Raw genomic sequence first — 72,089 nt, 5'->3', positions numbered from 1 at the left:
TCTTTAAATGCCACTGAATTCTTTTATTAAGTGAATATGGACGCATCTTGAATGAACCTGTTAAGTGGACAAATTTGCATCGATGTCTTAACATTAACATACATACATACGTAGGTCAGCGCTACCGTTCTGTAAGCAGCTTTACATAGACGGTGGACGTGCGGCCAGTGCGTCATGCGAAGTTATTTCCCTTTGGCGTGCAAGAATCCTATAACCGTTGGTTCGAATCCTGTACTTTCCCTCCTTATGTTTCAAGGTTTGTCTGCAACATATCGGGAGATTCACAATCGTTGTTAACTTTCCTCAAACGTCAAACGTCAAACTCACACAACAGTCATCTATTTTCGGATAAGTTTTATTGTTAGAAATATGAAACTTTTGAAAATAGATACATTTGATTGTGTTTCAAAGAAACATTAGTTTTGCTTACTTTCAATTTCTTTGATTTCCAGGATGATTTGCCTTTTTGTGCTGACTTTCGCTTATGGTGCTCTAAGCGCCCCGACGTAAGTTACAATTATGTGAGAAGACTAGAACTGGCTAAAAATCAATAATTGGAAATATCGTCGATGGGAATCATTATTTGTTTACTGTCCATGTAGGTGTCGAAATGCTAATTATGTTGCTTACTGCACATGCAGGTGTCAGTATTCTAATTATGCCGTTTACTGTAGCAGGTGGGTGGCAGTACCCTAATTATGCTGTTTACTGTAGCATGTGGGTGTCAGTATTCTTAACGTGTTGGTTACTGCCCATGTAGGTGTCGAAATGCTGATTATGCTGTTTACTGTAGGATGTGGGTGTCAATATTCGAAAAGTGTTGTTTACTGTCCATGTAGGTGTTAGTATCCTAATTATGTTGTTTACTGTTTTATTTCTTTTAGAACTGCGCCGAACGTTAACGTGACGATAGGTCTCACGCAAGCCTTCGGCAGAATCGATAGTGATGGAAGCGGCACTGCTGATGTTTCAGAATTTCTGAAAGTTTTTGACAAGTATGATCTCAACGGTAGGTTTCTTTCAGATATTCTTTTGACGATTTATAATTTACAATTCATTGTTCCAAAACATATGGTTTTCACAATACACGAGACAATCTCGGTATCATATACTGTCACTCTTGCAAGCAATGCTTAAGGCCCAATTTGTCACTCTCCCCGTCGAGTGGAGACAAACGAAGAGATTGGAAACCTGGTCATCCCCAAGAACGTCACGGTATGTGTTGATGAGTGAGTGAGTCTAAGTTTACGCTGATTTTAGCAATATTCCAGCAATATCACTGCGAGGGACACCAGAAATAGGCTTTACACATTGTACCCAGGTGGGGAATCGAACTCGGGTAGACATCGTCGAGAGCCATCCAATCTATTAGTACTCATGCACCCAAATTCCTAAATGGCAACCTGGAAAATATGTACACGCTCGTCAAAAAATTGAAACCAGGCCATTTTGATTTGGAACCAAATTGCATAACAATCATGGCATAGTGGAATCTTTTGTTAATGAATATCATTAAATAAAATACGTCTTCCAATTTCAGATGATGGCAAGATGTCAAAGGCGGAGTACATAGCTAGTACTAACGCGCCGAAATCCTTTGCTGAAGCAGTTTTCAATAGTATTGACTCCGACCACGACGGTTTCATCCTGAGGACCGATGTAAAGAACGTCATCCCCGCGTTCGACACCGACGGTAATGAACCTTGACCTTCACTATGAACACATTGCATTCGAGATAGGCTGGTCAGATCGATATTCAGGATGTACATCACTTGATTGGCTAAGACCGGTGTGATGTTGCTGGAATAAGAGGGAATTAAAGAGAGAGAGAGAGAGAGAGAGAGAGAGAGAGAGAGAGAGAGAGAGAGAGAGAGAGAGAGAGAGAGAGAGAGAGAGAGAGAGAGAGAGAGAGAGAGAGAGAGAGAGAGAGAGAGAGAGAGAGAGAGAGAGAGAGAGAGAGAGAGAGAGAGAGAGAGAGAGAGAGAGATGTGGTCATTTTCCCCCTCAAAAGTCCGTCCAAAGAAGGGATGCACACATACGCTCACACACGCTCACACATACACACATACGCTCACACACACACACACACACACACACACACACACACACACACACACACACACACACACACACACACACACACACACACCGTCTTTTCTGAACCGTCACAAACGTTGGTTGCACCCCTGGCGAATCACGAATACAGATACAAACCCCTGTCATGGTCTTTTCAGGTGATGGCGCCGTCAGCCTCGCGGAATTCGTCACCAGGTACAAGCAGGTAGGTCATCATCGCATTCCGAACAAGGAAGCATTTTCACCTTCTTTAATTTTTTTGAAAACAAACCATTTCAGTGTTTAAGCTAGAAGATGAACAAGATCATACCAACAATTTTGAGGTCAGCCTAAGTACAAACAATTCCGTAATACAAGATTTAAAACAAGAAAACATAATATCACTCAGTGTGTTTGTTTGGACCCTGCGCTACTCGTAGAGAAAAGTGAGAGTGAGTGAGTGAGTGAGTATGGTTTTACGTGGCTTTCAGTGTTACAAGGGGGCGCTTCAACTGGTGACAAGTTATTTTTCTGATCCTTCAGCATGCAAAGTCAGGTATTTAATATTTGTGAGCGCATTTTGAACACTACTTATCAATGTTTTTCTTCTTCTAGATTTTCGCCGCGCTGCAGACCAGCCCGATTGGTAAATAAAAACTAGGAATATCAGTACATTGTTAATTTTTCTTTCTGACAAATACAAACATGTCTAAGCTGTGTCGTGTCCATTGTCCACCTGTAGGCGTAAGACGTACATGGACGAATGCATGGAAGCCATCGCGCGATCACTATCTATGCATGACCACGTGACAGAGTGATTTACTTCGGTGCATGCATGTATGATCAGTTATGGCTAAAAATAGCTAAAACATTACAATATCTCAACAGAACAACGAACCATTTTCAAGGTCCTGTTCGTCAGCGGCTGTGAAACGTGAAATGGACAAGTGTCCCATAAGGCAATTGCCTGATCCTACCAAATTTGCTAATATGTATGCATTACTCACAGAGTGTAAAAGACAGAGCAGCTGTATTCAATGGGATCCAATGTCAAGAGTTTCTTTTCTGTGTGTATGATGTTCACCCCTCACAATCACAAAGGTGGTTAAAATTACGGTTGCTTTCTGCAGCTTCCATAAAAAAGTTAAATCTAATGTATTTATAATTTTGGAACAGTGTTTATCAGGGATATTTATCTACATTCCCTGAGTTATGTAAATTGATATCTCTTACAATAATCACCTTGCTGTCAGTAGAAATGAAATCAACGCAGCTTGACCATTGTCGTCATGGCCACCATCATAGAGTCATTAGCTGCCTTTTCAAAGTTAGACAAAGGCCGGTTGGCCACTGTTCCAAGCATGGCATTGTGGATGAGGTGCGGGGTACTGCAAGCTGACCAGACATCTGTCGCAAATGTGACACGTGACAGTCTGATCAGGATTCGACCCTCAGGGACAAATAGAGAATGCTTTGTGTTAGTCAGGACTTGAGTCTGAGACCGCGGCTAGGCAAATTGGCTGACCATCGCCTCCCCAATGCCGCCTAGTCATTGTTACAACATCGTGTAGTTGTATATATATTGAATCATGAATAAAGTGTTGTGGACCCACTGATGGATTCCTGTATTCCAAGAGACAGTTACCTTCTTTAATCAGCCAGGGATACATATCACCAGCACAAATAAACTAAGTATACAGAGCACATAAAGCTCTACTAGCCGCTTTACAGAGCTCTTTAAAGGTCACATGCAACCCCCACAAAAAAACAACATAATTAAAACACAATTATCACTTATTCATGACATGTAATATACATTGCTGATTGTGAAAAAAAAAATAAACAAAATTATAAGTGTACAATCGCAAATCAAAAGTGCAACATTTGGTGCTTGGGTTTACTTCCCTCGAAACGAAGCACCCGGGAGACCGAACCCAATCAAAGAGGGTGTGTGCACTCAAGTGTAACGAAGTCTTTCATTGGTTGGTTCATTTGCCAATGCCCTCACGGCTCATTGTGTGTGTATATATAGAGATGTTGGGTTTTGTAAATACATGCTCATTTTTTCTGCCTTTGCATTCTGTCCAATCAACAAATACTGAGATGGTGAACTACTGCGTGGCAGGAAACTGTCATTCGTTCAAGTACAAAGCAGGCTTTCCGTCCGATCCAGTCATCCGAGAAATTGGATGCTGTTTGTTTGCAACCCACAGACATAATAACATGTCATATGTACAAGTATCACACCTGCTTGTCTGTGTAATTACATAATGTAACAGAACTCAGGTGCACGAGCCATAAATCAATGTATTTGTTTATGGTGTATAGTCTGATACGTTTCAAGTTCAAATTGCATGTGGTCAATGATTGAAGTTGTGTATTGCATATTGTCATTAGCAGACAAACAGGCGGACACATAGGTGTCCATAAAACAGACATTGAGTTTTGTCTGTGACAGAGACTGCTTATCACAATCAACATATTTTTTCTATGTTTCCATAGACATGTATTAAATCATTTCAGTTTTCAAGCTGAGCAATTTAAACAAAGAAATTAGTATTTCTAATGCTACACTTTCTTGAAATCTTGGTTTGCAAATCTGCCAACCCCCAAAAAGCAAGATGTGAAAACATATAAGAAAAAGTATGGGACCAGTGTATTTATATTACTGCAGACCAAAGATGCTTGTAATCACAAGGAACATCTTTTGTTCTCCACCTTCGACCACGGCGATAATCCTTGCACGCATCACTTGCTGTGTTTTTACTAGTCCCCTTCCTTGTTCAAGCCGCGTGAACCTAATCACTGCGCATGCGCTATGGGCGCAGCGCAGCACAGCGTTATTTTTCAACTTTATAAGTTGAATTTGCATTTTTGATAATTTGTTACTGTAAGTCCATACCGAAAGGTATCAGAATCTGCAAAGTTGTGTTTTGCGTTGCATGTGACCTTTAAGTTTTGTGTTTGTCCATATGTTCGTTTAAACACAAGACACGATAACGGTAAATACTGTCATACATGACAGGGTTATTATCACATAATTCATAACAAGATCGGGAGACAGATTTTTTTCTAAAATGTACAACTTTTGTTTTATCATTATTAATACTAATACGCCATTTGAAACACCAATTGCTAACTGTATCCATCATTTTCTGGAGCATTTGGTGCTAACAGTGCTAGGTCGTCAGCATATAACAGAATTGATAATATTTCATCATCAAGAGGTATACCACAGTCCATGTCTCTTATTCGGCTGCTAAGACGTTTATGTAAATGGAAAAGAGGGTTGGAGACAGTCTAAAGCCTTGTTTCACACCTTTTGTGACATTGTAGGAGTCAGTACCGTGGTCATTTACACGTACAGCACACGTCACATCTTGGTACAGGGGTTGAACGGCACTGAGCATCTTCTCATATACACCAATAGACATAAGCTTATACCATAAGCAGTTCCGGTCAACAGTGTCAAATGTGTGTTTTCAAACGTCAAGAAAACACACATGTGTAGATAATCCAGCTGCTCTTCTATTGTTGACCACATTATGTAATGTATATAAATGATGTATACAGTTCCGTTCTGATCTGAATCCGTTTTGTTCTTCACACAGCACGTTGTTATTTTCAAGCCATTTCACGAGTCTCGAGTTCAAAACATTGGCATATATTTTGCATGGTCTAGACATCAATGTTATTCCACGGTATGACAAAGAAATCCTTAGGAATTGGGTATATGAGGCCTTGGTTCCATTGTGTGGGTGAGCCAGAATGATTAAAACAATAACTAAATATTTCATACAACAGGTTGATGCAATATTGGTTTTGCAAAACCTCACCTGGTATACCATCCACGCCAACAGCCTTGCCTTTCTTGGTGTGTAAAACTGCCTGATGTACCTCCTCGTGCGTGATAGGCTTGTTGAGTTCATTTGTATCCACTTGCATGTGATCTGTACCGTTAGAATCACGATCGCACACTCTTCTGATCCTGGTCGAAAGTACCGTTATCCTCCTGGTTATAGAGCGTGCTGTACGAATCTCTCAGAATCAACCTCAGCACAGAATCAACCTCACAGTCAATATTACCATCACGTTACTCCATTTCCACTGGAATGACATTAAATGATCTTCTGTCATTTGCAAGACCGAGGCTACCAATTTTCTTCCAAAAATCTTTTCCATTCTAGCTGTTGTGTAAGCTTAACAGTTCTCTTTGTTGTTCTAGCTGCAGTTTACGCTTGGCTTTCCTTAACCGTTCATCAAAGGCTTTTCTCTTTTCTCTCACATAGATATGTAGACTTCAACAGACGTTTTTGTTGAGTATTTCCTTTGCAAGGCAATCATTTCTTCTCATCTTCACATACACTGTTTCATTTGGATTGAAGTTCATCTGACCAATATGCTTATCTTCTTTGCACATGTTTGTTACCACACATTTTGGTCCAGTGGTTTATCTTCTTCAGCTTACATGCCATCTCGTTATGAATGAACTCATTCAGAGAGTTACCAGAGGAAGTTTGGGACCGTTCATAATTTATGGCTAGGGTAGGGGTTGGGGTGTGTGTCCGGGGGTGGGGTACGTGGGTGGGTGTGTGGGTGGGTGGGTGATGATGATATTCATGGAGAAGCATGTACAATGTGAATGACCCCTCCCTCCCTAAAATTTATGTACAAAGTAAGTGACCCCGCCCTGCATGTCATGTACAAAATCAATGACCCCCTACCTCCCCATAATTTTTAAGCATAATTTTTTAATATTTCTATGTACAAAATTGCTGACCCCCCTAGTACATGTGTACAAAATTACTGACCCCCCCGCCTCCCAAGAACAAAATGGGTGACCCCCCTTAAAATCATCTTCACCCCCCTAGCCATAAATTATGAACGGTCCCTTACGTCATTTTCTTCAGTTAGTGCTTTTTCGATCTTTTTAATGGTTTCCTGTAGTAAAAGCAGAGAAGCGTCGTGGTTCTTGCAACTTTCAGGCAACGATGAGACGTGATATTTGTATTATGACTATAATATTGGCACGATCTGGAAGCAGTTTTTGGCATAGTGGAAAGAGCATTTAATGTCATATCTAATAAGGAATGGCCTGGAACACTGCTGACTCCTACTTGTTGCGTACTTTTTATGACGTCAGACATCAGAATCACATTGAAATCAGACACTTCATTTAAAACTTCATGTAGCACAATGAAGTAGTCCACAACAGCTCTGCCCCTATGCGGGACAGAGGTAAAGTTATCACTCCCCACTCTGCCTTTAACAACACCAATATTGCAGTCATTTAGAAAGCTCAGTAGCAGTTGCCCTGATGAGTGTATTCCTTCATCCAAAACAGTTCTAGTTTTGACATTATCGACGCCTTCAAAATAGTCAGATTCCTCTCCAATCAATGCATTAAAATTACCAGCTAACACGATTTTGCCCAAATTTTGGAGTCATAGATGTGCTCAGTCAAAGTAGTGAACATCTGACGATCACATGATCTTGTTGATCCAACCGGAGGCACATATGTCACACCAACGCACAAACTATCGTCTGCACTTCCGTTCCCTATCAGTAGCCACAGGATATCCTCATGTTCGTCATTTAGAACTTCATCTTTATATTTAGTTGTGATATACCTCTTGACAAATATTCCTACACCTCCAGAACCACGTTTTACATTAGCATGTAGTCTAGTTCTATTATTTCCATACCAGACATAACCCTCCAAATCAATTGAATCACAGTTACGTAAAAACGTTTCACACACAAACTATATCATAGTAATAACATGTTAAATTATGCTTTCTTAATTGTTCATTTTCTACTTCTTTTCGAGACCAACATCCGACGTTCCATAGACCAAGCCTCACTCCCTAAGGCCGCGTTGACCTTATGTTCCGCTTGGGTATGAATCCTTTACTGTTCACGGTGTAGACGTTGCACTTTCCCATCTCCCGGAGGAGTGTCCTCATGTTGTTGTTGTTCGCCCTCCGTCGTCGTACAGTTCTCTATGTACACATCTGTATACTTGCAAGAGTCCTTCGGTGAAGCTTTAGCCTTCATGATCTTAGTCTTAGTGCCCACTGAGTCGAGAGCAAAAACTAATCCAGGGTATTTACCTCTGCGTTTCTTTCTCTCCTCCTTTGTGACGTCAACGGCCCGGAGCTTCAGGCCGTCCCGTAGTAAAGCGTAGTTCACCGTTACAATCGAGTCTTTATCCTCGTCCGTGTGAAAAGTCAGATCTTTTATTACCACTGACCTCGCCCTGCTGTCATCGATATTTTCGTTGTTTACTTAAGAATTGAATGTCAGTTTGTGTGTTTGCACTGAAAAATGAACGATGTCAAAGCGGTGTTCAAACTCGTGTGAACGAGCGAGTTTACGAGCGAGTTCACGCGAGAGTTTGAACAACGCTTTGACATCGTTCATTTTTCAGTGCAAACACACAAACTGACATTCAATTCTTATAATTTCGCACTTTGAAGTTTACACATACGTTTTCCACCCACTTGTAGATGATCATTGTTTAGTGTGTTTTAATACCTGTAAAATGTTGTAATGCCATTCGGTACGTACGTATTGCAGCGATGTTTGTATACACAGCGATTTTTTTACACATGTATCCCAACCCTTGAAGAAATAGTTCTCAAAGTATTCGATCTTTAAAATATAACAACAAATTCGTTATGAGGTTTGAAACTGCTTTAATAAGTATAATCAATAACAGTATCAAACAGAAACAAATATCAGAAGCAATAACAATACCATTTTAACAAACTGGCATTGTACCTTTTCACTTGTAAATACCTTGTTTGACCGCGTAATAATACACTGACCGACTTCGAAGTTGTGCGGCGTGGCGAATAGGAAACAGATCTTGTTGTATTCTATTTATTTGTGATTGTTTATTGTGAAATTTATTGAGCAGTTGTTTAACAGACCTCGGGGCAGAAAACCGCCGGATGAACCCGCAAACTGCGAGACATTAAACTCCTGTGAAAAGGAACAACGTTCGGCAATCCGTTTGGTAGTGACATTGCCAAACTTGGGGTGACTTGAAACAGGTTCGTTCGCGAAATTGGTATCACCAATTATTGGGGGTCCTTGAAACCGAAGCGAAAAACGTTCACACACGTATGAACGGTGTTTACACAAGTATGAACGATTAGAGGGGTTCAAGAGTAATGAACCTTGAAATTTAGATCACATGACCGCTCTCTCAACCAACCAACGTTCGGGAATCTGTGTAAACTTGAAAGCACGAAATTATTGCGTCTTGAATGTCACCTTGACTTCATCATTACTGGGGCGCTGGGGTAGCCTAATGGTTAAAGCGTTGGCTCGTCACGCCGAAGAACCGGGTTCGAATCCCCACATGGGCACAATGTGTGAAGCCCATTTCTGGTGTCCCCCGCCGTGATGTTGCTGTAATATTGCTAAAAGCGGCGTAAAACCAAACTCAATCAGTCAGTCAGTCATCATTACTGCTGTCAGGATTCAAAACGCCGGCTTGTCCGCCATCTTGTTTTGGCGACTCTGTATTTTCATCTGTGTTATCCGAGCTTTTCATCTTTTTCGAATGAATCTTCTTGTTTGGTTTCACAATCACCTTTCCCTTCTTTTCTCGTTCTTTTACGATCCCTTTTGTCCTCATGAACTTGTCTTCTAATCGAAGTATTTGCCATTACAGATTCCACGAAGTCAGTGTAGTTCAACCCATCACACATCTTCCTAAAGCTCAAATATATTGGCACAAATTGCATATTGTTGAGTTGCCGGAGCTAATGGAACTCACCAGGCGGGTTGAATTAGTCAATTTACGGCCTCAATACAATGAAGTTAGACACTTTTTTTCAAATTCTTTTCACTTAACCTCCACTTTAATACAGGATGAGCATCGACTTACGCAAGTTGGATACGAAGACATTCCATTCTTGTCCACCAGCACAACATGGTGGTGAGAAATCTAAACAGGTGAGATCGACTTCAAACCGGTAACGCAAGTTGCAAACGCAGGTTTGCAAAATCCCAAAAGTGTTTTCACTTTACCAAAGAAAGATATATTTTGTCACTAACTTCCTATCTAATGCTGACACTATTTTCATAGTGAACAACATTTTCTGTGATATCTGCACGGAATCCGATTTGTTGTAAGCGAGCAACTTTAGTGCGGCAAAAATAAACACGTCAATGCAGTTGATATCACTAAAATGTTTGCTGTAGCAAAACGGGTTGGCCTTGTGGGTTCATACCCCAACACCTGTAGTACCAACTAAAGCCTCTCTGCCAACATGACACACATTTGCAGACTAGCTGACTTGTGGGGACGTATCCCAACATCTATACTACGAGTTAAAGTCTCACTGCCAACATGACACACAGTTGCAGACTAGCTGACTTGTGGGGACGTATCCCAACATCTGTACTACGAGTTAAAGCCTCTCTGCCACATGACACACAGATGCAGACTAGCTGACTTGCGGGGACGTATCCCAACATCTGTACTACGAGTTAAAGCCTCTCTGCCACATGACACACAGTTGCAGACTAGCTGACTTGTGGGGATGTATCCCAACATCTGTACTACGAGTTAAAGCCTCCCTGCCACATGACACACAGTTGTAGACTAGCTGACTTGTGGGGACGTATCCCAACATCTGTACTACGAGTTAAAGCCTCTCTGCCACATGACACCCAGTTGCAGACTAGCTGACTTGTGGGGATGTATCCCAACATCTGTACTACGAGTTAAAGCCTCTCTGTCAACATGACACACAGTTGCAGACTAGCTGACTTGTGGGGACGTATCCCAACATCTGTACTACGAGTTAAAGCCTCCCTGCCACATGACACACAGTTGCAGACTAGCTGACTTGTGGGGACGTATCCCAACATCTGTAGTATGATGTAAAGCCTCTCTGCCAGAATGATGACACACAGCGGAGGCGTTGGAATGATGTAATCTGTCTCACCGGATAGAAACGTCGTAATTGTATTTCAAGACTTTATACTAAGACTTTACATTGCTGGCAAGTTATTGGAATTGATAACATTTCTTCAGACACAGAGAAGAAAGCATGTCAAGCATTTCAACCATTATATAATTATTAAATTAAGATCCATATTTATCACTATACCAATACAGCGATAATATTTGCACAAGTCTCGAGGTAAATACCTGTATATATGTTGTAATATATTCTTCAGATACTCCGATAAGGATCACTTGTGCAAAGTTTACTTATGGGAGATGCCAGCTTGTCTTTTCTAAGCTTGGTTCATCTTATCATGGTCACATGGCAGGTTCGTCTTTAGGATAGGTCAATAAGAGCACCTGCATTTCGTTGTTCTTGCTGCAGTTCTGTTGCACGTTACTCGGGTAAGTCATATTGACAGCATGCTCATATCCAGAGAAACGGTCACAGGTGTTTTAATGTTTAACAGTGTTTTCAATTTCTAAAAATACAAAGGTTACCATTGTCTCTCGGTATGATTTTATGTTGTTTATTGTTCGGGCACTTGGCATTTTGTCAAAATAGTCCTGCCATTCATCTGCAGAATGATAACAATAATTTTAACATTGCACATTTAGTACATGATCCCAATCGTAATATGGCATAATGTTCTTTTGACTATATTGAGTGGATATGGAGCTTTCGTGATGTAACCTGTTAAGTAGATTACTTGTAACAAAATGGATAATATTTAATTATAGCTAAACGGATACCTCGATTTTTCCAAATACCAAATTACATCGATGTGTTAACATCAACATATAGAAAATCTCACCCGAGTGTCTTTTGGTATGAACTATATCACCACGAGTTTTTTTTATCTGAGGCTTGCCGAGGATATTTTTACTTTTATCAACGAGTGTTGATATATTTGATATCAGAAGACACGAGGGGGGAGATTCTATTTATCATCAAAATTCACTCTTCTGTAGTTTTAAATGAAACATGTACATCTCTGAACACGGTACGACCATTAGACTTGCAGTACAGCGATGTCATAGCATTGTGGCGTCAGCAAGTTCAAGACGTCATAGCTTTGTCAGGGTATTGTACAAAATCTACTGTAAAAACGATATCTCCCAGGAGATATCGTTAGATCTCACATGAGCTATATATCCTGTGGAACACAGTTTTGGATGATAAACATACAAACTTACGTCAGCGCTTGCGTTCTGTAAGCAGCTTTTCATATACTGTATATATACGAGGGAAAGAGCGGCCAATGCGTCATGCGAAGTTATTTCCCTTTAGCGTGCCAGAATTCAATGATCGTAGGTTGGAATTCTTGAATTTCTCCCATTATGTTTCAAGGATTGTCACCTTTAAAGATCCGCGTTAGAATCAATCTTCACAGACCCATACTTGTCGTAAGAAACGACTAACAGGATCGGGTGGTCAGGCTCGCTGACTTGGTTGACACATGACATCGTATCCAAGTTGCGTAGATCGATGCTCATGCTGTTGATCACTGAATTGTCTGGTCCAGACTTGATTATTTACAGACCGCCGCCATATAGCTGGAATATTGCTGAGTGCAGAGTAAAACTATTTTCACTCACTCAATGTTTGTCTGCAACATATAGGGAGATTTACGATAGTTGTTAACCTTCCTCAAACGGCAAACTGACGATCCATTACGTCATTGAAATACTGTTCCAACTAACAAAACGTGTTTACAGGTATTTGTTATTCCAAAAATATCAAACTTTTGAAAAAGGTCATCTTTTCTTTAGATGCGTTTAATTGTGTTTCGAAGAAACATTCGTTTTGTTTTCTTTCCATTTCTTTGATTTCCAGGATGATTTGCCTTCTTGTGCTGACTTTCGCTTACGGTGCTCTAAGCGCTACCGCCCCAACGTAAGTTCCTGTTGTGTGAGAAGACTAGAACTGGCTAAAAATCGATAATTGGAAATATCGTCGATGGGAATTATTATTGACGATTAGCGATAAGGAAACTGTGTAATCGAAAATATCGTAAATGAATTATTGTGATGAAATAATGTTTAAGTTTACACAGAAAATACACAAAGTTAAGTCTATGTTCATAGACTGCTCCTAAAGTAGGTTGAGGACGGCGTTTATGTTGGTAATCCAAGGCTTACCGCCGATATTTATCGATAATCGATCGATATTCATTAAACAATTATGGATCTCTATGATCTATATCGATAGCCAGCCCTATTTATTTAAAATTTCAGTCGTTTTTGTTCAAAAATACTTCTTCGATATTTATCGATAATCGATCGATATTCATTAAACGATTATCGATCTCTATGATCTATATCGATAGCCAGACATTAATTAGATATACAAAAGCAAAGCACATTTCAGTTGCGGCGAAACGTATGTTTGACGTTCCTGGATTAAACTCATTCAGTCGAATATTTCAAGAACAAAAGCCTCCGGTAATTTCTATAACAATTTGTCGATCACAAAACATGTAGAGACATTGTGTGTAGAGCTTGCACTTGTTCTTATTTCTTAAGAAAACAAACTTAATGGAATAGAGGATCAACGTTTATGGTCGACTATCAAGACTAACAATTCTGAGCAAAGTAACTCCGGATATATCGAACTCCAAAGATACACCACCAGTTCGTTGTACGTCATAAATATATTTGCTATTTCTTTTAGCATTAGGGGCGGTGGGGTAGCCTAGTGGTTAAAGCGTTCGCTTGTCACGTCGAAGACAAGGGTTCGATTCCCCACATAGGTACAATGTGTGAAGCCCATTTCTGGTGTCCCAGTGCCGTGATGTTGCTGGAATATTGCTAAAAGCGGCGTAAAACCTTACTCACTCACTCTGTTAACATTAACGCTCAACACCAGTTTGTCATTTGAACTATGTTGGCAAATACTCGTGATATCCATCTTCGTTACTTCGCAGTTGGCTGTAGTATCATTTAAAACAAAGTTATGTAAACATTACATACATTTGGAGATCACCAATAGTTCAAAACCCCCTCCAATAAAACAATAATTTATTGCATTTCTCCCATAGTTGAGACTCCAAAGTGATAATAATTTACTATCCATTATTATCGCACGATTTCATGACCCTTACATAACTTACGTAAGCAGGTTCAATTTCAGTTGCAGGTTAAGGTTACACAAATTTATGCAAGAACAACTTTATGTCTAAATGTTACATTTTGTGTTTGAAAAGGAACGTTGTGAAATGTTGCTTCATATTCAGCAAAATTAATTATCAAATGTTTTATCGATAAAATCGCCCCTCTAAGTTTGTGTAACCTTAACGTAATTATCCTTATTTCGCAGAAAAGAAAACAAACAAAGTCACAGATCTTTAATGAAAATTCAAAATTTTACGGAAAAGGTCGTTCCGTCACCCAGTTTCATTGTAAAATCGCGTGTTTGCGTTATTGGCTTGGTGTCTGCATCCGATTTTCTGGTCACATCGTGGGTGCAGGGGGCCGTGTCACTGGAGTTGGCGGTAGTGGCAATGGCAGTGGCAATGGCAGTTGACTTGGTGGCAATAGTGTTGCCTCGTTTCCGCTGAACAATAGAATCCACTGTAGCGGCCAATTCTGTCGATGTCCTCTAGTAAAGAAAATGAATGAAAACATGTATGTCAAAGTGACAATGATATTAATTTTGTTCATTAGGAAAAGGGTAGTGCAAAGAGAAAAACTGTCTTAAACTCAATACTTTTTAGTTACAAAATTGTTGAGGTTAAGAATGGTAAATCAAATTAAGGCACTTTTGTACGACTATTGATAGCATTTTGGAAGTATTAGTACGTACACACATGCATATTTAAGCTTCCCTTTAATGAAAATATTGGAGTTTTTATTATTCGTTAGAAATTTCCTGTGATACAGAGAGTATACACGTAGGCTTCGCTAATCGTAATATACTGTATTGTTCCTTGCGTCATATTTATTACCGTAATTGAATTCGTAGATGTATTGAATATTTACCAATAATTACCTCTTAATAACTTCTGATTGCAACCGATTTGTGGTCGGTCTTTTCCGACATTAGTTGCTCGTCAACGTCCTTGTCATATAGCCTGGTAGCTGTGGTGGCTCTGAGTGAGTGGTCTGTGTAGTATCCGGGGAACCAAGCGGTTTTACAGAGACGACTTATGGTGGATCATAACGGGTGAATACCAACAGGGGCGTCAGCGTACCACACGTTGTCGACAGGGTACCGTAGCGGTCTCAGGTAGAAGGCACTGCACTTACCATTTGGTGGTCTGAAAATACAACAAATCATAAATTGGTGGTCATTTCACAAATATATATTTGAGATTTTAAGCGGTTTTGAACAGAGCATGAATAAACCGTATCAATACCTGTGAAACACTCGGAGATTATCTTTAAGTTTCGTTTAACAAGTCCAAAAGTTGCAACTGCATGCCCAAACAAAGTGATCATATGAATTTGCATACCCATTAAAAGATGAGAAGAAAGAAATGCATAATTAGCTTAGTGACAAATACTTTTGGTATAGCATTACAAGGCATCGTTTCGGGTTTTCGTCATTGCTTGATATCGTGACTACTTTCCTGTCGACTTTTCTGCGTGTAAGCCCTCTTCTTTTTGTTTTGGACACATCTTCTGTATATCTGAGTTGGTTGGGTCCTGAATCTTTGGGGAATATCAATGTAAGTTGTGAGTTCACCCCACAGCGCAAAAACCTGTGCTCGTCTCCAGCCCGGAGTGCGAAGTTCATCCCTATGAGATACAGTAGAGTGTCCAGTAACTGCTGAGGGGTGTCTTCCCCCAATAGTCCTCTTCTTCACAACTCATCCTCCTGTGCCTCCGTGATGATGCTTGCCTGCCGACGCTCAATCCCAATACCCTGACGAGCCAGGATTTTCATTTTCGCATCTAAGACTTCCCTCATATCTTTCAAGTATGGTGAATCAATAAAGTTTATATCAATACGGTTTTTTTCTGAGGGGATATTGGAGAGCTGTGATTATTTCATACAAAGTATTCCCCCGATACTGTTCCCCTTTTCGATTTTTGACTTCCGTTAAGAACAATATCAAAATCTTGTTAAGAGCCATTTCGTTTGACGCAAGAGGTACAATATCTTGATGTTGGAGTGGGACATCTAGGTTTCTGAAAGGGGGGTGCCAAAACGAAATTCTTCTTTCTTTTCAGATTCAAGTTTAGAAACAGCATTTGGCAAACAGCTCGATGTAGGTTCTGATTCCAGTGGCATAAATTCCCCACTTTTCCTCCAATAATTGACTGGCTAAAAATAACTCTGACTCGATACAGGCTTTTATACCGATAACCCTCCAATATTAGTGCACCGTTTCAGCGGATTGAAACAGCTACCGGGAACAGTAGTGAAGTAGTGATGCTAGGGCGACATCGCTAAGATGTCAGTACAGTACAACTGATATACAGACGAAATCAAAGAAAATATTGTTTAAAAAAAATATATCATATCTCGGCATTTTAGTATATGCACATAATGATTTATATTCATTGCTCATGTGAGGTTTAACGTCGTGCTTGAGAATATTTCGCTCATATGACGACGTGCATGCGTGTGTGTGGGTATGTGCAGCTGCTTGTACTAGCCCAGACTGAAGCTGGTTTTATAGTGCTAGCTCACTGAGATACCATGCCGCAGTGAAACATGAATACCCCACTCAGACACATTATACTGACCCCGAGCCGACCAGTCCTTGTTGTATCCATTAGTGCCGAGCGCCAGGCAGGGACCAACAAGTACCATATTTTAACGTCTTTTGGTATGACGCAGTCGGGGATCGAACACGCGGCCTTCCTCTCTGGGCGGACGCTCTAACCACTACACCACGGAGGCGGGCCATTGCTCATGTAACTGCGTTGACTATCATAACCTCCAATATTAACGCACGACTGCGACCTGTAAGATTTTGCTCAGAGCTCATATTGGACGGTACTTTGTTTTAAGTAGGAGAATGTCCTCAAACACTCGATTAGTTGCGCACGTGGAGCAGGTTCTACGGCCTCGAACCTGCTTCACGTGCGCAACTAATGGAGAGTTTTTGGACATTCTCCTATACTTAGAATGGTACGCCGATAGGACATTTCTACGATATACCCTAAGCAGAAGCCTTATCATACCATGCTATGCCTTGATGTACCTGTGAAGGTCCGGGTTAGAATTGATCTTCAGAAACCCATGCTTGTCGTAAGAGGTGACTAAAGGGATCGGATGGTCAGGCTCGCTGACTTGGTTGACACATGTCATCGATTCCCAATTGCGCAGATTGATGCTCATGCTGTTTCGATTATGATCAGCGTTTCATTGAGTATTTTATGTTTATTAGTTTTCGAGTTAGATTGCAATTTATCGGTCCGCTTTTGAGTCAAACGGACTATAAGCTGTTTACTGTTTAATTTCTTTTAGATATGCACCGAATTTGGCGACAGGTCTCAAGGAAGCCTTCGACAGCATCGATGCCGATGGAAATGACATTCTGGATGTGTCAGAGTTTAGGAAGATTTTTGCCGATTATGATCTCAACCGTAGGTTTCGTTCAGAGATTCTTTGCAGACTTAAACTAACGGGCAACAGATACGATACCAAGTCGAAATCACTGACATAAGAAAACGACAAGCCACCATTGTGAAAAAAGGATAGTGAATTTTAATAACGGGTGTATGTATGAACTAAATTGCATAACACTCACAGCATAGCTTCAGATAGTTATAATGTTTTCGCTATTGACTATCATTAATTAAAATATGTCTTTGAATTTCAGAGGATGGCAGGATGGAATTGGCCGAGTACATGAGTACTAATAATGTGACGAAAGCCTTTGCTGAAAAGGTTTTCCAGCCTTTCGACACCGACCACGACGATGACCTCCAGGGGGCTGAATTAAACAACGTCATCCCCGTGTTGGACACCAACGGTAATGAACCTTGACCTTGACTATGATGAACACGTAGCCTCGCGGTGAACAGGTTTTCTTCAACCCATGCTTGTCATGAGATGCGACATTCGAGATAGAGAGAGGCTTCATCAACCCATTCATTTAAGTTACCCTACCGTCCCCACAGAATCAGGTTTACAAACATAAAACCCAAACAAACCCATGTCATCATCTTTTCAGGTGATGGCGAGGTCAGCCGAGCGGAATTCGTCACCGAGTACACGAAGGTAGGTCATCACTGCGCTCCGAACAAGGAGGCATTTTTACCTTTTTAAAACAGTAGTGACAAACGAAACAATTCATTGTGTTTAAGCTAGACAAGTCCATATTTACAATTTTGAAGTCAGTCTTTGTACCAACAATTTCGTAACACAAGATTGAAAAAAATATAATTTGTTCGGACCCTGTGCAACGAGTAGAGAAAAGTATGGTTTCACACCGCTTTTAGCAATAATCGAGCAATATAACAGCGGGGGACACCAGGAATGGGTTTGACACGCTGTACCCGTGTGGAGAATCGAACCTGGGTCTTCAGCGTGACGAGCGGGTGCTTTAACTATTAGGCTAACTCACCGCCGCTAATAGTTCGATAACGTACTATAACGCCCTAAATGAAGTTACAGCGTTTCGTGACGTCATCTTATAGAAACGTTAATCACGAGAAATACATAAAGACTGAATCATACGCACACACACACGCACGCACGCACGCACGCACCATACCAAAAGACAGGTATCTAATCATTTCCACCCATGACACGTTATTTTTCTGCTCCTTCAACATGCAAAGTCAGGTATTCTGTATTTGTAAGCGCAATTTGAACACAAGCTATTAATTTCAATCATTTTTTTCTTTTCCCAGATCTTCGCCGCGCAACAAACCGGTCCTCCTGTTGGTAAATAAACACATTAGCAACAGTATAATGTTATTTTTTCTTTTGGCAAACACAAACATGTCTAAGCTGTGTCGTGTCCATTGTCCACCTGTAGGCGTAAGATGTAAATGGCCGAATGCATAGAAGACATGGCTCGATCACGATCTACAGTCTACTTCGGCGTATGCTTGTCGCATTATCAGTTACACATAAAAATAGCTGAAACATTAGAACAGAACAACGAACCATAACCAACGCCCTCTGTGTCAGCGGCTGTGAAACTTTTTGCGTGCAACCACCAAATTTGCTAGGTATGTGTTCATTAGGGTAATAGACAGCAGGTGTAGTCAATGGGATCGAGGATCAAGTGTTTCGTTTCTGTTAGTATGATGCTTACCACGCTCTCAGGAATATTCCAGTTATAAGAATGTGGGCGTTAAATGATGCAGGATGGTCACTCCAGTGATTGATATCATGAGCGTCGACTTACGCAAATAGGATACGACATTCCATTCAACACAACATGGTGGTGAGAAATCTGAACGGCGGTCTGTAAACAATCGAGTCTAGTAGAGTGATTTATCATGTTATATCGAAATACTCTTAAAAAACGTATGGGGGTAATCGCAAATACTTCAAAATTTCAGAATTTAACAAATTAGGAAGAAGTTTATGACGTATGGCAGTAGGTATCATAGTGAGTGAATTTAGTTTTACGCCGCACTCAGCAATATTCCAACTATATGGCGGCGGTCTGTAAATAATCGAGTTTGGACCAGACAATCGAGTGATCAAAAGCATCAGCATCGATCTGCGCAATTGGGAACCGATGACATGTGTCAACCAAGTCAGCGAGCCTGACCATCCGATCCCGTAAGTCGCCTTTTACGACAAGCATAGTCGCCTTTTATGACAAGAATGGGTTGCTGAAGACCTATTCTACCCCGGATCTTCACGGGTCGTAGGTATCATAACCACCGACAGAAGGACGATATGGATAAGATTTAAAAGACAGAATATAGTACGCAATACGCACACGATTTCTCAAACATTCATTTATGTGACGAAATAAACTGGGTATGAATTTCCTAGTGGAAATATGGAGGAGTCTGTCCCACTCCTCATGAAGCGCACTACCGAGGTCAACAGCTTGTTGATGCACACGACCACCCTATTATGTCCCAGACGTGTTCAAGCGGTTAAAGGGGCGGTGGGGTAGCCTAATGGTTAAAGCGTTGGCTCGTCAAGCCGAAGACCAGGGTTCGAATCCCCACATGGGCACAATGTGTGAAGCCCATTTCTGATGTCCCCCGCCGTGATGTTGCTAGAATATTGCTAAAAGCGGCGTAAAACCAAACTCAGTCAGTCAGTCAAGCGGTTAAAAGTCTGGGTCCATTGCTGATTATGGCTTTCTGTGGATTTTGTGCTGATACAGATGAACTCGGACGTTGGAGTCTGATTCACGGAAGAGTGTCAGTATTTTGTTTCGATCGCGCTATTGCGTATCACACGCCCGTCGACGTCCGCTTGTACGCAACAGCATGTATGCTTTAACCTCTACCCTGTTTCATCTAATCTTGACCTTTGTGACAGAGGTCGATGACACTTATGCACTTATCTTTAAGGTCAGTGAAAGTCCTGTCTACTGAGGCAAGGGCACTTATTATAGGAAACATACAGAAGTTCTCAGTGAAGTCTTACTTTCGTCGATGTATATCTTATCAGCGTCTCGTGTCATGCTTTCAGACATGGGATTGGTCTTCAGACGCTTATCTTTCAGATTTATAGTAACGTACACCTGGCGAAGGACATGTAACTATCATGCGTCATATCTACTGTTAGCGTTACCAATAAAAATTGCGTTTAGTGAAACCCATTGGAACTGCTCAAAGTACTCGTACTAAGCAAAAATATTCACATGTGGATTGCTATTCACCCAGAATATAAACCTTTGCACAATAATAAAAAACAAATGCTTCATGTGCAATTCATTATCCATTTTGAAAATTCTGATTAATACTTAGTCAAGTAGTGTTCACTTATGCCTCATCACCATGTAACCAAGAAAACAGGAGAAGAAGACGAAGAGAAGAAGAAGAGGAGTGGAAACGGAGATGAAGAAGAAGAAGACAAAAAAGCGGAAGCAGATAGCACCATTCACAGTCCCTTTTATCCCTGCATGCTTACATAAGTAGGCAATAGTTTCTGTGAAAATTGTAGACATCAGTCCTTTCTTTGCAGTGTATAAATAGAAGTACGAAATAAAAGCTCTAGCACCAAAAACAAACCTTGCCTCCTATGAAGTTGTTGCCTTTGAAATTAAAGCCAAATATGTAATTTTAGGTCAGCAATGTACTGGTACACTATAATACTGAATAAATTAGGAGTTATGCTGTTGATACGAAAAACAGCTCCCCTCTACGATAATCGTTCAGTTGAACATTGGATTTACCTGTAAAGTTAACTTTGAAGAAAACGCGGACTACCACTTGCCTTTAGATTTACACAATTATATAGACCCGTGAAGATCCGGGTTAGAATTGATCTACAGTAATCCACTGTAGACGACTAACGGGATGAGGTGGTCAGGCTCGCTGGCTTGGTTGACACATGTCATCGGTTCCCAATTGCGCAGATCGATGCTCATGCTGTTGATCACTGGACGGTCTGGTCCAGAGTCGATTATTTACAGACCGCCGCCATATAGCTGGAATATTGCTGAGTGCGGCGTAAACTAAACTCACTCACTCACATAATTATATCCTTACTTCAATTTACCGTTTTTAGTACCACGTCAAAATACGACAGATGCAGGACAATACAGTATCACTTTCCCAATACACACGTAACATTGGTTGGTTGGTTGTTGTTTAACGCCGCAATATTGCAGGTATATGTTGGCGGTCTGTAAATAATCGAGTCTGGAACATACAATCCATTGATCAAAAGCATGAGTATCGATCTACGCCTGACCACCCAATCCCGTTATTCGCCTCTTACGACAAGCATGGGTTACTGAAGATCAATTCCAACCCTGATCTTCACGGGTACACACGTAACAATGGACTCAGTCACACGCCTCACATAGTCGTCCAAAGTGACCAGTCTTCATTGCTCCGGGTGGCTGGCTTTCATTAAGTGAGAAATATGTATGGGTCATTTGTTTCACACAAAATGACTGTATTACCCAAATTTACTAACGTTAGAAAATATACGTTTCATCCGGCGGCCATATGAACGTTTGAAATCTACGTATCATCTGGCCGGCAGATTTACACACGTTTTAAGGGGTGTTAAAATAAACGAACACTCAACTCTGAAACTATTTCACAAACAACATTATGTTGATCCAAAAAACATTAATCAAATTTTATCCCAACCACTATGGTTCAATCACAACCTCAAAAACTCTAAATATTTTATAAAGAAGTGGGCAGAGAAAGGGACTATGAATATTAGGGATATATGTGATGAGAATGGTTTACTATCTGACTTTGATTGGAAAATATATTTACAGTATATAGAAAGGGATTGCAAGATACAAAGCTTATAGACTTTCAATATAGATTTCTACAAGGTATTATTTACACAAAAAAGGAATTGGTCAAAATGAAAAAAATTGACAACAGTTTGTGTTGTTTTTGCAAAGATGTAAATGAGAGTGTGTGTCATGTGTACTGGGAATGTACTTGGATAAACCTACAAATTTGGCTTAACAATTATTATCCACATCCGTTGAAATTATCAAATAACATGATTTGGTTTGGTACTCAACATGAAAATAGATTACTAAATCACATCATCATTGCTGCAAAGAGACATATTCACGTATGCTGTATTAAAAATATGCTTCCAAATCTAACTTTCTATATAAAAACTCTAAAAGAAATATTCTTTGTGGAAAAACATATATCAGCTAAAAATGATAAAATAAATAATTTCCATCATAAATGGAGCCTTCTCTCCCCAGTACTTAGATGACTTGAACTGTATTGACTTGTACCTGACATTATCGGTACATTATCTATTTAATGAATTATGCATGTTTATAAATATATTAATACAAAAATATCTCACCTGTACATCTGTACATTATCAATTTAATGAATTATGCATGTCATTAATATATTATTACAAAAATATCTCACCTGTACATCATGTAGCCATATTACTTTAAGCCGTACGTATCACGGCTTGGTATATCTGCAATATTGTAATCTTGGGAACAACCCCCAAAAAAAACCAACTCTGTATTTACATATATTTCACAGGTGTGTAAATCTGGCCATTGTTTCCATGTGTTTTCTAGCATGTGTAACATATGTAAATGCTGTGATTGTAGGACATGCCTTTTAATACCTTTGAAATCTCGTATGACCAGAGTTAGGTTTGTCATATATTTAGTGCACGCGTAAATGGTTGGTAATGGGTAAATATAGTGTTACAAGATTAACACTACTTTAACATGTATTTCAATGATTCTGTAATGTAACTGTCACATAGAGTTCGTTAGCGCGTCCGACCAAACGATAATGTACTGAGAAAATTAGAAACACATGGTGAGGTGATACCCATGACTGAGCACAACTATTAACGTGCCTGCCTTTCTTGACATACACATGATGTCTGTTGAAAAGGTTCAAATATTGGGTTTATGGGCCAGAGCGATATGTATGTTAGGGAGTGTGTGTGTGCATGTTTGTGAGAGGGAGAGGGTGTGGGATGGGGTAGGCCTAGGGTGGGGTGGTGGCGGTTGGGTACTGATAAGCCTTTCTGATCAGTAGGTAATACCGTTTATACTTTTTAAATGGAACTTACATTATAGTTTAAATAATGTAACCTTAGGTACACTTCTTATATATGACATACAAGGAGATACTGCTTATTGCAATAAAACGCAGACAGGTGTGTTCACACAGACATGAACCGGTAGGTCCCTAATGTTAGTGCACACTTGCATCAGTCATCTTCCTCATGATCATAGCTGCACACATTTCATTATCTATACTTTCAAAAAAGATGATTACAATGTATTAATGATGTAAATTACTGTTGTAAATGTGTAAATATGCACATACTTCGTAGCCTAAGTGGAGAGACGATATATCCTGATACCAGTTTAATGAGCCGAGACGATATATCATGAGTGAGTGAGTTAAAGTTTATAGTCACAGACTTAAAGAACTGTTAATCTCATAAAATTTCGGCATTTCATGTTGAAGAAGGTACAGTCAAACATGTTCAGCACGTCTCAAATTAAATTTGAAACTAAAGTTTCCTTTGGGAAGTTGTGTTTCTACACCAATTCTTTCACAAACAATTCAATGTATTTTATATCAGAATTCAGAATCACTGAAATAAAGTCTTAGGTATGCTGTCGAAATTGTATCTTATCTTTGTTCTTTTTCTTAACAAACCTAAGACATCATTCATAGTTGTGAATAAATGGTGTTATTTGTCAAACCACTAAAACAGATTTCAATTGCTTGAATACAAGTATTGTACAGTTCACAGAGTTTGAAAAATGTTCACACTTTATCACTTCTACACCATCTCCTTTGTTCGTGTAACAGATACAAACAAATTCCTACAAGGTTCACTTCGTTTGAAAATTTCAGAAGAATTTCAGAGACTCCCTTCCTATTCCTAATGCAATACTCCTTACAACTTTAAGTAGTACTTAAGTACTATCGGGATATATCGTCTCTTGTGGCGATACATCGATGTGTCACGGACCCTTGCGATATTAATATCCTGATGTATTGCCTAAATGTGTTTTGTATTGAACATCGATACTATCGATGAATCGTTACACCACTACTTGGGATGGCCGCTTTCTGATTCGGAATACAGATGTTGTCCCATACGGTCGTTTCTCAAATTTCAGTTACCCGACGCAATATACTGTACACCTATTTTGATTCCATCTCTTGGGCAGATTATAGAAAACTGTAGTGATTGCAATTAGTTCGTGAAGTTAGATAACTAAGCAGTTTCTGTAATTATTGAAAGCTTACTACATGTACCTGACATCATTTATGTTGCTCATGCGTTTTTATTTTGCTTTTTGCTGTCTGATTTGTTATATATTATATAATAATGTTAATCATTTTGGCATCCGAATATCATGGAATATAATGTGAACTTGTAAATCTACCAAAGAACGCATTATCTGTAGCTTTACTGTTATTGGGTGAAACTATTAATTAAATGTACCTCCGTACAAAATTTCCAGAAATAATAGAAACTGAAAATTGCTAAAAAAATGGAAAAGTAAATTGGGTAAAGATTGCAAAGAGTTATTATTTATATACCTGTTTTAAATTATCAGTGTGCAGATCATGTCACAAACATAAAAACTGAAGGATAGGTGTGGAAAGAGTAGGGGAAAACACATGCAAATTAAGTCTTTACGTCAACTGAGATTATCCTTCGAAAACATCATGTGTACATTTAACAATCACTTATCATTAAGTGCAACCAAAGCATTACAAAAACGCCATATTTCCAGACAGCATAACATCACCTTTGGCTGGAAGTTCCAAATATTTGATACCGAAAGCCTGTCAGTTAACTCAAAGGAAATAACCCTTAATTGTGTTTTACAGTGATGGCTTAATCATAGTCACAATGAATTATAGGCTGCTATGTGTTTTCCATTGTGATTGAGTCAGTGAAATACTAATGTTTACCAAATAAAATTCTAAAGGAGCTTTTCTTCAAGCAGTCACTTAAAGTCATACATAGCTAGACTTGCTTAGATTGTAGACTTCATATAAGGCATCATAGATATTTCACAAACATGGTACAGGACCCTAAGCCTCATTAGCGTATTGCTTCACCACATGCAAATTAAGCGTTGGCAGATGCAAATGTTACTGAAGATGTTGGTCCCCGCCAGCCACAGGTGTTTGGTTTGTTTAGTCTGTAACCCGAACCCTGCTGTAACCCTGAGTTTTCCTGCAGATTATAACAGACGCTGAACCTGGGAATATTTAGATATGCTTAATTTAGGCTGAAGGGGTCGTTGTCGGCACAGGTGCTACAGATACGTACCCCAGGTAGTAAGCATTACAGTAAGGGCTGGGCGGAAGGGGAAATAATATCGTTCTGTGACTATGATACAACAGACACTATATAATACACTATTGTATGGTCTCTGGATACAGATTGGGACCAGATATGGAAAACATAAATATTTGGACAACAGACCATTGTTTGGGTCTTTAAATGTAAATATGATTCAAATAGCTTAACCTAGATTTCGATATCCTTCGAATGTACATTTGGTTGAAACTGGGAAGTATACATTTATGCCGTGACAAGAACGAATGTTTACTTATAATTCAAAAGCATAACAGCACGAGTATATTATCCATTTTGTCTTTTGTCTTCAACCCCTCCCTACATACGCTCAATCACATGTGTCTCCAGGTCACGGAGCATCAGTGGTTTAGGGGCCGTATTGCAATTCTCGTGCGTTTCCATGTGTTGTTGTATGGACGCCTTGTAGCATCACTATTTGATTATGATTCACAAACACATGCTCATGATATGGTTGGAATCGTGCCATGGATTAGCAGATATTTATCATGAAGGCTTTTTATGTAGGTGGCTTGAAACACGCTTTTACAAAGGCCTATAGGTTCTCCTAACATGCTCACGTCAAAACTGATTTAAATTCTAATCGTAGATAAAAGAATAAGACAATAGATAGTATGCCAAATTATCGTTACTATGACAACCCTGTGATATTTCACCTCATGTAAGAGAGTAATAAATGCGATGCTAGGTATGGCAGCACTACTGCAGATGATAGTGTATATCGTAAATTTCAATAAGTTGCTGCAGCGTTATCCCTAATCACTAGACATCTATACAATTATATGTGTGATGGAGGAGAACATGCGACGTTACTTGTCTCAATAATCTGAATACATGTATGTAGCGTGAAACCGGCAGATACCTATAGCAGAAAGTGTTGCCCTACCTGTAACAACCATGTCTCGTGTCTATAAAGGGATATAGTGTGGGAATGAATGACATGTACTTTTTATCTGGATACGTTTATGATCTTTCATATAATCTTGGCGATCTTTCACAATAATCTCACATTAACCGGTGTTTCTTTTATTGTATTTATACAGCAACATTCTTCGAACTTTAGCCATATACGTCCGCCAGATACATCGCACATTACCCCTTTCTCTCTTGATCTTCTCAAACAACTGTTTCAAGTTCGAAGAATCCTGGTCAAAGTAGAAAGTCTTAAGACTATTCCCTACAAATTTGTAACATACACATTGTACCCTAAATGGGTAGAGCTTCCGTTCGGGGGAATATCAGAAGGACAACGATACCATTATCTCCAATGTTGTAGAAAACACTCCACTTACTTAGGAAAACAATAACTCACTGAGATATTGCATTTTGTCGGAATCAATATTTTCGGCACCTCTCAGATCTGAACTTGAACATGCGAGGTCTGCGTCTATGTCAGGTTAAAGGTCTGCAAGATGTTTAGCAACACTGGGGCGTAATAGTCATAGGCCTGCTCCAAACAACGGAATATATATCTTGTGAGAAGGACTTCTTCGACATGGAAAATTATAGCAATGCAACATCACATTTACTTGTGTGACATTTGCTTTCGGAATCTGGGTTACAGGTTTATGGATCGTCAATTTAAACAGGACAATCCAGACGAATTTCACAAAAGGCACGGAGGTCCAACATGCCAATGGTATACTCAGAGAACGCACACGCTGTGCTATCCGGTCATAATCGCTATACGATAAAAACTATTTTTCATTTCATGTCTCACAGAATATATAATTTGATAATGCATTGTTTGTTATCGTAAACGTTTGTGTTAATGAAAGAAATGTGGACAGCTTAAGTTCTTGTGTGGCGTTTTACAGCAAAGGCTGAGCGGAAAGAGAAATAACATGGTTCAGGCACTGTGAGACTATTAAGAAAGGTTACATGCAGTGCAATAATATTCCAATTATGTACTGCCAAAAACTATTTTACAGTACTGATGCGAGAGCTGAAGAGACTTAAGAAATTACGAGTTGGTTCGTGTAGCGTATTTAGCCGTGGTCCAAGAGAGATAAAGTGCTATTCTGTTGGGACAGCTAGGGACACTTGCAAGGACAAAGGGGAAGCTCATCGCCCTTTTGTTCACCACTCACAAGATTTGCCAACACAGGAGATAAAGCGTAACTGATACTGGTAGCAAGAGCGAGTGCAGCTTAATAAGCCATGTTAGCTTGTGTAACACTGCTTTCTTAGTCAGGCTCTTTTAATGATAAGAACAATGAGATCACGTGAACGTTGATTTCAAACGTACTAAAATGTGTGAAAATGAAATTACATGAACCAAGAATTTCACATGATGGAAACAAATGATCATCTTGCTTGAGCACAGGTAACATGAAGGTGTATGAACCGTTCATATACATACCCCTGAAATCCGGTATGATACATAAATATCTAAGGTGTGTAAACATTTGCAAATTTAAATATGTTTCCCCACCTAAGTAAATTTATATGTTTCCAACCTGAGTAAACTTAGAACGAAATCGGAAATTTCAGCACCCACTGAAATTCATAGGAATGCATCGGCAATACTGTATGATCATGTATTTATCGGGGTATCTGTTTTGCAATTAATGTTTGGAAATACCTGACAATCCGGTCATGGCATACATGAACGGGGTACTTGTGCATACGAAAATGTACGATGAGCATATGTTTCAAAGGTATAGATTCATATGAAATATATGCCCGAAGTTAGGAAATATCTGAAAACATACGTAAATCCGATCATGGCATGTATGTCCTACTGTATTTACATTCATTTCAATGGTTTACTATCCGGGTTTTGGTCCTGTGTCCCTGAGTTATGTAAATTGAATATCTCTCACAATAATGACCTTGCTGTCAATAGAAATGAAATAAACGCAGCTTGACCATTGTCATCATGGCCACCATCATAGAGTCATTAGAAAGTTAGACAAAGGCCGGTTGGCCACTGTTCCAAGCATGGCATTGTGGATGAGGTGCGGGGTACTGCAAGCTGACCAGACATCTGTCGCAAATGCAAATGCGACAGACAGACAGACAGACAGGTTTACTAAAGTCTCACTCGTAGTACATATAACAACATATATAACTTCATATACATATACAATATAAATAAAATATGCTACGACCAGTCGCTCAGCGACTTATGAGAGACATCTTAAGCATTATTGAAATAAAATATTTATAAAATATATATTTACAAAAAGCAGCTATATAAAATGGTCATGTAAATTAGTAATATAGAATTTCAGGTCTTTTAACTAAAATATCATGGCAGGTTTTGGCAACGCTAAAAACTACATCGGGAGAAGTAAAAACATATGAAAGCCTTTCAATGCATGATAAATCCTTAAAATGAACGTTATTAAGCGCACATTTTTGCATAAGATCTTTTCTGATATAGTTAAAAGCTGGACATAAAATTAAAACATGGGTTTCATCCTCGACTACAGTTTGGCAATTAAAACAAAATCTCTCGTTGTGCGGTTTATTTTCATATCTTCCCGTTTCAACTCTTATTGGGGCCACTCCACATCTGACACGAGGCAGTCTGATCAGGATTCGGCCCTTACAAAGAATGCTTTGTGTTGGTCAGGACTTGACTCTGAGACAGCGGCTGGGCAAGTTGGCTGACCATCGCCTCCCCAATGCCGCCTAGTCATTGTTACAACATCATGTAGTTGTGTATCATGAATACAGTGTTGTGGACCCACTGATGGATTCTTGTGTTCGAAGAGACAGTTATCCTCTTTAAACAGCCAGGGATGCATACCACCAGCACAAATAAATTTAATATACAGAGCACATAATGCTCTACTAGCCGCCTTACAGAGCTCTTTAACAGTTTTATGCATGTCCATATGCTCGTTTAAACACAAGTCTCAGACTAGCTGACTTGTGGGGATGTATCCCAACATCTGTACTATGATTTAGAGCCTCTCTGCCAGAATGATGACACACAGCGGAGGCGTTGGAATGATGTAATCTGTCTCACCGGATAGAAACGTCGTAATTGTATTTCAAGACTTTATACTAAGACTTTACATTGCTGGCAAGTTATTGGAATTGATACCATTTCTTCAGACACAGAGAAGAAAGCATGTCAAGCATTTCAACCATTATATAATTATTAAATTAAGATCCATATTTATCACTACACCAATACGGCGATAATATTTGCACAACTCTCGAGGTAAATACCTGTATATATGTTGTAATATATTCTTCGGATACTCCGATAAGGATCACTTGTGCAAAGTATGCTTATGGGAGATGCCAGCTTGTCTTTTCTAAGATTGGTTCATCTTATCATGGTCACATGGCAGGTTCGTCTTTGGGATAGGTCAATAAGAGCACCTGCATTTCGTTGTTCTTGCTGCACTTCTGTTGCACGTTACTCGGGTAAGTCATATTGACAGCATGCTCATATCCAGAGAAACGGTCACAGGTGTTTTAATGTTTAACAGTGTTTTCAATTTCTACAAATACAAAGGTTATCATTATGTCTCGGTATGATTTTATGTTGTTTATTGTTCGGGCACTTGGCTTTTTGGCAAAATAGTCCTGCCATTCATCTGCAGAATGATAACAATAATTTTAACATTGCACATTTAGTACATGATCCCAATGTTCTTTTGACTATATTTAGTGGATATGGAGCTTTCGTGATGTAACCTGTTAAGTAGATTACTTGCAACAAAGGTGATAATATTTAATTATAACTGAACTGATACTTCGATTTTACCAAATACCAAATTTGCATCGATGTGTTAACATCAACATATAGAGAATCTCACCCGAGTGTCTTGGTATCAACTATGTCGCCACGAGTTTGTTATCTGAGGCTTGCCGAGGATATTTTTACTTTTATCAACGAGTTTTGATATATTTGATATCAGAAGACACAGGGCGAGATTCTATTTATCATCAAAATTCACTCTTTAGTTTTAAATGAAAAATGTACATCTCTGAACACGGTACGACCATTAGACTTGCAGTACAGCGATGTCATAGCATTGTGACGTCATCAAGTTCAAGACGTCATAGCTTTGTCAGGGTATTGTACAACATTTACTGTTAGATCTCACACGAGCTATATATCACGTGGAACACAGTTTTTGAAGATAAACATACAAACTTACGTCAGCGCTTGCGTTCTGTAAGCAGCTTTACATATACTGTATACGAGGGAAAGAGCGGCCAATGCGTCATGCGAAGTTATTTCCCTTTAGCGTGCCAGAATTCAATGATCGTAGGTTCGAATCCTTGAATTTCTCCCCTGTTGTTTCAAGGATTGTCACCCGTAAAGATCCGCGTTAGAATCCATCCTCAACGGCCCTATTCTTGTGGTAAGAGGCGACTAACTGGATCGGGTGGTCAGCCTCGCTGACTTGGTTGACACGAGTCATCGTATCACAGTTGCGTAGATCGATGCTCATGCTGTTGATCACTGGATTGTCTGATCCAGACTCGATTATTTACAGACCGCCGCCATATAGCTGGAATATTGCTAAAAGGCGTAAAACTATACTCACTCACTCAATGTTTGTCTTCAACATATAGGGAGATTTACAATAGCTGTTAACCTTCCTCAAACGTCAAACTGACGATCCATTACGTCACTGAAATAGTGTTCAAACTAACACAACGTGTATACAGGTATTTGTTATCCTAAAAATATCAAACTTTTGAAAAAGGTCATCTTTTCTTTAGATACATTTGATTGTGTTTCAGAGAACATTCGTTTTGTTTACTTTGCATTTCTTTGATTTCCAGGATGATTTGCCTTCTTGTGCTGACTTTCGCTTACGGTGCTCTAAGCGCCACAACCACCCCAACGTAAGTTCCTGTTGTGTGAGAAGACTAGAACTGGCTAAAAATCGATAATTGGAAATATCGTCGATGGGAATTATTATTGACGATTAGCGATAAGGAAACTGTGTAATCGAAAATATCGTAAATGAATTATTGTGATGAAATAATGTTTAAGTTTACACAGAAAATACACAAAGTTAAGTCTATATTCATAGACTGCTCCTTAAGTATGTTGAGGACGGCGTTTTTGTTGATAATCCAAGGCTTAATATGTCACCATTCACCACTGGTGTGACATGTATTGATTTATTAAAAATTTCCGTCGCTTTGTTCATAAATATTTCTCCGATATTTATCGATAATCGATCGATATTCATTAAACGATGATCGATCTCTATGATATATATCGATAGCCAGACATTAATTCGATTTACAAAAGCAAAGCACATTTCAGTTGCGGCGAAACGTATTTTTGACGTTCCTGGATTAAACTCATTCTGTCGAATATTTCTAGAAGAAAAGCCGCTGGTAATTTCTTTAACAATTTGTCGATCACAAAACATGTTGAGACATTTTTATACATATAATATTTCTATACAAAGGATTTGTGTGTAGAGCTTGCACTTGTTCTTATTTCTTAACAAAACAAACTTAATAGTATAGAGGATCAACGTTTATGGTCGACTATCAAGTGTAAACAATTCTGAGCAAAGTAACTCTGGATATATCGAACTCCAAAGACACACCACCAGATCGTTGTACGTCATAAATATATTTGATATTTCTTTTAGCATTAGGGGCGGTGATAACAGCGGCGTAAAACCGTACTCACTCACTCTGTTAACATTAAAGTTCAACACCAGCTTGGGATTTGATCTATGTTGGCAAATACTCGTGATATCCATCTTCGTTATTTCGCAGTTGGCTGTAGTATCATTTAGAATGGTACGCCGATAGGACATTTCGACGATATACCCTAAGCAGAAGCATTTTCATCCGATGTTCATGCCTTGATGAGCAATCCTCATTATCTGGAACAGTAATATTTGATATAATTACAAATAATTTTAATTATAGATCTCATATCATTTAGAATGGTATGGGCATTTCGACGATATACCCGAAGCACATGAATAAATTGATGCGCGTCGAAATTGCTTAATTCCAAAGGAGTATGACTGAAATCAAACGGACATGAAAGGATGTTTCACATAGAAATCTATGTTTGTTTGTTTGTGTCGATGTCTGTTACTGTTGTTCACTGCAGCTTGTACAGGTGTCAGCGTAAAAGTGTTGTTTACTGCCCACGTAGGTGTCAGTATTCTAAAAGTGTTGTTTACTGCCCATGTAGTTGTCAGTATTCTAAAAGTGTTGTTTACTGCCCATGTAGGTGTCAGTATTCTAAAAGTGTTGTTTACTGTCCATGAAGGTGTCGAAATGCTAATTAAGCTGTTTACTGTTCAATTTCTTTTAGATATGCACCGGATTTGGCGACAGGTCTCAAGGAAGCCTTCGACAGCATCGATGCCGATGATAATGGCATTCTGGATGTGTCCGAGTTTAGGAAGATTTTTGCCCAACTTGATCTCAACAGTAGGTTTCGTTCAGAGATTCTTTGAAGACTTAAACTAACGGGCAACAGAAACGATACCAAGTCGAAATCACTGATATCAGATCTAGAAAACGACAAGCCACCATTGTGAAAAAAGGATAGTGAATTTTAATAACGGGTGTATGTATGAACTAAATTGCATACACTCACAGCATAGCTTCAGATAGTTATATTTTTTGTTATTGAATATCATTAAATAGAATATGTCTTTTACTTTCAGAGGATGGCAATCTGACAGTGGCCGAGTATATGAGTGTTAATAATGTGACGAAAGCCTTTGCTGAAAAGGTTTTCCAGCCTTTCGACGCCGACAAGGACGATGACCTCCAGGGGGCCGAATTAAACAGCGTCCTCACCGTGTTGGACACCAACGGTAATGAACCTTGACCTTTACTGTGAACACGTGCCCTCACGGTGAACAGATCTTCATCAACCCATTCATTTAAGTTACCCTACCGTCCCCACAGAATCAGGTTTAGAAATAGAAAAGCCAAACAAACCCTTGTCATCATCTTTTCAGGTGATGGCGAGGTCAGCCGAGCGGAATTCATCACCGAGTACAAGAGGGTAGGTCATCCTTGCGCTCCGAACAAGGAGGCATTTGGACCTTTTTTAAAACAGAAGTGACAAACGAAACAATTCATTGTGTTTAAGTTAGAAAAGTCCATATTTACAATTTTGAGGTCTTTGTACAAACAATTTCATAACACAAGATTAAAAAATATAATTTGTTCGTACCCTGTGCAACGAGTAGAGAAAAGTATGGTTTCACACCGCTTTTAGCAATAATCGAGCAATATAACAGCGGGGGACACCAGGAATGGGTTTGACACGCTGTACCCGTGTGGAGAATCGAACCTGGGTCTTCAGCGTGACGAGCGGGTGCTTTATCCATTAGGCTAACTCACCGCCGCAAATAGTTCTATAACGTACTATACTGTATATAACGCCCTTAATTGAAGTTACAGCGTTTCGCGACGTCATCTTATAGAAACGTCAATCACGAGAAATACATAAAGACAGAATCATACGCACACACACACGCACGCACACACGCACGCACGCACCATACCAAAAGACAGGTATCTAATCATTTCCACCCATGACACGTTATTTTTCTGATCCTTCAACATGCAAAGTCAGGTATTCTGTATTTGTAAGTGCAATTTCAACACAAGCTATTAATTTCAATCATTTTTGTCTTTTCCCAGATCTTCGCCACGCAACAAACCGGTCCTCCTGTTGGTAAATAAACACATTAGCAACAGTATGTTGTTATTTTTTCTTCTGGCAAACACAAACATGTCTAAGCTGTGTCGTGTCCATTGTCCACCTGTAGGCGTAAGATGTAACTGGCCGAATGCATAGAAGACATCGCTCGATCACGATCTACAGTCTACTTCGGCGTATGCTTGTCGCATTATCAGTTACATAAAAATAGCTGAAACATTAGAACAGAACAACGAACCATAACCAACGCCCTCTGTGTCAGCGGCTGTGAAACTTTTTGCGTGAAACCACCAAATTTGCTAGGTATGTGTTCATTAGGGTAATAGACAGCAGGTGTAGTCAATTGGATCGAGGGTCAAGTGTTTCGTTTCTGTTAGTATGGTGCTTACCACGCTCTCAGGAATATTCCAGTTATAAGAATGTGGGCGTTAAATGATGCAGGATGGTCACTCCAGTGATTGATATCATGAGCGTCGACCTACGCAAATAGGATACGACGACATTCCATTCTTGTCCACCAGCACAACATGGTGGTGAGAAATCTGAACACGTGACATCGTCCGAATGCCAATTTTTACAAGGACCTAGATTTTCGAAGCTCTCTTAGCGCTAAGATAGTCGTAAGTGCCATTCATTAACATTAACTTACGACTATCTTAGCGCTAAGAGAGCCTCGAACTTCTAGGCCCAGTGGCATAGCTACCATTATAAAAAAAGCCCTGGCTTACACATGATTGTTGCTAAAAAGGTTGGGCAAGTCTTTTGTGGGTGTGGGTGTGTTCTTTTCGAAAGACAATACATTGTACTTTGAAAAATCCCGAAATACCTATTGTTGTAAGTGAAAAATCAAATCCATGTTGAAATCAGAACATTATATAACCAGTGCCATTTCACAGTTCATGATATGAAGATATATGTTTTAAAGTTTACATGTAATAGTTTCCGTTTAAGAGAAGGCAGTTACATTCATCATAATGAAAGATCCAGAGATTTCTGTTTCTTTAAACCTTTGTAATTATATTGAAGATGGATACCATTTTATGTTTATATGTCAACAGTGAGTGATTGAATATTTGATAACGCTGCATCAGCAACTTTGCAGCTATTTGATGTTTTTTGAATAATTAGCATAAGAAGAAAGTACCTCTCGCCATATGACATCCCCACCGGAAATGAATCACACGCAGGTACCGCGAACACGTGACAATCATAATGTGGGTGTGTTCTTATCGAAAGACAATACTTTGAAAAATCCCGAAATACCTGTTGTTGTAAGTGAGTGAGTGAGTTTGGTTTTAGCACCTTTAGTTTGATGGCGGTCTGTAAACAATCGAGTCTAGTAGAGTGATTTATCATGTTATATCGAAATACGCTTAAAAAACGTACGGGGGGTAATCGCAAATACTTCAAAATTTCAGAATTTAACAAATTAGGAAGAAGTTCATGACGTATGGCAGTAGGTATCATAGTGAGTGAGTGAATTTAGTTTTACACCGCACTCAGCAATATTCCAACTATATGGCGGCGGTCTGTAAATTATCGAGTTTGGACCAGACAATCGAGTGATCAAAAGCATCAGCATCGATCTGCGCAATTGGGAACCGATGACATGTGTCAACCAAGTCAGCGAGCCTGACCATCCGATCCCGTTAGTCGCCTTTTATGACAAGAATGGGTTGCTTAAGACCTATTCTACCCCGGATCTTCACGGGTCGTAGGTATCATAACCACCGACAGAAGGACGATATTGATAAGATTTAAAAGACAGAATATAGTACGCAATACGCACACGATTTCTCTAACATTCATTTATGTGACGAAATAAACTGGGTATGAATTTCCCAGTGGAAATATGGAGGAGTCTGTCCCACTCCTCATGAAGCGCACTACCGAAGTCAACAGCTTGTTGATGCACATGACCACCCTATTATGTCCCAGACTTGTTCAAGCGGTTAAAGGGGCGGTGGGGTAGTCTAATGGTTAAAACGTTGGCTCGTCAAGCCGAAGACCAGGGTTCGAATCCCCACATTGGCACAATGTGTGAAGCCCATTTCTGATGTTCCCCGCCGTGATGTTGCTAGAATATTGCTAAAAGCGGCGTAAAACCAAACTCAGTCAGTCAGTCAAACGGTTAAAAGTCTGGGTCCATTGCTGATTATGGCTTTCTGTGGATTTTGTGCTGATACAGATGAACTCGGACATTGTCGTCTGATTCACGGAAGAGTGTCAGTATTTTGTCTCGATCGCGCTATTGCGTATCACACGCCCGTCGACGTCCGCTTGTACGCAACAGCATGTATGCTTTAACCTCTACCCTGTTTCATCTAATCTTGACCTTTGTGACAGAGGTCGATGGCACTTATGCACTTATCTTTAAGGTCAGTGAAAGTCTTGTCTACTGAGGCAAGGGCACTTATTATAGGAAACATACATAAGTTCTCAGTGAAGTCTTACTTTCGTCGATGTATATCTTATCAGCGTCTCGTGTCATGCTTTCAGACATGGGATTGGTCTTCAGACGCTTATCTTTCAGATTGATAGTAACGTACACCTGGCGAAGGACATGTAACTATCATGCGTCATATCTACTGTTAGCGTTACCAATAAAAATTGCGTTTAGTGAAACCCAGTGTAACTACTCAAAGTACTCGTACTAAGCAAAAATATTCACATGTGGATTGCTATTCACCCAGAATATAAACCTTTGCACAATAATAAAAAACAAATGCTTCATGTGCAATTCATTATCCATTTTGAAAATTCTGATTAATACTTAGTCAAGTAGTGTTCACTTATGCCTCATCACCAAGTAACCAAGAAAACAGGGGAAGAAGACGAAGAGAAGAAGAAGAGGAGGGGAAACGGAGATGAAGAAGAAGACAAAAAAGCGGAAGCAGATAGCACCATTCACAGTCCCTTTCATCCCTGCATGCTTACATAAGTAGGCAATAGTTTCTGTGAAAATTGTAGACATCAGTCCTTTCTTTGCAGTGTATAAATAGAAGTACGAAATAAAAGCTCTAGCACCAAAAATAAACCTTGCCTTCTATGAATTTGTTGCCTTTGAAATTAAAGCCAAATATGTAATTTTAGGTCAGCAATGTACTGGTACACTATAATACTGAATAAATTAGGAGTTATGCTGTTGATACGAAAAACAGCTCCCCTCTACGATAATCGTTCAGTTGAACATTGGATTTACCTGTAAAGTTAACTTTGAAGAAAACGCGGACTACCACTTACCTTTAGATTTACACAATTATATAGACCCGTGAAGATCCGGGTTAGAATTGATCTACAGTAATCCACTGTAGACGACTAACGGGATCAGGTGGTCAGGCTCGCTGGCTTGGTTGACACATGTCATCGGTTCCCAATTGCGCAGATCGATGCTCATGCTGTTGATCACTGGACGGTCTGTTCCAGAGTCGATTATTTACAGACCGCCGCCATATAGTTGGAATATTGCTGAGTGCGGCGTAAACTAAACTCACTCACTCACATAATTATATCCTTACTTCAATTTACCGTTTTTAGTACCACGTCCAAATACGACAGATGCAGGACAATACAGTATCAGTATTGTTGGTTGTTGTTTAACGCCGCTATATGGCAGGTATATGTTGGCGGTCTGTAAATAATCGAGTCTGGAACATACAATCCATTGATCAATAACATGAGTATCGATATACGCCTGACCACCCGATCCCGTTAGTCGCCTCTTACGACAAGCATGGGTTACTGAAGATCAATTCCAACCCTGATCTTCACGGGTACACACGTAACAATGGACTCAGTCACACGCCTCACATAGTCGTCCAAAGTGTTCAGTCTTCATTGGTCCGGGTGGCTGGCTTTTATTAAGTAAGAAATATGTATTGGTCATTTGTTTCACGCATAATGACTGTATTACCCAAATTTACTAGCGTTAGAAAATATACGTTTCATCCGGCGGCCATATGAACAACGTTTGAAATCTACGTATCATCTGGCCGTCAGATTTACACACGTTTAATACAGGGGTGTTAAAATAAACGAACACTCAACTCCGTATTTACATGTATTTCACAGGTGTGTACATCTGGCCATTGTTTTCATGTGTTTTCTAGCATGTGTAACATATGTAAATGCTGTGATTGTAGGACATGCATTTCAATACCTTTGCAATCTCGTATGACCAGGGTTGGGTTTGTCATATATTTAGTACACGCGTAAATGGTTGGTAATGGGTAAATATAGTGTTACAAGATTAACACTACTTTAACATGTATTTCAATGGTTCTGTAATGTAACTGTCACATAGGGTTCGTTAGCGCGTCCGACCAAACCATAATGTACTGAGATAATTAGAAACACATGGTGAGGTGATACCCATGACTGAGCACCACTATTAACGTGCCTGCCTTTCTTGACATACACATGATGTCTGTTTAAAAGGTTCAAATATTGGGTCTATGGGCCAGAGCAATATGTATGTTAGGGAGTGTGTGTGTGCATGTTTGTGAGAGGGAGAGGGTGTGGGATGGGGTAGGCCTAGGGTGGGGTGGTGGCGGTGGGGTACTGATAAGCCTTTTTGATCAGTAGGTAATACCGTTTATACTTTTTTGAAATGGAAATTACATTATAGTTTAAATAACTGACCTTAGGTACACTTCTTATATTTGACATACAAGGAGAGACTGCTTATTGCAATAAAACGCAGACAGGTGTGTTCACACAGATGTCATAGAGTAAACCATTTCAATAAGTTTCTGTAAAACTTCATATATTCAAACAACATAATTGTTTCCATATATATCCAAAGTCCACCGACATTCTATCCCCTTTGTTTGTTTAATGTATTCAGCAATCATTCGGTGTAGCCCTTTTATCATAAACCCCCCTCAGGGCAGGACCCTTAGTTCCCAATGCCATCAGTAAATGTCAATTAACATCTCCCAACGTCGGCGGATCTTCCGTATGTACATGTGCACAGGTCAGTGACCTCGCACAACGTGGCGTAATGTCCCTATGCATAACACCGGACTCACATGGTCAAGCAGGGAGACCAAGCAGGGAGACCAGTCAGAGACGAGGCGAGAAAACGGGCCCAGATCATCAACCGAAACGGACGGACTGTGCGGCTAGTCGGGGCGTCGGCCAAGGCCGTCGCCTCACCAACGACTACATCGACGATGAAGAATCGCCGTCCGACTTCTGAATGTGTGTAAGTGACAAAGCGGGTCTCCACATCGGGAACATTGGCCACTCGGTCCCGATGTGCGTTCTGTCACGTGATTTCCATCGTATGTACCATTTCTACCATTATTCCCCAACCATAATAAACATGACTGCTGCTGTCTTCAACCAGAGACCATATAATAGATATTATATGGTCTCTGCTTCAACTTTACTGCTGACTTTTGTCTTCCGCCTCCTGAACTACCATCCGAGAGTACCACAACGAACGCTCTTGGACACAGACATGAACCGTTAGGTCCCTAATTTTAGTGCACACTTGCATGAGTTATCATCCGCATGATAATAGCTGCACAAATTTCATTATCTATACTTTCAAAAAAGATGATTACAATGTATTAATGATGTAAATTACTGTTGTAAATGTGTAAATATGCACATACTTGGTATTAGAGCTGTGTTTCGTAGCCTAAGTGGAGAGACGATATAATTATCCTGATACCAGTTTAATGAGGCGAGACGATATATCATGAGTGAGTGAGTGAGTGAGTTAAAGTTTATAGTCACAGACTTAAAGAACTGTTGATCTCATAAAATTTCAGCATTTCATGTTGAAGAAGGTACAGTCAAACATGTTCAGCACGCCTCAAATTAAATTTGAAACTGAAGTTTCCTTTGGGAAGTTGTGTTTCTTCACCAATTCTTTCACAAACAATTCAATGTATTTTATATCAGAATTCAGAATCACTGAAATAAACTCTTAAGTCTGCTGTCGAAATTGTATCTTATCTTTGTTCTCTTTCTTAACAAACCTAAGATATCATCCATAGTTGTGAATAAATTGTGTTATTTGTCAAACTACTAAAATATATTTCAATTACTTGAATACAAGTATTGTACAGTTCACAGAGTTTGAAAAATGTTCACACTCTATCACTTCTACACCAACTCCTTTGTTCATGTAACAGATACAAACAAATTCCTACAAGGTTCACTTTGTTTTTAAATTTCAGAAGAATTTAAGAGATTCCCTTCCTATCCCTAATGCAATACTCCTTACAACTTTAAGTAGCACTTAAGTACTATCGGGATATATCGTCTCTTGTGGCGATACATCGATGTATCACGGACCCTTGCGATATTAATATCCTGATGTATTGCCTAAATGTGTTTTGTATTGATTCATTCGTATCGCATAGTTGACTATGCGAACATCGATACTATCGATGAATCGTTACACCACTACCGGGGATGGCCGCTTTCTGATTCGGAATACAGATGTTGTCCCATACGGGACGTCGTTTCTCAACTTTCGGTTACCCGACGCAATATACTGTACACCTATTTTGATTCCATCTCTTGGGCAGATTATAGAAAACTGTAGTGATTGCAATTAGTTCGTGAAGTTAGATAACTAAGCAGTTTCTGTAATTATTGAAAGCTTACTACATGTACCTGACATGATTTATGTTGCTCATGCGTTTTTAATTTTTGCTTTTTGCTGTCTGATTTGTTATATATTATATAATAATTTTAATCATTTTGGCATCCGAATATCATGGAATATAATGTGAACTTGTAAATCTACCAAAGAACGCATTATCTGTAGCTTTACTGTTATTGGGTGAAACTATTAATTAAATGTACCTCCGTACAAAATTTCCAGAAATAATAGAAACTGAAAATTGCTAAAAAAATGGAAAAGTAAATTGGGTAAAGATTGCAAAGAGTTATTATTTATATACCTGTTTTAAATTATCAGTGTGCAGATCATGTCACAAACATAAAAACTGAAGGATGGGTGTGGAAAGAGTAGGGGAAAACACATTCAAATTAGGTCTCTGAGTCAACTGAGATTATCCTTCGAAAACATCATGTGTACATTTAACAATCACTTATCATTAAGTGCAACCAAAGCATTACAAAAAACGCTATATTTCCAGACAGCATAACATCACCTTTGGCTGGAGTTCCAAATATTAAATACCGAAAGCCTGTCAGTTAACTCAAAGGAAATAACCCTTGCGTTTTACAGTGATGGCTTAATCATAGTCACAATGAATTATAGGCTGCTATGTGTTTTCCATTGTGATTGAGTCAGTGAAATACTAATATTAATGTTTACCAAATAAAATTCTAAAGGAGCTTTTTTTCAAGCAGTCACTTAAAGTCATACATAGGTAGACTTACTTAGATTGTAGACTTCATATAAGGCATCATAGATATTTCACAAACATGGTACAGGACCCTAAGCCTCATTAGCGTATTGCCTCACCACTTGCAAATTAAGCGTTGGCAGATGCAAATGTTACTGAAGATGTTGGTCCCCGCCAGCCATGGGTGTTTGGTTTGTTTAGTCTGTAACCCGAACCCTGCTGTAACCCTGAGTTTTCCTGCAGATTATAACAGACGCTGAACCTGGGAATATTTAGATATGCTTAAATTAGGCTGAAGGGGTCGTTGTCGGCACAGGTGCTACAGATACGTACCCCAGGTAGTAAGCATTACAGTAAGGGCTGGGCGGAAGGGGAAATAATATCGTTCTGTGACTATGATACAACAGACACTATATAATACACTATTGTATGGTCTCTGGATACAGATTGGGACCAGATATGGAAAACATAAATATTTGGACAACAGACCATTGTTTGGGTCTTTAAATGTAAATATGATTCAAATAGCATAACCTAGATTTCGATATCCTTCGAATGTACATTTGGTTGAAACTGGGAAGTATACATTTATGCCGTGACAAGAACGAATGTCTACTTATAATTCAAAAGCATAACAGCACGAGTATATCCATTTTGTCTTTTGTCTTCAACCCCACCCTACATATGCTCAATCACATGTGTCTCCTGGTCACGGAGCATCGGTGGTTTAGGGGCCCGTATTGCAATTCTCGTGCGTTAGCATGTGTTGTTGACGCGGCATGGACGCCTTGTAGCATCACTATTTGATTATGATTCACAAACACATGTTCATGATATGGTTGGAATCGTGTCATGGATTAGCAGATATTTACCCAGCGGGCACACAACGTTGAATCAACGTTGAATCAACGTTGAATTTTGGTTGTTTGGTTGATCAACCTTTCATAAACGTTGATTCAACGTTTATCATGCGACCAAAGAAAGTTAGTCGAGATTCGTTTAGTTGTCAACGTTGTTTCAACGTAAGGAACCAACAAAATGTCAACTAATTGTTTCCTTGGCAAATTTGACACATAATTCATATTGGTAATAGGTATCCAACTTAGCAACTATCATTTCGGAACATTATTTTCATAAAAGATCAAGATCGAGCTAGTGACAGATATAATCTTATATATTATTTGATTGTGCATCGATCAACGGACGGAAATATTACATAAATCGCAGTTTTAGGTATAAAGTCATCAGTTATCCAAATTGCATTACATTTCGTACCCATCACCTGATTTGAATTTTGCAAATATACATTTTCAAATAATCAATGAAGTACATCAATATAAGGAACCGTTCATAATTAAATATATGGCTGCGGGTGGGGGTGTTGATTGTAAGGGCTGGAGGGTGGGGTGGGGTGTCACCCATTTTGTTCAGGGGAGCTAAGGGGTCAGCACTTTTGTACACACGCACTATGTTTAGAAATTATGGGAAGGGGAGAGGGCGTCATAGATAATGTACATGACATGCAGGGTGGGCCGTCTCTTATTCTGTACATACTCATCCACTTTTAGGGGTGGGGGGTGGGGGTGGTGTGTGTGTGTGTAATTCACATTGTAAATAAAAATCAACATCATCCCAAAGCCATACATTATGAACGGTCCCTAAGGGCAGCTATAAAAAATCGGATAGGATTAATCAACATTTTATATTGCATCCCATTATTATGAACATTTGTTCGTTTGAATAGATCTATCAGTAAATGATGCATTGAGCACGCCCTGAACCCTATCAACATATGTGTATTATTGGGGGGGAGGGGGTGGTGGAGAATGGCGTAAGGAAATGCAACGAAAATTTTCACTTTAAAATGTCTTGTGAAAGTCTTTGTTAAGGATGAAATTGTATCTAATTTATTTGAACTTTTATTTATTTACAAAAAAGTGTAACTTCACTAATGATTCTTTGATGGGACAATTAACAAAACTGCACCCACAGACTTTCATTCTTACACTTGTTTGGAAGGGATATGATAATTCATGTCTCTTAAAGGTTAAAATCTTACATACAAAAGAAGTAATTTTAATGTAAGGAACATTTAATTATGAAATAAGATTATTTTAATGGAATTAATGCTCTTTCATTACCACCTGTTTTGAATATTTGTGATAATGTTTGGTCTTTTTTGGTGATAATAGTTGGTCTTTATGTTCATTTATATATTAAGGTTGATCATTTAAGAGAAAAAATTGACAATGATTTCTCCCGGAGATGTTTAGTTTAATGAGCACTCCCTTGCTTGGCGCCATATTGTTTTTCGCCGTAAACAGCTGGATGCAAGATAGCACGCGAGAGGACAGAAGTCATACATTTATAGATATATAGAGATGTTTATTGCTGGGAAACACACTCTTCAGGTATTTGGTCAGCTGTAGAATTTGAATATGATGTTTTTTTATTATTGTCAAAGGGTAGGTCTTTCATTATTTGCAATCTAATATGTGTGCAGTGAAACATACTGAGATTTGGAAGAGTCCATTATTTAAAGTACAGGTGTTGTTAGATATCAGCATTTTATGTACATGTTCCCTTGTTAAGATCATCTATCGAGTATATTAGAGAGAAGGTGTATATTTGTAGTGTTTTAAATCAGAGTTATTTTCAGTGTATGACCTACATTTCAATATGTTTTGCCCACCTGTCACCCCTTTGGTCAAATAGAGTAGGACTTCCATTTCTTGGAATTGAGAGTCAGAGATGCACTGTTTCCAAGAATTTGCGTTAGCCAGCGATGTTTGTTTACGAGTACATTTAAGTCTTTTTGAGTGTAGATTGGAGTTGTAAGAGATGTTATTCAATGTCTTATTATTCATGGTATGATAGATTATTTCTGGCAATGTAGAGTTTAATCTCATTATTTTATTGTTCATGATTCAGAGAAGCATAGTTATGACGTCGCAGATAATACGCACACATAATTCATTATATGAGAGATTTTCTAAGCGTTTCTATAAGAGATTAAGTGTAAACATTTATGAATTATAAAAAAGTTATTTATCTGAGTTTTATGAGTGTACAAATGACAAAGAGAGAGAGTAGATAATAGAGAATATATTGTATACTTATGAGAGCTCATTATTGTTTTCAGAACTCCATGATCCATACTTCCTTGTGTTTGGGAACAAATGGTGTTGGGAGACCTCCCACAATAGACTTGTTCTTTGACCTGTGAACCACGACCAATTTTGTTTTCTTATCATTTAATGGCTTTTGTTACAATTTATGACTCCTGGTAGCAAAATTGCTACATCAGTTCAACTCCTATTAATTTGAAATAATCATTTCCGAGAATCTCTAAAGAAAACTAAATCTGACAGAATAACAACAATCTTCCATTAACACGTCACAATTTAATTCTGGACTCACAAAAGTCCAGAAACTCTCCGCCCTGTGGCCGCTTTCTGACAAAGGATCTGACAAAATTAAATATGCAGTTGTCATGAATATATGCTAAGGATGAAAAAATGAAAATTTTTTTTTTCGAAAACTCAAAATTTAAACTACCTCGCCCATGCAGTTGTCATGAATATATGCTAAGGATGAAAAAATGAACATTTTTTTTTCGAAAACTCAAAATTTAAACTACCTCGCCCATGGGCGAGAATGTTTAATTTCGCTCAGACTTCATGTTTTGGAGGTTGAAAATGAATGAAAGCATGTTTAGAAGTATCACCACACAAAAATTAACTCATTGTGACTTAATTCGGCTAATTTAGACCGATATTTAAATATCTCGCCCATGGGCGAAAGAAAGTTTGGCCCATGGGCGAGATTTTCTATGTTTGCTCAAAATCATGGGTTTTTTCAAGTTTGAAGGTTGTAAATGAATGAAAGCATGTTTAGAAGTATCACCACACAAAATTTAACTCATTGTGACTTAATTCGGCTACTTTAGACCGATATTAAAATATCTCGCCCATGGGCGAAAGAAAGTTTGGCCCATGGGCGAGATTTTCTACTTTTGCTCAAAATCATGCTTTTTTCAAGTTTGAAGGTTGTAAATGAATGAAAGCATGTTTATAAGTATCACCACACAAAATTTAACTCATTGTGACTTAATTCGGCTAATTTAGACCGATATTAAAATATCTCGCCATGGGCTTAAAGAAAGTTTGGCCCATAGGCGAGATTTTCTACTTTTGCTCAAAATCATGCTTTTTTCAAGTTTAAAGGTTGTAAATAAATGAAAGCACGTTTATAAGTATCACCACACAAAATTTAACTCATTGTGACTTAATTCGGCTACTTTAGACCGATATTAAAATATCTCGCCCATGGGCGAAAGAAAGTTTGGCCCATGGGCGAGATTTACTACCTCTGCTCAAAATTCATGTTTTTTTCAAGTTTCGAAGAAGGCAAATTAATGAAAACACGTTTATAAGTATCGTGACACAGTTTTCAACCCATTGTGACTTAAATTCAGCTAATATAGAGTGAAATATCAAACATTTTGCCCATGGGCAAGAATTTCTACTTTTGCTCAAAATCATGGGTTTTGTCAAGTTTAAAGGTTGTAAATGAATGAAACTATGTGACTTATTTCGGCTAATTTAGAGCGATGTAGAAAATACCACGCCTATGTTCGAAAAAGTCGACTATGGGCAAATCCGTTTCACGCACTTCTGAGCAAAATTTGGCTTTCAAATTTGTGGCTTGTGAAAAACATATCAACGTGAGTCTGTAACTATCATGACACTTGCCAAAATTCTGTCTAGGTTTTATGGGAACGAATTACTTCATGTTGTACTTACCATGAATTTTCATTGGAAAAAAATATATAATAAATCATTGAGGATGAACATGATTTATTAATGAAACAAGTGTCACGAACACATAAACACACATTGGAGATCACTTTATGTCTGAGGGCATTTGACATGTCCGGAATTGAAATATACAAGAACTAAATGGAAGGCGATATCGTGATAAACTATATACTTAGGAACACGCATAAAAACTAGAATGATATACATGTCAATGTATGTTCACAAGAACTACTAAGAACATACTAGTATGTGCCTTTTTCACAATAGGTCAAAGTAAGTGAATAGGTTTAATCTGTAATCACAGAGGATCACTTCAATCAATTATATACAAACACATGTATAAATATAGATATATACACACAAATATCAGTCATCTTTATTTACACAGTAATCTTTCATGCCAACAAAAGACCTTAGGATAACGTTACAAAAGCTCGAAATAAAAGATTACCTCTGTACATATCTTAGTAACTAAGACTTTCCTAGATGAGCAAAAATATATTACAAACGAATTTCGCATGACAAGAAAGCTTATACACATAAAATATCTTGCAAAAGATCGAAATTCAAGATGATCAATGTGCATATCTTGTTAACCAAGGTTTCCATTGCCTCATTAAAGTTTACAGTAACTGTGATATATGTTATAATTAGTATCTTCCTTCAGTAAGTGTCATATTTTCATACGTTCATATTCATCTTTTATGTCATATATACTTTTTTTCATATTTTAGTCTTAATCAAATATGTTATATGAATTTCCCTTAGGATAATAAAATCTTATCTTATCCTATCTCTTATAGAGTTTTTCTCCAGCACTTCGAGTGTTCCCCAGTTTCTGCGCTTGTAAGAAAAAGAGGATCACATGGTAACAATGGCGTCTACAGTTGAATTGATTAATATCTCGTTTTACTGGCACCAGTACCGACTCCTAATATATCTGGCTATGTTATTAACCCAACGAGCATTTGGGATTTGCCGAGGTTTTCTTATTGACAATTTCAGTTAGCTATTGCTGTGTGGTACGTACATCTTGCACATGATCATTGATAATGAACATTCGTCATACTTATTTCTTCAATGAATGAAGAATTTATTGAAACTTGTCATTAAAATCATATGCCATGTTATATTTGCACAAGTCCTTACGGAAGCCTAATGCTTTTGAAAATCGAACACAGTGGCTACATTAATCTGAGCAAGGATCCTTGCTACTTGGGAAGGCATATATATATACACACACACACACAAAGATCAATATTTTTACACAGTAATTTTACATGCCCAAAATGCACATAGGATAACCTTAAAAAGCTTGAAATAAAAGATTATCCATGTACATATCTTAGTAACTAAGGTGTTCAACGGCTTTCCCAGATGACAAAATATAATACAGGCTAATTTCGCATGACAAAAAAACCTCATACACATAAAATATCTTGCGAAAGATCGAAATTCAAGATGATCCATGTGCATGTCTTGTTAACCAAGGTTTCCATTGCCTCATTAAAGTTTACAGTAACTGTGATGTCTACATTAACGGGGCCTACTGTTGAATTGTTTACAGGCTGCCGACACCATGAATGGCATGTTGTTTTACACTCTTTCACTTCACATGAATTTGACAGTGATTACCAAATGTTAGATTAATAGTCATGATACACAATCTTGTCAGCTACTTGGGAAGGCATATATACACACACACAAAGATCAATATTTTTACACAGTAATTTTACATGCCCAAAAACACATGGCAAAAATACACATAGGATAACCTAAATAAGGTGTTCAGTGGCTTTCCTAGATGGGCAAGAATATATTACAGAATAATGTTACATCATGACAAAGAAAACTTATGCAACAAGTCCAAAGACATCCAAAATCTATATACACCGTATTTTCATGTGCAAACAAAATCAGTCAACAGACCTATTGCACACAGGGATCCATGTGAAGTTGAAAGCTTTGAAGGGCTCTTTAGTTGAGGTATTCTTGAATCCAGCTATTGTGTCCTCCTCTTCCTTTGGACAGACACCTGAAACATTCAAGAACAAAATCACTATAGACATCTGTCAGGAAGAATCTTGCATATAAGTCCCGAAATTGTGCAGACTGTTTTTCAATCCTTGAATGTTCAGAATTCAAAGAAGCAACATTTGTTTTGCTGTGGCTGGGAATATGCCGAATATGCATTATGTCTATATTCTATTCCCTGATTCTCTACTGAACAAATGAATCGAATCATTTTCACATCATACTTGTTCAAATGAAGCTCATGTGTTCAATAGGGCAATCACATTAGCTTAATGTCAAGATGACTCACAAAAATACATGTTAGGAATAAAACTATGAGTCTAGATTATGTTGCATTATACATAAAAGTATGTATTCACGAACCTGGGACTTCCTGGATATTTATCGGTGACTTTTCTGCTGCCAACAAATTTTCTGGTAATCTCCTTTCTTCCATTGGAGCAGCATTGAAGTTTTCAAAGTCCTTAAAATCTACTTCAGGATCAACTGTTGTGGACAGTGACTGTAGGTAGCGTTCCCAGTCATCTATTTCCGAAGGTTTAAGGCGAGCCGATTCTTTCCATTTGGGAAGATCTCTGTACATGGATCTTGTAATATCCTCGATGGTTGTACAGAGTGGCCTTACAACAGACAGATGTGGGTTCATACCTGTCAAGTTCATCGGGATTTCACGGTACATTTCATCTGGTAGAGGCCAGTCTTTGTAGGCCAAAGTAAGCTGGCTGCCTTTCATGTATATCTTGAAAATGTGGGGGATAGAATGTCCTCTAAATGCATCGCAGCCGGAAAACATGGCTCTGAAATCCCAGACAGATCGTAGCAGTTCTGAATGGGAGTTCTCAGGTCTATATGCAGTTTTCAAAACTTCCAACAACTTGCCAACAGTTGGAGCGGACTTGTGGTGGAGGGCTTGGGAGAATTTTGAAAACATCTGGTCTATATCTTCGTGTGTATGACCAACCATTAGGAAGTTCAGCTTTACCTTAAAGGAATAATAATTCATTTTAACAATAACAGAATCTCTTAAATGCATTATCCGTTAAATAAGATTCATTAAAGCTATTACATATTACTTCACTGCAATTATTATGTCTTACCTTCTTGATCATTTTTAGCTGCACGAGATACCTGAGGAAATATAGCATTGTCAATGTTCTTGTTGTCTTTAGGGCTGTTGTCCCCTTGTATGTACAACACTTCTGGAAGCCCACCTCCTTTACTCTATAGGAAAGAATGTGTCATTTAATTTTACATCATGTGAGTGATAACTAGAATGAAACCATGATATCAAATGCTGAAGCCATGGCTTGCTTAATCATGAAAGATTATTTAAGAATGTGTAACGCTGTTCGGGTTGGACACAAGGTCTGTCTTGTGTGTAGGTATTCAATTTATCACCCTTCGTTGATTGCTCGATTTGTTCGTTTCAATTATGAACAGATGGTGTAACGTATTGAATGATGTAAAGAATGATCAGAATGGTTTACTTTTGATTGATGACATATTTGTTTGCATTGATGAATATTCAATTATGTGTATGCTCATATACAAATGTACATCATTCTTAGCTAATATATACCAAACATAATATTTCCCACACCTGTGCTATCCTCTGGAGAACTGTAAGAAGAACTGTACACAGGTCACGTTACAGTCTCCAGGCAGTGCAGAGTTCCACACATATGCATAGGACTTCTCATTACCATGATCCAGAACGCCTGTCACATGATGCTTCATTCGTGTTAGACCAACGTCAGCCTGTGGGTGAAATATGGATTTGTAGATAGTATTCAATACTGCTTTTATACCGTCTTCGTTTGTCAAATTGAATATAGTAAACAAAACGCTCATAAAGTTATGCATATGTTTCAACCTAATAACATCCATTCTGATTTGGAAAGTGTACAGAATTTAAAGATCTAATTCACATCAAGTACTTTGCTCCAATCCAAAGCGTCATAAACCTTACATACGTTGAACAAAACTATTTCTACTGTTAGGATCGTTTGATAGTGTCTATGTGCCTACATAGTATATCTTAACATAAACAACATCACGTATAACAAATAACAAATGGCACACAATTGTGAGAGGCCATTTGTGGACTAAGGGGCTGGTGATGAAGCCAATACACAAGGGTGCATAAGCCAATAAACAACAAGCTGATAGGGTTTATGGTTTGATTAGTTCTTCATAGACCATTGGTATGTAGTACCCTGGGTCTTTGTTGATCAAAGGTTTATGGCGGCGGATTTCGATGGCTTCCTAACCATTTCTTTTTGTGAAGTCCTGATTCTTGGTTAAGAGGATTTCCTATTTGTCAAACTGGTTCGTAATTAGGAGATGCCAGTTGGGGACTAAGAACAACAAATGGGACTTGTAATGATAATGAAGCCAATAAACAAGAGGGAATAAGTTGTAACAAAAGTTTTTTTTGTTTTTGTGAAGTCCTGATTGTTGGTGGAGAGGATTTCGAATTTGTTAAACTTGATTTGATGGGTATGGAATTTCTGTTGATGATCTGAGAGGGCTTATTTGCTGTCAGCTTTGGCAGTTGAGATTGTGTGTACAAAATGGTATCCAGGTTATAACCTGTAGAGTAAAAATACATATTAAGTCTTTTCTGAGTATAGTTACCGCAAGTAAGAAAATAGTGTAGGACGTTTTCATATCCACAAGAGCAACATGTACTGTCTATTAAATGCCTGATTTACTTATCAGCGTTTAGGTCGTCACTTCATCCGAGCCTGAGGCGGCAGTGAACGATTTGGCAAAAACGAGTGCCATAATTCAGGTCATTTTCGGTCTTTGTAATTATTTTTTTTTAAATTCTGTGAGACTTCATGACTCTTTGGAACTTGGTAGGGCTTTCCACAAATTTGTCGGGTGAAAAGGATTTGGCATAAGAGGCAGATGTCCTTTTATGTACTTTGTATTTCTTTGTAGCTTCTAGTTCCGGAGACGAAGTTTGGGATCAGGTCACAAAGATATTTTGGGAATTGGTTATTGTACATCTTGAAGAAAAAGATGGCAATACCTTCTATATTTCTCGTAAAGTGGGACTCTTTAATGCAACTATTACCATCATATGGTAAAGGAAATATAGGATATCATGCCTCATTTACCTTGGATTGTCTTGGGAATGCTGGCAGGCTTGACTTTTGTTGATCCATGTTGTCAATTATGATAGAAGAATATTTCTCAGGGTTCTCTCGGGTTTTGGAGATGTGCCGGTAGTATTTTTCTCTTGAAAGGCTAAAATACAGTTTTGAATAATGAGTACTTCTTATTGATAACCTTGAAATCCATATTTCTTACAAACATAAAGACACACACACACACATGCATACACACACTAGCGATATCTTTCAACACAGAAGAAGAAATATAGTTTATATCATACAATAGAGTGTCACATACTGCATTTCATTTAAAAGGCCATTACATTATTACAGGGATTTAAAAGCAGCATTCGGCCAAATGGCCTATGAGACACATGTAGAATCACAGTTGTATAAAAACACTGGTAATAAAATCACACCCACACATAAACACACGCAACCCCAAACATGTACACGAACACAAACGCACACACACAAACGCTGCGCAAGCCTACATACACGCGTGTATAAGTACACACACATTCACTTTCTCACAATAAAAGTATAAATTATATAAATAGAAAACATATTGATGAGTGAATGCTGTCATTGATATTAGAATAGATTACACTATTACACAGATATTAAGAGAATCTATCCTATTTTATGCTGTGAGTTAAAGTTCTAAAATTAATCTTCGCCTCGACATTGTTTAGGCGATATATTATACCTTTGTAAACATACCTTTGTAAATTGAGGTGTGCCTTTAAACCCTCTTTCAACTCTTTCTGTTCTTCTTTTTGATGGCTTGCATAGCATTGCATTGTGGTAGTCCAGACAGTCTTTGCACTGTGTGAAGTCTTTACACTGCGGGGATGATAACGTATATGATCAAAATATATTATACAGATTTAACTTCACCTATATTTACAGCTATAACTTTTGTTCATAAAATCTGTATCATTTTCTGTGTCAGCGATGTTAGTAAACAGTTTAAGGAGCTTCCCTTTTCATGGTGGCACTGAAATGAAATATCAACAAACATTAACTACCTTTGGTATTGTCACGTGGTTAAAGTGTTCGGACCACATTTGTAGAAATCTGTTGTATTTCAAATAGATTGATCCATTCATGCTGAATTCTTCTTGGTATTCTTGCCAGATCGCCCTCTTCGTTAGTGTTGAAGGCAGCTGAATTTGTACCCTGTGTGGCATTGGGTCTCCAAATCTGTGAACAAATAACGGCCATGTCAGGTTCTTCGTCGACTTTTAACGCAACTAGAGTAACACGACAGCACACTTTCCCCTATCCCGATTATTCCCCATTACGATTGACAAAAACCTTTAACACATTCCGAATCACATTTAATCTGGTTCAGCTAGCACCTTCGTTCACAATCAAAACAACCTGGGATACCACTAGTACTTGACTGCTGAATACCACATCCATTACAGTTGAGATCGCGTAACACTAAAATGCCTAACGCTTGGAGAACATATATAATTCCGCCTAACAAATACCAGAAATGGACATGTTAACATCCCAATATTTATATAAATTGAATAGATATGTTATGCACTAAATATTACAGGACGAGTGGGTTTTGTGATATTTTACTGCCAAATGAGATCCGATCTGATAAAGTCAATAAAGCACTTCCAATCAATCGTTCAAATATTCACTGCCTTGAGGCCAAAGTTACCTTCTGGTAAAACGGGTTAGCCAGAGCTTTGCTGCTAAAAACCGTTTTGTGTCGTAGCATAAATCTTTTCGATGATCTGGACTGGCTGTGACGAGGCCTTTCCTGACATCTGACAGTGCGCTGTAATACCTAAGGGAAACGTATAACATGGTGTATACAGTACACTTGCAGACCAAAGGGTTACCCCTAAAAGGGACCTAAAAGGAACATACTATATATTCCTAACCTTAGAAATGTGAACAAGCAAAGAAAATAATGAAATTGCATTCCCACTGACCTTGATTTGCTAATCGCAAAGATTAGTCGCCAACACTTCGGACACACCGAATGGCCTTGAACTGTGAACATGATGTTACATGCGTCCTGTTCTTGGTAGAAGCTGAAAGTAGCCTCTAATTGTGACATGATGTATTGTCTCTGTACATCTCGATCTTTGTCCCAAAAGTACCTTCTTTTCTCCAACACCTCAGAGCTAGTGAACTTGTCCAGACACTTCAGGTCACACGTTGTCCTAAATACCGCTTGAATACTATCATTTTTCAACAGCTTTTCTCGCCTTCTTTCCTGGTTTGTCCTAGAGCAAAAAGCAGGTGAGGACCTCACTATAGAGACATCTAAACAGTGAAGATTCCACAGATGTTATTGTGATTAAATAGCGAAGCATCTGAAAACATCTATTTTGGACAGCAGTTGTGTGGATTTAAGCAAGGTAACACTTACTTGCAATTGGTTTCCTTTTCCGCCTCGGAATGACAACAGGGTGTTTCTAAGTCATTTGCACTTTCTTCATCTGCTAAGAGCAAAAAATGTAATTAAAATGTAGATATGGCTTGCAGAAATTCAGCTTGGTTTAAATGTGTACGTGTAATAAACATGCCCACAGAAAATGGTAAAGTTTGCTTCTGTCTGATAAATTCGTCAGATATCTATTATATAATACATGTATATATTTAGTACCTAACACAAGTATTCGATAGTATATAACACAAGCATTCAATAGTATATAATGTTACGACAAAACAGAAAATACTATATTTCAGAAAATGTGTATTTTTCTGTATGGAAATACATTTCCAGCAAATAAGACTTTGATTCCTGAATATACCGTAAATTAGCATAGTTCCTTTGGATTTTGAAAATTATATAACTTTGCGCAGATGATTTGACAGGTGTCCAATAACTCAGCATAGCAATAAAATCAGTACTTCCATTCTGTGCAAAGCAACTCTTCAAAGTCTTGATGGTCGAATAAATCTTCTGAGAAGAGGGTATAGTCAAAGCAAATGTCATCTAAATCTTGTACAGCTGTAAAAATAACGAAATTCAGTCCTAATCTCGCTACTGAGTGGTCAGTGAAACTCGAATTTGTTTATTATATTTGGTTAAAACAATAAATGAAACATTCAACTTTATGGATGACAACTTCTGTTTATTCCGTTTGAGCGACGTTTTCGATGAAGATTCTTACATCGTCATCACTTTTAGCCTGATAACGATGTAAGAATCAACATCGAAACGTCGCCCAACGGCATAGAAATTGTGTGTTTCATTTGATGTCTCACCAACATCTAGAATGCCGATCAAACAATTAGTTAATACAATAGCTTAACTTACTACATAACAAAACAAAAGTATACAAAGTAAGTGGCCATGGATACTCGCTTCAGCTACAAATCATACTTATGGATTTATCAAAATGGATATAAGTAGGCCTGTGGACCTTTTAACCCGTTAATAATTGTCAGGCCGGGAATGTCACATTTCAAAAATGACTCTTGCCAGGAATGCCCACATGTCAATAACATGCAATAGATTAATTACTTGGATTACCGTAACCGGTAATAGACTGTTCCCACACAAAAGAAACGTTACCCTCCTACCATCTATGAATTACTATCAAAAATATGTTAGAAGGTATTAGTTTACAAGAAAGCTTACCAACTTGTCAGCTAAACAACAAATCACCAACCAAATTCTCAAACGAATTCATACTGCATCTTTTTCAGAAGAGTTAAATTGTCCTAATTTCCACCATGACGAAATAAACCAACAACAGTGATTTAGATGTCCAAAAGAAAGACAGAGATAAACCATTTAAAGTCACAATTTTTCAATTATTAAAACAAGAAACAACTGTTTTAGACTGTAAAATTGTAAAAGAATCATTCCTATGATTTCAGTCTTTAAAACATGTTCTGCTGATTTGAATTAGTGAAAACAAGTACAATATTGTCTTTGATATAGTGAAAAGTGTTAAAAGAAAACACCGAAAATGACCTTTGCAGCAGCAAGTTTCCATACTGAAATGTACACATGGCAACAAATTAAACCATTATCATTTTTAAGTTTTTCAGATTTAGATGTTTTAATGGGATGCGATAATATTATATGTAATATTAGTATATTATATTGTGCTAATTATAGAAATAAAATCTCTTTGTGATCTGAATAAATTATAGAGGAAACATGTCATGTTTTGTTAAATCACGGTAAACCGTTTTAGCAATCACTAAATATGTTTTGACACCATAGCCGAGAGCCACATTCCATGTTCACGCAACCACAACTATTGCCGGAGAGCCACATCAATTTTGGCCATCTGTTTCGAAATGTGGGTCTCCCCGCCTGTAACCATTTGTGACACTAGTCGCGTGAAGTGAGGACGAGCTGTACGCGTTCTATTTAATAGCATTATTCAAGGGTTTTCTCCAGCCGCAATATCGCAAAAACGTATTGAGTAATATCTATAATGCAAGCGATAAATAAATTCGAATATTGTAACAATAACGTAAAGGGCAATTGCTCGTTTGTGGGTATAAACGTATCTATACAGTCACTTACCAACGCAGTTCAAGTCCTTGTGAGTTCTGGCTTCTTGATTTGAGGGGCGCCCGATAACTGCATCTGTCATGGCTTCAAATGTGATTTCTTCCATAAAGGAAATAGGAACTAGGAACATAAGTCAACATGTGTGAAATTCGCAAATCGAAGAAACAGTTTTTCTTTAGCAAAACAGTGATGAAGATTGTCAGAAGGAATCACTGGATATCATATATATGCTACTTCTTCATCAAGTTGTTGAACATCCATTTCTGGTCCCTTTGATGATGATGATTTGGAGATTTAACGCGCTTTGATGCCTTCTCCATCCCATAACAATATATAATCGGAAGACATTAAGTCAGCCGATAAAGTGATTTCCCCAAACAGAATTCCCATTGGTCAGAGTTCGACATCTCATGTAATAAAACAATCAACTGACATTACAAATGATTGTGAGATATTGAGCACGTAATGCATGACATGAATCTTTTCGCCTAAATACCTGCACCTGCACCTGTATATGCCACAGCTAGTGTCACTTAATTGCCCAGCGTGATCAATGGAATGAAGCAAAATACACTTAAAAACGTCGGCTCGTTTACTCCAATACACAAGACCAAAACATGGACAGACCGATTTCTTTGCTGGCGCTCGAGCTTTCCTGAAATTACGTAACTGGACCGTTCCCATCTGTGGCCTCATGTTTGCACTAAAATACTCAACAAACTGAGATGGTACACAGAAATGTACGATTGTAAACGAGATAGTGGCAAACTAAATTAACATGTTGTGGATGATAACAGCACTAACTTGAACAAGTATTTATCACATTTATCTGCAATAAATAGTTATCTGTGCAGAGATCATTTAACATAAGGCACATTTGAAACAGTAATGACGTTGCATGATGTATATGGTTATTGTTTATTTTCGGCAACCTGTGTTATGTAAACAAGCATTTTGTGCTTATTAACAATTTCAAACTTCGTGGATCCATAAAAACTTGTTCCATAAGGTTACAAATAAGCAAAAATGATTGACAACTCATGTGTAAATATTTTAATGAAGCATGTGTCATCAATAAAATGAAGGAAAAGATGCAATTAACAATATGATGATAAGTGCTGCAATGAAAACAAGTGAACATACAGGCACACAAGAGTTCTAGCATTTACATTTAATATATCCATTTCAACACTTTTGCTTAAAAGAAGTCTAGACATTTCTAGATCTTTATCCGTGAGATGTAAAAGAAGGCATTTTTTCTGATTTTACTATATTTAGTTCAGTTGTCAATTTCTACCTCCGTAATATACATCAAAAGTAAATATTACATTTATTTTGTTCTTTGAAAAGTATGAAATGTCTAGCCTCGAGAGGCAGTGAATTCCAGAGTTTGATTGTGTCTGAATGAATGATTTGGCATATCTTATTGTTGGAATATGCTTTTTAAATTAGTTCAATCACGTAAGGGATAAATAACTATTATCCCCGACTAATTGGGGTAATAGATTCTACAGATAGTCCGTAATAAACGATGATACATTTTATAAAGTGTTAGCAATTTATAGTATTTTCGCCTTTCAATCAACTTGAAGTTTCTATGATATATTATTTCATATCTTGTTCTACTGGACAGCACCAGCTATTCTTCTAAGGACATCTAAATGTAGTTTTTCTAAAGTAAGAGCTTGCTGATCTGTGCAGTTGTCCCAAATCCAAATATGAGCAGAGGAATGAAAAGAAGGATGAATACAAGATTTGTACATGGTGTATATATGAAATGATAGAAAACCGTTTTGAGCACAACTTTGAACCTACTTACCTATGTATTTTTAATAAATCAAGATAAACCGATTTAAAGCAACCGTATTTTGCATACATTGAATAAACGTTTCTAAATGTTTAAAGCAGGAAACAGCCGATTGGAGACCCATATCCTCATTAATGGTTAAGTGTGTTTAGCAATACTTGTTATCAAATTAGGGTCTGACTCAATTCAATATACAAGACGTACATGAATACAAATGGATTGACCAGCATTTCCCTGACAGCGATGATGAGGGGTATAAGAGTGGGCTTGTGAAGTAACAACTTCCTTTGAAACGTCTCGTATATGCTTACAACCATTAAAACGTCTCATTAATATATAATGACACTTGGCGACGTTCCCGTCACTTATCATTGACCGACAGTTGACGAAAATTGGAAGGAATGGCGATGCAGTGGCAGCTTGGATCTTCGGTTGCACAGAGTTCTCACATTTGGATTGTTCGGGTTGGAAAGAGGAATGTCAGGTTCTGGTGTTGTATCCGTTGCGTCCCCCAAAAAGTTACAGTTGAAGTAAGTTAATTTCTATCAGAAACTAGGTTTGTATTTGATCGTATTTATTCGAGATATGTTCATCAATGGAAATTCTTGATGCTAAAAACAAAATGTACGCCATGCAACTCCGTGTCTACGTAAGCTCTAAAATGCACATAACTAGAGGAAAATATTGGATAATATTCGATAAGGGCGTTAATCAAGTTATAAACCTTTAATTTCCTTGAGTGTTATGTGTTTACCATTGCAAATTTCAGCTAGACAGGTGCATCAAGGGTAATGTGAAAGAAACTGAACTCGTTGGTGACGAAGTACATGGGAAAATGACAGCTTCCCTAGATGAGTTAATCGACCGTGGCTACTGACGCGGCAAAATTCGCTCGGACTTTGAAGTTTTTAATGATTAACGGGAATATCAGTTTCACAAAGGTAAGACGAACAAACTTAAGCAAATCAGTATGAGATGCTTGATGGCATTTAGTAGGTATTGATTTACATCTTCTTTTATATTTACAACACGATGTTTCTGGGCTGCTTCTTGCCCCTTCATCAGTTGAATGACAGAATATGATTACGAGAAAAATATATATACTGGGCAAAAATAGTGAGGGATATATATGTAAATTTTGAAATTATGAATAATGATCTATATATTCATTTACATATGGTTAAAAATTCACATTCACAAATATCCCTAACTTATTTTGTCCAGTATAGTATGTACAGGAAGCCAGTGAGATTGTATTACAAATTGATATGCTCAGAGATCAAGGGAGATTAAGTAATGTGTTTTGATTGAGATGGACAGACTTAAAGAGTGATATGTTTATACAATGAATGTACATAAAGTTTATACAATGAAAAAGGATTGATATACATAGCACATACATGAAAAAACACATAAAAGCATGTACAGTGAACATGGGGAAACATGTATATTGAAAGCTTATCATTCTATGCACCACGATTCGGTAGGAAAACACCCTAATCCCTGTTAATTTCCAGGTTTTGGCGGTGGATCCAGATGGCCTCCATTAATCCGCTAAATCAGTATGGTTTCAATGTTAGTATACATTAATTTGGCTTATTGTGAGTAGTTACACACAGTCAAAGCAGGAATGACATTGCATGTTAACTTTTGTAAAATTGTGTAATTGTTTAGTGGCATGTATTATAATACAACTTGTTTAATAAACAGAACAATCCGCGACGAGCACGGCAGTTTCTGTTGAACCAGTAGGCTTTGGAGGAATCACCCGGACATCCATGGCGAGGGGTTGGACACCAGCGATCTTCTGCCGCTGTGGAGGTACTTAGACCACTCCAACACACTTTTGTGATCGTATGACACTGTCAACTCAGTGCTTACATCTATTCCCACAAACACAAATGGAAATCCAACCAATACTGACCACTTTACAAACTTTATAATTGTAGACATTTTGGAGACTCCACCCAGCTAACCCCTAATTTGACACTCATACAGGCAGCATTCTGACTCCAAACATAAAGAATGGAGAGCGAAATGCATGGCAGCCGTGGGCCTGGAATCGGAGAAGGTATGTACATGTCAAGAGGATCAGTCAGTAGTATCACGGATATTGATTAATATGTCAGCTAGTTGCGGGAATGGACGGCTTCTATTTCCCTTTGAAAAATATTGATAGTAATAACAAGTTATCAGAGCCGCACGTGATCGAACATGCTCATTCAGATGAGATACAGAGTTTTATTCTATTTAGACATACTTTGGGGGTGCCTACAAGGAACACCTGGCAGTTTTGGTGGATGTCTCAGAGGTGTTATGATGCCGCTGTAAACATCATCACAGACACAGTATCAACATAATCAACTCCCGAAACAGACAGCAAGGGCCGATCAACAGGGCGTTGTTTAAAAGAAATACCTGGAACACGGACGAGGGAAGCCTTGTAACAGAAATTGATTGACTTCAGGGATGGAAGGACCGGAAAAGAGAACTTTAACCGGACTCTTAAAAATAATGAAAAAGGGAAAGGTTTGAATTAGTTTTAAATTACTGAAGTTTAGTTGAGGAAATATATGCTCCACATATATTATGGATTTGGGATTACAAGATGACATGATACATTATGTTGCCTTCACACCAGGTATTATATATAGATCCACTGGGCAGACAGACAGAGACGCATTACCACACACGCACAAAACACACACACACAACTTGATGACCGAAAGGATTTTTCATTACAGACACAAGACGGATTGACCTTGAAAAAGGAGAATGAAAAGTTAAAACAAGAACTGAAAAGGCAAGAGAAAAGGATTGCGTCCTTGGAAACAGAAATCCAGATACTGAAGGTAGGCAGAATATTATTCTCCGAAACTAATGTTCTTATCGCCATACTCGACATGTTCTTCATGCTGTTTTGATATGCAATGTTAAATATTATTTCAGTTGGTGCTTCTCATGGCATTGACCTGCCACAAATAGAAACAAGTAACGTGAGTACTATGCACATCTGCACAGATTATCAGACTGCACAGTCATCTCATTATAGAACATTACACTCCTGTAATGATAGATAACACATACTTACAAAGTGCCTGGTCAAATGTAACAAATTTCTGATTACCGGCACACCATTCTAGTTGACGTCAAGTTCGTACTCATACTCGACACTGGTTACTTTTAATGAAGGGCTTCTCAAAGACGCAACAGATTTCACGTTATTACTACCATACAGTTCACATACAAATAAGAGTGGCATGGTATACGAAGATGTTTTTAACATTTCTTGATGTGAAGATTATTTACATGAATATTTTATCTGCAGATTTCATTACGAGTTTCAATCCGAAGATTTATTTCCCGTGGTATGTATAGCGACTTCCGTGTATAGTCGCGTACCGCCATTGTGTAACCTGCTACATATGTTAATGATCACGAAAGGAGTTGTCATGGCAAAGATATTGGCATTTTTCAACGTTTGATTGGCATTTGGAAGTTTAAGGTTATTGTAAAGATAACATATACTTAAAGTACTAAACCTTGTGCCATAGGTTCTTCGATGAGTAACGAAAGTCATCTGTACTTACAGGAGACTGATTTGGAAGCAGAACCCTGACATGAAGCAAGCTGGGACGAGAATACGGTATGTGAGTCTTGTATTCCACACACAAATGAGTACCACCTATATTCCATAGCTAATGACTTCTGAATATTTTCTTGAATAAAACTATTTCCATTCATTTCGTTACAAGGCAACGGGGACAACAGCACGAGCAGGTATTATGACACTCATTATACAGCATCCTCGGATAAAACAGGGGTCATAAGCCATAGCAAGCCATCAACCAATAAAGAATAGCTGATCTAATGTTGAGTATTTTCAGAAAGAAAATTATTTAATTCATTCTTAAGATGAAATCATTTGGATAACTACAGATCCTGGTTCCTCAAGGTTAATTTGACTTTCTAAATGGTACATATGTTATCTTTGGGATTACATTTTCTTAGTAAAAGCACAGATTCTAGTACTTTTGGGTTGAGTCCCATTCAGGATTCGAACCGATGTACCCTCAGGGTCAGGCACCTAATTGCTAGCACACAAAGCCGTGCCAATTGACAATTATCAGAGGGTACACAAGTCCGCGAGTCTAGACTACCAGCTGTCCGGACTTCCATTTTTGTGGGACGCTACTGCAGTGGCTGAGCCGGTCTAGGCGTCTGACTAAGCCGGTGTGCTGGCGATTAGGTGCCTGACTATGAGGGTGTGGGTTCGAGTAATCCCAAATATAACATGTTACATTTTGACCACTTTCTGAAAAATGGCATTGTGTATTTCATTTCTAAATAGCATTGTGTAATTTTCGTTGCGTTTAGGTTCAACGCTTTATCAAACAACACCGCAAGGAAAAGAAGAAACAAATGCTGTGAGTCTTGCTTCTCTGTACATGTTGTCACTCACAACATCATGCCCGCCTCATTGTGAGCTACTAAAGAGCGATTGATCTGTATCATAAATTATAATTATGTAATGTGTGAGACAGATTGTTTAATCTTTAAATCTGGTGCTATGACATTTTCATCATTAGTGGATGATATTGTAATGAACAAGCCAACTTTGTAATGGGTGCATACCCGCTTAAACACACAACATCATGCAGAGCGTTTTTTAATTATCAAACGGCGTAAACAGTAATCCAAAAAGGCATTATCATCAGAGGAATGCCATATGAATATAAACTCTACCTGCGCTCATTATTTGTATTTGATTATGTTTCAGACGACTGGAAAATTGATGGAGGCGCAAAGATGAAGACACGGAATGTGGTAAGAATCTCCCAGCTATATATCTGCTGTCAGGCGGAATCTGATGCTGCTAGTTTACAGCATTGATGAAAGACAGTGCAGGCAATTCCGAACCCACAGTTACCCTATAATTTTACGCATGGCTTCTTCTGGTCGGTGCATTTAAAAAATAATTGCTGAGACGATATGTAAGATACTGAGTAATACCAGCACACGTGACATGGGCTTCTGTTCGATGTCTTCTCATTATGTTGCATTATATTATCAGGTTCAAGGTAAAAATTATACAGGAAGGAAATTCTCGTGGTGAATGTCCATTGGATGAACTATTCAAAAACACTATGATTCGTGGATAGAGACGAGCCTCTCATCAGACCCATCAAGCCAAAAGGTTAGTATGATCTCAAGGAATATATTTTTCAAGATGATTCTCAAATATGACATGTAGTACCAGCCATGACTGACCCGACAAGACTTCTAGTCTTTTTAGATGCAGTTTTAAATACAGTTGCAGTGAATTGAGATTTTTCACCAAGAGAAGTGATGTTTATATATAGTTATGTTATGTAGTTATGCAGTTGATGAAAAGCTGTAAGTAAACAAAAATAGATTATGTTCAATTTGATGGCATACGCTTGTTGAAAAAAGCACTTGTATTAAAAAATTCCTTTTCCCATTAGACAGATTTTTGTCCCACTCTGCATTGCTAGCCACAGAAAAAAAAGATAATTCACAAATCTGCGCTTCAGTTTGCAGAAAGGGGACATGATCAATATGCCGTTACAACGTAACGCGGCAGGGACAATGTATCCAGCAACAGTTGTAGCCGCTGATGGGGTAATGCGTCTATTATATCATTAGGTTTACTTAATGTATTAACATATCTTTCTACTGTTAGATTTGTCGACATTGTAAATAATATTGTGCATCGTATTATAATCCAGTAACGCACATCTCTTCCATTGGTTATTCTTTTACTCTGTTATATTGAACAACGAGGATGTGACATCATTTGCTTGATAACGGTGTTAGTAGCTACAATCAAACGTCGCCTCATAAAAGAAGTTGCATATCCATAACTCTCCTCGTTGATCATCACACCAACTGCTAAATGCCACTCAAACAAGCTCTGTCATATTGTTTCAGACAAGGTGTTTCTTCGTTATGAAGTTGGACTGGAAAAGAAAATTCACCAAAGATATGTAGAAAAAAGAAACTAATGTGGGACCAAGAGTGTATACAGTATATGGTCTATATGTATTGAAACATAGATATCTATTCTGCATTTTATATCATTTTCTATTTGGAACCTTTTATCATGTGTCAAATATGAACATTTTACCTTGATATACACGTAGGGGTTCCCTTAAAAACGTGAATTATAATATATATGTATGTATGTATGAATGTGTGTGTGTGTGTGTGTGTGTGTGTGTGTGTGTGTGTGCATCACAAATTCCAGTATGCCAAATGCCCATAAACACATTTTGTATTTGCAAGTATATACATTCATGAATAAATCATTTTAACCCTCAAAAACGTTTTTTACTTGACGCTATTTGCTTAGCCTAGTGGATGCATCTTAAAGCAAAAGAAACTTCGCTATATGCAAAATTACATAGTGAGATGGATGTTGGTGGATAATGGTGCTGACCGCGATGTCACTGTAACACCACAAACTGATAGTTTCTATCTTTGGATATGATTGTTTTAATGAAGTGAGGACTATTATTATTTGCGTGCGTGAGGCGTTTGTAGGTGCATGTGGGTGCATAACGAATAGTTACATGCAGAATATGCTAACATTTCTTCTGGCTGGCGAAATGTTTTCTATCAGCCCTAAATTAGCCGAAGTAAGCAACAATGAGCTAAAATATGTGTCATGATACTCATTTACAACCTTTAAACTTGAAAACAACCATGATTTTGAGCAAAATAGAAAATCTCAGCTCTAAATTAGCGACTAATTTAAGTCACAATGAGTTGAAAATTGTGTCATTATACTCTACATACACGTGCTTTCATTCATTTTACAACCTCTAAACTTGAAAAGCATGATTTTGAGCAAAAGTAGAAACTCTACTTCCATGGGCCAAATGTTTTTCTACGTACATGGGCAAGATATTTTAATATCGGTCTAAATTAGTCGAATTAAGTCACAAATGAGTTGGTGTGGTGATACTTCTAAACATGCTTTCATTCATTTTACAACCTTCAAACTTGAAAAAACCCATGATTTTGAGCAAACATAGAAAATCTCGCCCCATGGGCAAAACTTTCTTCGCCCATGGGCTTAGATATTTTAATATCGGTCTAAATTAGTCGAATTAAGTCACAATGAGTTAAATTTTGTGTGGTGATACTTATAAACATGCTTTCATTCATTTTACAACCTTCAAACTTGAAAAAACATGATTTTGAGCAAAAGTAGAAAATCCTACCCATGGGCCAAATGTTTTCTCGCCCATGGGCAAGATATTTTAATATCGGTCTAAATTAGCCGGAATTAAGTCACAATGAGTTAATTTTTGTGTGGTGATACTTATAAACATGCTTTCATTCATTTACAACCTTCAAACTTGAAAACCCATGATTTTGAGCAAACAGAGAAAATCTCGCCCATGGGCCAAACTTTCTTTCGCCCATGGGCTGGATATTTTAATATCGGTCTAAATTAGCCGAATTAAGTCACAATGAGTTAAATTTTGTGTGGTGATACTTCTACACATAATTTCATTCATTTACAACCTTCAAACTTGAAAAAAAATGATTTTGAGCAAACATAGAAAATCTCGCCCATGGGCCAAACTTTCTTTCGCCCATGGGCAAGATATTTAAATATCGGTCTAAATTAGCCGAATTAAGTTGCAATGAGTTAATTTTTGTGTGGTGATACTTCTAAACATGCTTTCATTCATTTTCAACCTCCAAAACATGAAGTCTGAGCGAAATTAAACATTCTCGCCCATGGGCGAGGTAGTTTAAATTTTGAGTTTTTGAAAAAAAAAAATTTCATTTTTTCATCCTTAGCATATATTCATGACAACTGCATATTTAATTTTGTCAGATCCTTTGTCAGAAAGTGGCCACAGGGCGGAGAGTTTCTGGACTTTTATGAGTCCAGAATTAAATTGTGACGTGTTCATTGTTTTGCAGGACAATTTTAAACAATTTGATGTCAAGAATGAATGTTGATGGGCAAACGGCAAGTTTCTTTTAAGAATACAAGGTTGTATTCAATCATCTCTGGTAAGTTAATTACCAAGTGCAGCATTTTCATCATGACCATAGCAAATAATATATGACAGTAAAGCATCGCCTAATTCATCCTACCGTAATTCATAGTCTAATTAAATAATCAACTTGCAATTGAGGATTTTCTTTGAAAATGTTTAAGAAAACTTCCATTCCTTCTTCAAGTTGAAAATATAAATTGTTTTACACTTTTCGTCATATTTTGTATTGATGCTGTTCATATGTTCACATGCCAAGTTACAGCAGTGAAATGAACCTTTCAAGTGATTGATTAAACAAATACTTGAATCATTGAAGACAATATATCTTCCATATAACTTATTCATGTATTTAAATGTAAAATTTCAGAATGTGTCCTATCTCAAGGGAATGAGATGGGAATGCATCCGAAGCAAATTTCAAGAAAGAGTTAGGAACGTTTCTGACGTATCCACCTGACCGCCAGGCAGGGAGTGGCAGAAAGAAGAGGAGCTGATAATTGTGTTTTTGGAGTTGTAATTGTGTTGAAAAATCTGAACTGTGGTATTGAAATTGGTGGCGTAAATGTCACTTTGATGCTATATGCAGATGATATTGTGTTATTATCACAACTGAGATCACCTACAGACTATGTCATGTGTGATGTTTTACATTATGCATTAAACCACGTTTTCTGTGTAAAAGCGTGTGTGTTCATAAAGATTTCATGAAAAGTGACTTGTTTTATGTGCTGTCTTCAGGTATAGTTCCTGGTCATCTTGGATCCCTTTCATGGTAGAAAGTGAATTGCATTGTGTTTATTCAGGGTCTGTCTAAGAGCTGAAATTCAGACAAAATGTCTTCTCGGACAATTTTCACCTTTTCAAGGTAACAATACAACAGTAAATAGTTTTTTCTTAATTTGGAATACTCTTTTCTCCTTACATGAATTATACGTCCCAACTGACATAAAACTTAAATGAACATTATATTGAATGTGGAATTTTAACCAAGTATTTTATCAGGTAAATATTTTACTGCAATTTTCTGTTTGAACACTGTTTATTGCAGGTAGCTTTTTGGGTATTTTAGCTGGATGCAGGAGTTTGGTGCTACTTTATTGTAGTTTAAAGATGAAATGCGAGTCTATTTACAGGAAAGCGTAATACCTCCGATAATCGGTCAAACTTCAACATTAATTCTACGTCGGATATCTACGTAAAAAAAACTTTCATATACAACCTATTTTCAATCTATTTTCAACGTTGAGGATCAACCTTTTTTTCAACGCGTGATAATCGGTCAAACATCAACATTGATTCCACGTCGGATATCTACGTCAAAAAAACTTTCATATACAACCTATTTTCAATCTATTTTCAACGTTGAGGATCAACCTTTTTTCAACGTTGATAATCGGTCAAACATCAACATTGATTCCACGTCGGATATCTACGTACAAAAAACTTTCATATACAACCTATTTTCAATCTATTTTCAACGTTGAGGATCAACCTATTCTCAACGTTGATAATCGTCAAACTTCAACGTTGATTCCAATCGTTGATAATCGGTCAAACTTCAACGTTGATTCCACGTCGGATATCTACGTAAAAAAACCTTTCATATACAACCTATTTTCAATCTATTTTCAACGTTGAGGACCAACCTATTCTCAACGTTGACAATCGGTCAAACTTCAACGTTGATTCCACGTCGGATATCTACGTCAAAAAAACTTTCATATACAACCTATTTTCAATCTATTTTCAACGTTGAGGATCAACCTTTTTCAACGTTGATAATCGGTCAAACATCAACATTGATTCCACGTCGGATATGTACGTCAAAAACTTTCATATACAACCTATTTTCAATCTATTTTCAACGTTGAGGATCAACCTATTCTCAACGTTGATAATCGGTCAAACTTCAACGTTGATTCCACGTCGGATATCTACGTCAAAAACTTTCATATACAACCTATTTTCAATCTATTTTCAACGTTGAGGATCAGCCTATTCTCAACGTTGATAATCGGTCAAACTTCAACGTTGATTCCACGTCGGATATCTACGTCAAAAACTTTCATATACAACCTATTTTCAATCTATTTTCAACGTTGAGGATCAACCTATTCTCAACGTTGATAATCGGTCAAACTTCAACGTTGATTCCACGTCGGATATCTACGTCAAAACACTTTCATATACAACCTATTTTCAATCTATTTTCAATCTATTTTCAACGTTGAGGATCAACCTTTTTTCAACGTTGATAATCGGTCAAACTTCAACGTTGATTCCACGTCGGATATCTACGTCAAAAAAACTTTCATATACAACCTATTTTCAATCTATTTTCAACGTTGAGGATCAACCTATTCTCAACGTTGATAATCGGTCAAACTTCAACGTTGATTCCACGTCGGATATCTACGTCAAAAAAACTTTCATATACAACCTATTTTCAATCTATTTTCAACGTTGAGGATCAACCTTTTTTCAACGTTGATAATCGGTCAAACTTCAACGTTGATTCCATCGTCGGATATCTACGTCAAAAAAACTTTCATATACAACCTATTTTCAATCTATTTTCAACGTTGAGGATCAACCTATTCTCAACGTTGAAACAACGTTGATGTGCCTGCTGGGTTATCATGAAGGTTTTTTTTATGTAGGTGGCTTGAAACGCGCTTTTACGAAGGTTCGATCACATTAATATTGGTTTTACATCCTCTTTTCTCTTAACATGTCAAAACTGATTGAAATTCTAATCGCAGATAAAAGAATAAGACAATAAATAGTATGCCAAAATATCGTTACCATGACAACCTGCGATATTTCACCTCATGTAAGAGAGTAATAAATGTGATGCTAGGTATGGCAGCACTACTCTGCAGATGATAGTGTATATCGTAAATTTCAATAAGTTGCTGCAGCGCTATCCCTAATCACTGGGTATCTATACAATTATATGTGTGATGGAGGAGAACATGCGTCGCTACTTTTCTCAATAATCTGAATACGTGTATGTAGCGTGAAAACCGGCAGACACCTATAGAAGAAAAGTATTTGCCTCTACCTGTAACAACCATGTCCCGTGTCTATATATGGGAATGTTCGGAATGAATGACTTTATCTGGGCCCGTTTATGATGATACATATTGCGATCTTTCACAGTAATCTAACTGGCTATCAGATTGAGAGTACTTTCAAACATAACCTCTATTATTGTATTTATACAGCAACATTCTTCGAACTTTAAAATTTGTCCAGATACGTCCGCCAGATACATAGCACACTACCCCCTTCTCTCTTGATCTTCTCAAACGACCGAGGTTCCCAATTGCACAGATCGATGCTCATGCTGTTGATCACTGGATTGTCTGGTCCAGACTCGATTATTTACAGACCGCCGCCATATAGCTGGAATATTGCTGAGTGCGGCGTAAACTCAACTCACTCACTCACTCAAACGACTGTTGCAAGTTCGAAGAATCCTTGTCAAAGTAGAAAAGTCTTAAAGACTGTTCCCGTACAAATTTGTAACATACACATTGTACCCTAAATGGGTAGAGCTTCCGTTCGTGGAAGATCAGAAGGACAACGATACCATTATCTCCAACGTTGTAGAAAACACTCCACTTACTTTAGGAAAGCAATAACTCACTGAGATATTGCATTCATAATCAGGAATCAATATTTTCGGCACCTGTCCGATCTGAACTTGAACATGCGAGGTCTGCGTCTATGTCAGGTTAAAGGTCTGCAAGATCTTTAGCAACACTGGGGCAGCGTAATAGTCATAGGCCTGCTCCAAACAACGGAATATATATTTTTGTGAGAAGGACTTCTTCGACATGGAAAATTATAGCAATGCAACATCACATTTACTTGTGTGACATTTGCTTTCGGAATCTGGGTTACAGGCTTATGGATCGTCAATTTAAAACAGGACAGGACAATCCAGACGAATTTCACAAAAGGAACGGAGGTCCAACATGCCAATGGTATACTCAGAGAGAACGCACACGCTGTGCTATCCGGTCATAATCGCTATACGGTAAAACTATTTTTCATTTCATGTCTCACAGAATATATAATTTGATAATGCATTGTTTGTTATATCGTAAACGTTTGTAAGTTAATGAAAGAAATGTTGACAGCTTAAGTTCTTGTGTGGCGTTTTACAGCAAAGGCTGAGCGGAAAGAGAAATAACATGGTTCAGGCACTGTAGAGACTATTAAGAAAGGTTACATGCAGTGCAATAATATTCCAATTATGTACTGCCAAAACTATTTTACAGTACTGATGCGGAGAGCTGAAGAGACTTAAGAAATTATGAGTTAGGTTCGTGTAGCGTATTTTAGCCGTGGTCCAAGAGAAAGTGCTATTCTGTTGGGACAGCTAGGGACACTTGCAAGGACAAAGGGGAAGCTCATCGCCCTTTTGTTCACCACTCACAAGATTTGCCAACACAGGAGATAAAGCGTAACTGATACTGGTAGCAAGAGCGAGTGCAGCAATAAGCCATGTTAGCTTGTGTAACACTGCTTTCTTGAGCCAGGCCTTTTAATGATAAGAATAATGAGATCACGTGAACGTTGATTTCAAACGTACCTAAAATGTGTGAAAATGAAATTACATGAACCAAGTAATTCACATGATGGAAACAAACGATCATCTTGCTTGAGCACAGTGTAACATGAAGGTGTATGAACCGTTCATATACATACCCTGAAATCCGGTATGATACATAAATATCTAAGGTGTGTAACTTGTTTGCAAATTTAAATATGTTTCCCCACCTAAGCAGTTATATGTTTCCAACCTGAGTAAACTTAGAACGAAATCGTATTTCAGCACCCACTGAAATTCATATAGGAATGCATCGGAAATACTGTATGATCATGTATTTACCGGTATCTCTATTTTGCAATTAATGTTTGGAAATACCTGACAATCCGGTCACGGCATACATGAACAGGGTATTGCTATGCATACGAAAATGTACGATGAGCATATGTTTCAAAGGTATAGGTTCATATGAAATATATGCCCGAAGTTAGGAAATATCTGAAAACATACGTAAATCCGATCATGGCATGTAAATATCCTACTGTATTTATTTACGTTCATTTCAATGGTTTACTATCCGGGTTTTGGTCCTGTGTCCCTGCGTTATGTAAATTGAATATCTCTCACAATAGAACAATGCTTGCTGTCAATAGAAATGAAATCAACGCAGCTTGACCCCATTGTCGCCATGGCCACCATCGTAGAGTCATTAGAAAGTTAGACAAAGGCCGGTTGGCCACTGTTCCAAGCATGGCATTGTGGATGAGGTGCGGCACTGCTGCGATCCCCAGCAGACATCTGTCGCAAATGCAAATGCGACAGACAGACAGGTTTACTAAAGTCTCACTCGTAGTACATATAACAACATATATAACTTCATATACATATACAATATAAATAAAATATGCTACGACCAGTCGCTCAGCGACATATGAGAGATCTTAAAAGCATTATTGAAATAAAATATTTATAAAATATATATTTACAAAAGCAGCTATATAAAATGGTCGTGTAAATTAGCTTCATATAAAATTTCACGTCTTTTAGCCTAGAAATATCATGGCAGATTTTGGCAACGCTAAAAACTACATCAGGAGAAGATAAAACATATGAAAAAGCCTTTCAATGCGCATGATAAAATCCTTAAAATAATGAACGTTATTAAAGAGCACATTTTTGCATAAGATCTTTTCTGGATATAGTTAAAAGCTGGACATAAGAAGAAGAATTAAAACATGGGTTTCCATCCTCGACTACTACAGTTTG

The 72,089-nt window shown here is 38.1% G+C and overlaps 4 protein-coding genes and 1 long non-coding RNA gene across 5 annotated transcripts in view; 4 read left to right on the top strand and 1 right to left on the bottom strand.

Annotated features, from left to right (window-relative positions):
* Positions 1 to 2,724, top strand: part of LOC124278816 (calmodulin-like protein 30) — a 3,621-nt gene extending 897 nt beyond the window's left edge. The window contains exons 2-6 of the mRNA XM_046714586.1: positions 453 to 506; positions 885 to 1,009; positions 1,541 to 1,693; positions 2,235 to 2,281; positions 2,671 to 2,724. Coding sequence (XP_046570542.1) covers positions 454 to 506; positions 885 to 1,009; positions 1,541 to 1,693; positions 2,235 to 2,281; positions 2,671 to 2,709 — 417 coding nt within the window. The 5' untranslated portion in view covers position 453 and the 3' untranslated portion in view covers positions 2,710 to 2,724. The remainder of the gene's footprint in view (positions 1 to 452; positions 507 to 884; positions 1,010 to 1,540; positions 1,694 to 2,234; positions 2,282 to 2,670) is intronic.
* Positions 2,725 to 11,287: 8,563 nt separating this feature from the next.
* LOC124278814 (insoluble matrix shell protein 5-like) lies at positions 11,288 to 18,891 on the top strand. The gene is made up of 6 exons (XM_046714585.1): positions 11,288 to 11,428; positions 12,861 to 12,920; positions 17,445 to 17,563; positions 17,800 to 17,952; positions 18,154 to 18,200; positions 18,836 to 18,891. Exons 2-6 carry the CDS (start codon positions 12,862 to 12,864, stop codon positions 18,875 to 18,877), a joined length of 420 nt encoding a protein of 139 aa, XP_046570541.1. The 5' UTR covers positions 11,288 to 11,428; position 12,861; the 3' UTR covers positions 18,878 to 18,891.
* Positions 18,892 to 30,220: 11,329 nt separating this feature from the next.
* LOC124278813 (centrin-2-like) lies at positions 30,221 to 34,630 on the top strand. Its single transcript, XM_046714584.1, has 6 exons — positions 30,221 to 30,338; positions 31,713 to 31,775; positions 33,226 to 33,344; positions 33,584 to 33,736; positions 33,884 to 33,930; positions 34,575 to 34,630. Exons 2-6 carry the CDS (start codon positions 31,714 to 31,716, stop codon positions 34,614 to 34,616), a joined length of 423 nt encoding a protein of 140 aa, XP_046570540.1. The 5' UTR covers positions 30,221 to 30,338; position 31,713; the 3' UTR covers positions 34,617 to 34,630.
* Positions 34,631 to 52,230: 17,600 nt separating this feature from the next.
* On the bottom strand, positions 52,231 to 55,060 carry LOC124278853. The gene is made up of 6 exons (XM_046714637.1): positions 55,053 to 55,060; positions 53,862 to 54,158; positions 53,585 to 53,713; positions 52,935 to 53,109; positions 52,627 to 52,749; positions 52,231 to 52,266 (listed from the first exon to the last, which is right to left on the bottom strand). The coding sequence occupies exons 1-6, from the start codon at positions 55,058 to 55,060 to the stop codon at positions 52,231 to 52,233; spliced, it is 768 nt and encodes a 255-aa protein (XP_046570593.1).
* A 656-nt stretch (positions 55,061 to 55,716) lies between these two features.
* Positions 55,717 to 66,702, top strand: LOC124278820. Its single transcript, XR_006899193.1, has 3 exons — positions 55,717 to 55,834; positions 57,476 to 57,480; positions 66,691 to 66,702. It is a non-coding gene; the product is annotated as an uncharacterized LOC124278820 (long non-coding RNA).
* Positions 66,703 to 72,089: the final 5,387 nt, after the last annotated feature.

This window comes from Haliotis rubra, unplaced genomic scaffold, assembly GCF_003918875.1.
Source record: "Haliotis rubra isolate DU_JTF1 unplaced genomic scaffold, ASM391887v1 Scf242, whole genome shotgun sequence".
Lineage (NCBI taxonomy): Eukaryota > Metazoa > Mollusca > Gastropoda > Lepetellida > Haliotidae > Haliotis > Haliotis rubra.
The sequence above is the reverse complement of the archived record's forward strand: the minus strand, read 5'-3'. Positions and strand labels throughout refer to the sequence as shown.

Coding starts and splice junctions, on each gene's coding strand:
- LOC124278814 (XM_046714585.1), top strand. CDS start 12,862: ATGATTTGCCTTCTTGTGCTGACTTTCGCTTACGGTGCTCTAAGCGCT. Junction 12,921..17,444: donor CTAAGCGCTACCGCCCCAAC/GTAAGTTCCTGT, acceptor AATTTCTTTTAG/ATATGCACCGAATTTGGCGA. Junction 18,201..18,835: donor TCGTCACCGAGTACACGAAG/GTAGGTCATCAC, acceptor TTCTTTTCCCAG/ATCTTCGCCGCGCAACAAAC.
- LOC124278813 (XM_046714584.1), top strand. CDS start 31,714: ATGATTTGCCTTCTTGTGCTGACTTTCGCTTACGGTGCTCTAAGCGCC. Junction 31,776..33,225: donor AGCGCCACAACCACCCCAAC/GTAAGTTCCTGT, acceptor AATTTCTTTTAG/ATATGCACCGGATTTGGCGA. Junction 33,931..34,574: donor TCATCACCGAGTACAAGAGG/GTAGGTCATCCT, acceptor GTCTTTTCCCAG/ATCTTCGCCACGCAACAAAC.
- LOC124278853 (XM_046714637.1), bottom strand. Junction 53,714..53,861: donor TTTGCGATTAGCAAATCAAG/GTCAGTGGGAAT, acceptor CGTTTCCCTTAG/GTATTACAGCGCACTGTCAG. Junction 52,750..52,934: donor ACCACGTGACAATACCAAAG/GTAGTTAATGTT, acceptor TCATCCCCGCAG/TGTAAAGACTTCACACAGTG.